This window comes from Pseudorca crassidens, chromosome 15, assembly GCF_039906515.1.
Source record: "Pseudorca crassidens isolate mPseCra1 chromosome 15, mPseCra1.hap1, whole genome shotgun sequence".
NCBI lineage: Eukaryota > Metazoa > Chordata > Mammalia > Artiodactyla > Delphinidae > Pseudorca > Pseudorca crassidens.
This window is the reverse complement of record NC_090310.1, coordinates 54614068-54686156: the sequence shown is the minus strand read 5'-3', so window position 1 is coordinate 54686156 and position 72089 is coordinate 54614068.

Here is a 72089-nt window from a genome sequence, read left to right as displayed (position 1 = left end):
TATTATCAAGGACCTTATTTATGTCAGGCATTGCATAAAATGTTAACCCTTCTCAACATTAGCCCAAGTTTTTATAGTAGCCACTTGAAAAATGAAAAAATCTGCCGGGATTGGTATTTTACTCTTTTCTACCTAAACCTAAAGTTTGTACTCTTTTCACTATATTTTTATACTTTTAAATATCACTTAAAGCTCATGTAAGGAAGATGAACATTTTTCAGCAAGTGTATCCTAGACTTTGGCTTTCAGATCAGGAGTTCTTTTTCTCTTTAAATCATGTGTCATCACTCTTATACATACAACATCAAAGGACAGATATATAAGGTGACCTCTGGGTCCATGAATCTAGTCGGAAATATAAACCTGATGTCTGGCTCAGGGGCCAACTAGTGGGTCTTAATAGGGTGTTGCTCCCTTAGGGTTGATTCCACTGAGAAGCTCAAGGAAGCAATGGCTCACCCTAATGAGATTAAATTCATAATAATTCATGAATTTAACAAAAAACCTCAACAATGTTGATATTGTCACCCCCATCCCCACCTTGGAAGAGAGAGATCAAGGGCAGTCTCTAGTCCCTAATCCTGAAATTATTAGCTGGGAGTTTGTTTCCAGATCTTTAATGGAAAGTTGCATTTCCTTTCAAAGTTTTCAAGATTTTCCACCATGACAGCATTGTTCCTTGGGCACATGGATGAACTTCCCTAATTAAGGAGGGCCTTGAAATTTATTTAGCTAGAATTGTCTCCTGGGAGACTTTAGAATAATGAAATCAGACAGAAAAACTTGTCACTTTTAAAGAAGCTAATTTCTGTGAAGATTAGACATTTACTATTGTTTATTGAACTACCCTGTTCCTTCTTCTCTCATTCTAAACTTGTGCTATAAAATATTCCAAACTTTAAGGCAGGCTAGATGTAAATCAGGAATGAAATTGTAGTTAGGTGTATAGCCAGCTTGTTTCCATTTGGGGATAGTCTCTGATTGAAAAATGGGTTTAGCAGTGTCATTTCAAAGATTTTATTTCATTTTTTTGCCTTGACAAGTAAGTGCAAAGATCAGAAATTGCATATGCAATACAGTATTTCAAATGCACCACCTGGAAAGTACACCAAACTGTTTCACATTGTGGTTGGTAGTGTCTAGGAACAAGCATATTGAAGGAAATAATTTACTGTAACTAAATAAGTGTCTTACCTTATCAAAGTTCCCAGGATAGGAAATCTAGCAAGAAGTCTTGATCATGTCAAAAATATGCTTGCTTCACATAAAAATATCATACAACGTATCAAAAGAATGGAATATTGAGTTGTAATTCTTCCTTTCCTCCCTCCCTTCATCTCCCCGCAACCTCTGCCCTCTCTCTTTTAGTTTGTTTGCTATTTATTTTAGGATTGAATACAATTACTTAATTACTTATTTTATGATAATTTGGTATTATCTTTTTTTATTTATAGAATATCTGTTGAGTTAGGAGTTTCAAAGTCAGAGAAGCAAATCTTTCTTGGTTTTGTTTTTGAAAAGTTCCTTTTGCTGGCTGTGTATATGAGATCAAATACACATTTGATACACAAGGTGATAAATGCATTTCAACCCTTTACAACCCCAAAGAAACTTGACTACCCAACCAATGAAAGCAAATTTGACTGAAGATTTAATATCCCAACATGGCTTGTCAATTCCTATGCATTGAAGTCAAGTCAATGCAAGTTGTCATTATTTTATGTATATTAACAAATGTGAATTTTGCTGATACAATAGGTAGCTGGGCCCCTGAGAAAATCTTGTGATGGTGTGTGTGTGTGTGTGTGTGTGTGTGTGTGTGTGTGTGTGCTGTGATAAAGAGGAAGAGACACTAGAAGTCCTTCTATGTGTGGTGATTGCTGATCTCAGGACAGAGGGCAGGCTCACTTCATCTTCCTGGTCCTCAACCCAAGTCACCAAGGGATGGATTGAGTGCAATCACTGACCAGGCGTAGAGTTTTTCCTGAATCCAGAGGGTACTGAAGGTCTGGGTTTGCACGGGAGGGGTTCCCTTTGGCTCCCTTTTATGTTGAGTGGTGTGGAGGTTAGATTTGTGAGGGGTGCTCACCTGGCTTGAGAATATTTACAGTGCTCTGAATATTGACCACAATTTCCTTAGGCTTTCTTCTTCTTATCAGTGGCTGGTTTGATCTTCCCTATCTAATCTTGAGTTTTCATCAATGTGGGGTGGATGAGGGAACGTCCTTGAGTCTCTGACAAGAGCCTTCATATTCCACAGGTTAAGAAAATTGAATTAGCAGTGGAAGCAGTAGGGCAGAGGTTGAATTCAGAAGCCAAGTGAAAGAGAGACCTCAGCAGAGGCCAGAGAAAGGTAAAGACTAGACACCCCACAGGCAACTTAGATCATACTCAAGCAGAAGCAGAGGAGAAAGAGGGGAGAGAGAAAACCCCAAGCCTGAGTCAATATTTACTCCAAAGGAACCAAATTTTAATCTGGAAGTTACTGAGCTTCTTTACATTGGCAAAATCAAGAATTTTCCACCTTGACTAGTTTCCTAAGGCTGGCATAAGAAAGTACTGCAAATTGAGTCGCTTCAAACAACAGAATTTTATTCTCTCATAGTTTGGGAAACTAGAAGTCCAAAATCAAGGTGTCAGCACGTCATGCTCTCTCTGAAAGCTCTAGGGGAGGATACATCCTTGCATCTTCCCAGCTTCTGATGGTTACCAGCGGTCCTTGGCATTCCTTAGCTGGTAGACACATCACTCCAGTCTCCGCCACCATAGTCATATGGCATTTCCCCTGTGTGTTTGTGTCTCTGTTTTCTCTTCTTATAAGGATCCCAACCATTGGATTGGTCCCACCCTAATCCAGTATAAACTCAAATTAACTTGATTACATCTGCAAAGACCCTATTTCCAAATGTCACATTATGAGGTTTCAGGCAAACATGAATTTTGGACTCAGTACAGTTAGTAATAAGGGCTCATGAGTAAGTAGAATTTAGGTGTAAAGGAATAAAGAATGTTAAACCTTGTGCATCCAAGTGTTAGTTTAGGACCTGGAGACTTGGGTGTCCTTACCTTTGCATAAGGTAAATCTGCCTCCAGAGGAATGACATGGAGTGATGATGTTCTATAGACAACTGCAGAATGAAAGTCAACCTAAAAACAGAATGGACTTGAAAGATAACAAACCTTGGGTCCAAATAGTCTCCTTTGGGCAAGTTAGTGAACTTTGTTGAGGCTTAAGTCTTCTCATGTGTAAAATGAGGATGAAAATGCCTAGCAGGGGACTTCCTTGGTGGCGCAGTGGTTGAGAGTCCGCCTGCTGATGCAGGGTACATGGGTTCGTGCCCCGGTCCGAGAAGATCCCACATGCCGCGGAGCAGCTAGGCCCGTGAGCCATGTCAGAGGAGCCTGCGCGTCCGGAGCCTGTGCTCCGCAACGGGAGAGGCCACAACAGTGAGAGGCCCATGTACGGAAAAAAGAAAAAAAAAAGCCTAGCAGGGCAGGTTTGAATATTAAATGATATCTCTGTTCAGTAGCCACCCCATATTTGGTGTATGGTGGTTTGGGGATGGCTCTAAGTAAATATTCATCTAATTCCCTTCTTCAATTCATGCTCCCTTAGAATATTTCATTATTTATCCTTTCCTCATGAATTACATTGAGGTTTATGAAATACTTTTATGAAATACTTTTAACGTGAGCTCCCTTTTTTCCTCTGAGAAATTAAGTAAATATTTGGGAAATAAGATTGGTAATGGATGTTGCAGGGATTATGTTAAATCTCGTTTTCCATTTTTCCAGGGTATGATCAAAGGGACGTAGCAAATAGGTATCAATACTGGTTCTGCTTTACTTTCTGGCATGCTTCTGGATGACTTTGAAATCCACAGAAAATCTATAGGTTGAAAATAAGAGAGACAGGAGAAGAAATTGTTGAGAGTTCAGAAAAAAAAAGTGAACTAGAATTTCAAAAGAATGTATTTTATCAAACACCAGCAATTTAATCTATTTGCAAAGTGTTCTAAGGCACCTTATCGTGACATTTATCATACTGCTTACAATGACCTCTTTTCTAAGTCTCTCTTTCCTATTGGAGTTTAGTCTTCATTCATTCAACAATTTTTTACTAAGTGCCTACCATGGTTAGGCCTGGTGGAGTACAGTAGGGATTCAAAAATTCTTTAAGACAGGTGCAGGCCTGCTAATGTGCAGCTGATGCCCTTAAAGGTTTCCATGGGAACTCATGCTCAAAGCTCATGAAACCCAATTTGAGGAAGCCCAACACATTCCTATCTTCTACTGCAAATTGTGTCTGTATTGTCACCTCAAAGAAGCAGTGATCTTTACTAACAGACCAATTTGAGAATTTCTACAGGAGCTCATCTGGTATTTCTTTGTATCTCTTGTAGAAACTTATAACTCCATCTTGCAGTGGTTATTAACAGAGAGTTCTATGTCCCCTACTACACAGAAAAAAATACTTTGTCTCTATGGAGCGGAAATGGTATCCCGAACTCAGCAACAATGATAGCAGCTAACATTGACTGTGTACTTTGCAGCTTTCAAATAGTACAACCATGCCATCATTTCCTCCTGAAAACAATCCTGTGTGAATCATATAAATGTTCATAAATATGGAGACTGGTCTGGAGAAGTTATGGGACCCACCCAACGTGGCTTAACTAATAAAGGGGTGAAAACAGGCTATAGTCTTTAGCTTCCAGTTTCACTGATCCTTATTTTCATCATAGTATGTTTCCCACATTTTCATATGGCTAACTCTTTATAGCCTCAATTTAAAAATCATCTTTATTATTATTTTATTTCATTTTTATATATTGTTCAATATGTGCCTATTTGGCAAATTCAAATGACTCAGAAATATATAAATTAAAAAGACCTCTTCCCTCCTAGAATTCTACCCCTCCTGTCCCATTTTTGTTCAAACCTAGATAGTCAATACTAATAATTTGGTAAATATCCCTTAGAATATTTTGTAAATCCCTTTATGTGTTACAGATACATACATGCAGAGGCTTTTTACGAGAATGCATTATATTTTTTCATATTATATTTTTCCATCGATTTTCCTTTATACTTTTTGTCTTTTGGACTTTATTCCAGATCAATATATGCAGATCTACATTTTTTCCTCTTTACAAATTAAAAAACATTTTAAATTTTTATTTATTTTATATATTTCTTGTTTTGAGCATGACTGTGGTATGTGTGTGTGCATGTTTCATGCGCTGTTCATAGTTTTTCCTTTTGAGATGTGAGGCAATGTATTTTTAGTCTTCTGTATTGAAGCCAAAAATTCAAATCTATTTTTAAAAGAAAATTTTCGAGATGGCAAAGCCTTTAAGGATGGTAACATGAATTATTCTATCTTTGTGTAAGTACCTTTTTGATATATATATATATATAAAATATATATTTACAATAAGTAGATCAGACTATACAGCAATACAACCAAAAATTATCTTTAGTTAATCTTTTTAATTCCAAGAGTCCTTACAGAGAAGGACCATGGAAAGAGCATTGGTTTTTGATTATTACAAGAGGTAATTGTTCTTTCATTTTAAATAAATTGAATTTTTAATAATTTACTAATCTATATCTAAGAATTATATATGGACTCTAAGACAATCTAGGCTTTGTTGCCACAATTTTACCTGTGGTAATACAATAATACAAAATCAAAAATTAATGGTAAAACAGATTAAGCCCCATACTAGAAAATGCTGCTAGAAATATCAAACTTTTACAAATGTTGAAAGACAAATTATGTTAGAAGCATAAAATAAACAGTTACAGAGAGAAGTTCATAGCAGTAATGTCCTTGAACTAGAAACTTGGAATAATAATATTGGTACAAATATATATATCAGGATGCCTTCGATGGTTTGGGCTAATTTTATTTTGGCGTATTCATGTGCATATATATTTATAGGAGCATTTTTCTCATCAAATATCCCAAAATTGAATTGAAATTCACTTGTGCTTTACTATCAGATTGAAATAGCTTCAAGCCAAGGATTTCTATTTTCACCATTTTGAAACCTCCTTTCAGGAAGAGAGAAGCAAGTGTATGTCTCCAGAATATCATTAGTTTACAGCCTTATTGCATATTAGAATTACCTGGGGAACTTTTACGACCCCTCCCCCCATGTCCCAGTAAGTAAAGTACCTTATTGTGAGTCAAAGCCAAAGAACATAGTTCACATAGGAATCACCTGGGGGGGATGTTAAAACTATTGATGCCAGGATCCTACTCCCAGAGATGCTGATGTAATGGACCTGGAGTGTGGTCTGGGCCTCAGAGTTCTTAAAAGCTCCCAGCATACCAGATACATGTTTTTAAGGGATTTAGAAATATTTTTTTCAGCATATTATTTGAGAGATAGTTTACTACACTAAAATCCACGTTGAAGATAGACTTAGCTTCAAGTATAGACCCTATAGTTACTAGTTGTAAAATTTGGGTAACAATCTCCAGGTGCTCCAGTTTTTCCCATCTGTAAAATAATTTGGTAAACATTCGCTTAGTATCTGCTATATGATGTGAATTCATGACCTAGATCAAAAGAGCCTCCTCAAACCCCTACACATTTTATATACGTTTATTATACACATTTCACACAGCTGCAGCATTGCCTAGGAACTCTCTAGAGAAGCAAATGCTTGGACTGAACCCCAGAACTACTGAAACAGAAACTCCCCAAAATCAGTTTTCATAAAGCCCTTTAGATGATTCTGTTGTATCCTCGAGTTTAAGAACCTCCTGTACAATGAGGTGTCACCTCACACCAGTCGGAATGGCCATCATCAAAAAATCTACAAACAATAAATCCTGGAGAGGGTGTGGTGAAAAGGGAACCCTCTTGCACTGTTGGTAGGAATGTAAATTGATACCGCCACTATGGAGAACATTATGGAGGTTCCTTAAAAAATGAAAAATAGAACTACCATACGACCCAGCAATCCCACTACTGGGCATATACCCTGAGAAAACCATAATTCAAAAAGAGTCATGTACCAAAATGTTCATTGCAGCTCTATTTACAATAACCAGGATATGGAAGCAACCTAAGTGTCCATCGACAGATGAATGGATAAAGATGTGGCATATATATACAATGGAATATTACTCAGCCATAAAAAGAAACAAAATTAGTTATTTGTAGTGAGGTGGATGGACCTAGAGACTGTCATACAGAGTGAAGTAAGTCAGAAAGAGAAAAACAAATACTGCATGGTAACACACACACATATATATATAGAATCTAAAAAAAAAAAAAAGGTTCTGAAGAACCTAGGGGCAGGACAGGAATAAAGACATAGACGTAGAGAATGGACTTGAGGACATGGGGAGGGGGAAGGGTAAGCTGGGACGAAGTGAGAGAGTAGCATGGACATATATACACTACCAAATGTAAAATAGCTAGTTAGTGGGAAGCAGCCATATAGCCCAGGGATATCAGCTTGGTGCTTTGTGACCATTTAGAGGGGTGGGATAGGGAGGGTTGGAGTGAGACACAAGAGGGAGGAGATATGGGAATATATGTATATATATAGCTGATTCACTTTGTTATAAAGCAGAAACTAATACACCATTGCACAGCAATTATACTCCAATAAAGATGCTAAAAAAAAAAAAGAACCTCCTGCACTACGCTATACTGTGATAGTCTCTACCTTGTAGGAGCACTGTGAGGATTAAAATATAATTCGTTTGAAGTACTTAGTGCTATGTCTAACTCATAATAAGTGGCCAATTGCTAGCTATTAGTTATTATTCTGTTATTTTAGATTATCTGAATCATAAGTATATCTCCTCTTACAAAGATGCAACCAAGATGTCTCTCTTTAGCTTGACACTTAAAATATCAATATGTATGTATGTATGTATGTATGTGTGTGTATATATATATATATATATACACATATATATATATGTATACACATATATATATGTCATGCACTTAACTCTCAATCATTTTCTTTCTCAAACTTTGACTGTAATTCACTTTCTTCCCTGACTGTAGTTGCATTGTTGAAATTAGCACCCTGAACTTTGGTGTTTTTTTATTGCTTTGATGACAGTTTGGGAAATACATTAACCATTTTATAATTCCTGCCAGATTTATAATTTATAATTTCCTCCCCTCAAAATCACATGTCACATTACCTTGGGTAGATGGCCATTTGGGATTCTTCACTTAACCTTGACCAGCACTTTGTTCACAGTCAAATCATCTCCCTTTGCCTCTCTGACCTGCAAAGCAAAAGTCAATCTCATCCTCCCTGCTGAAATAGCTAACATGGCACTAACTGATATGAACACGAATAGTAATTCCTGTCAGGTAACCCCAATTATTTTCCCTTGGAAAAAGCAGATTTTGCTGTGCCATTTGCATTGCAACAAGCATGGCTTTGCGCTGAGAGAAATGCCTTTTCCATGGAAACCATTAAAACCATTGGAGGTAAAAATTCACCTCATTTAGCTTTTAACTCAGCAAAATATGTTTGCACGGTTTTGTTCATCACAAAAAAAGAAAATTACATAAAGGCAGTGACCATGGCTATAGGCTTGCATTCTGAGCTCTTATTTTCCTAATAGAGTTCTTTAAAAAAATCCATGACAAATTTCATTCTAGGTGTGTTCAGACTACTATTCTCAAAGTGATGTTGAAAGTCTCTGGAATTAAACGAGAAAGGGAAATAGAGAAACAAAATCAAAACAGCTCCTGGGTGATCACTGAAATATTGCATTTCTTCTGATAACAGATTTTCTTCTCTCTTTTTGATATACAGTTTCTCCATCCATGAAGTAAGACTATTAATTTTCACTGTTGTTGTTCACATCTACAGTAAACAAGTTAATTATGTTCAATAACCCTTAGTATTCTGCAGAGAAAAGTGTTTGTAGGTATCCTCCATTGTTATTTGTTGAAGAAGCATGGGGCTGTAATGTCTATGTGGCTGAATTAGGTAGAGTGGATGGGAATGGGGCCTCTAGACCTTTCAAAAGGGAGGAACGATGTAGAAGAGGGAGGTTGGAAGAAATGAAGTAGAGAACTTGATCCAAAATGTAATGCTTTAGCCTATCTTGTTAAAACAAATGGGGGCTTCCCTGGTGGCGCAGTGGTTGAGAATCTGCCTGCTAATACAGGGGACACGGGTTTGAGCCCTGGTCTGGGAGGATTCCACATGACACGGAGCAACTAGGACCATGAGCCACAACTACTGAGCCTGCACGTTTGGAGCCTGTGCTCTGCAACAAGAGAGGCCGCGATAGTGAGAGGCCCGCGCACCGCGATGAAGAGTGGCCCCCACTTGCCACAACTAGAGAAAGCCCTCGCACAGAAACGAAGACGCAACACAGCAAAAATAAATTAATTAATTAATAAAATCCTACCCCCAACATCTTCTTAAAAAAAAAAAAAGGAATAGACCATGCTGTTTGGGGAGAGAATTATTGAAAATTGGTGGTAAAAATGTTCCCATGATCACCACTTCAGGTAAACATCTTTCTCATTGAACAACTACTCAGTTGTCAGATGAGGAGCATTCTAAATACAAAGTGTGTGATTTGATGGATATAGCAACTCAGAAGCATGGCTCCTGTGAGAAGCTGGGTCGGAAGAAATGAACTCCATTTTTGTCATGGTCCATTTGGGCTGTTATAACAAAATACCACAGACTGGGTAGATTATAAACAACAGAAATTTTTTTCTCACAGTTCTGGAGGCTGGGAAATCCAAGAGCAGGGCACCAGTGTGGTGGTGTTTTGTAAGAGCTCTCATCCTGGTATGCAGCTGGTGCCTTCTTGCTGTATCTTAACATGGTAGAAGGGGCTAGGGATTTCTTTAGATCCTCTTCTATAAGGACACTAATCCCATTCATGAGGGCTCCACTCTTATGGCTTAAGCACCTCCCAAAGGCCCCACCTCCTGATTCCATCATCTTTGGGGATTGGGATTTCAACATATGAATTTTGGGGGAACACATTCAGATCATAGCAATTTTTAATATAGTTTTCTCCCATGAATACTCATAAAGGAGAATGTTAAGGTTGGATGAGGTGTTCCATCTGGATGCACTCTATAATATCCTCATCTTATGGCTAGATGCCTTTGTCTTGACTGCCTGCAGCAATGACGAACTTCAAATAACTTAGATCATTTGGGGATGATTTAATAGTTACAAAAGTTTTTATTTTGAACCTAGATCAGTCTTATCATGTATTCTATGAATATTTATAGTTCTTTCTTATGAAACCAGTTGAAACAAATCTAATCTTTCATTCCCATGACAACCCTTGAAATATTTGAAGATCATTTTATCCCAAGGTCTCTTTTCATTTGACTAAAATTTCAAAGCTCCCATTCGCCACCCCCCCACTACTCTTCATTACTCTTATGGTGACTGTGCAATAGACATGCTTCTGTTTCTTTTTAAGAACCAAACTCCATACTAAAAATGTGATCAGAGAGGTGGATCAGTGTACCTTGTGTGATGCTAATATTAGAACCAATGTTCTTAGAAGGAGCAGTTGTTACCTGGCCAAAGTAATCTGCCCATTCTTATAAGTGAAGAGGCTGAAGGTTCCTGTATGCCAGCTGTCTTCAGACTTATCTTCATCAGTTTCAGTTACACTAAAGTATCCATCACAAAGATGAGCAAGCCATTGTACTTCTTGCATCCTGTTTGGGAAATATCTGGCTTTCTCTTTATGGTAAGAGAGTCTTAGGATTTCTTTTGGAAGGTGCATTCCTTTCTCATTGAATATGGTTTCTCCAATGTTCCTCCAAACATGACCCACCTGTTATTGGCCTTTCCCTGGGAACACTTTGAAGTTCACATATTTCAATATGCTTTAAATGTACATTTAATTAAGCATATGGTTTATTTTGAGACAGCTGACATTCACTTTTCTTGTTCTGTCTTTTGTGGCTTGTGTGACAAAAACATCTGCCCTAACAATGGAAGAAACCATTGGATCCACCTCTCTGAGCGCATCATCAACACCCTCCTATACACAAGCTTTGTTCCTAGAAGTTCATCTGTGTACCACAGCCTAGTGTGACCCTGCTGTTCCTGCCTCATCAACATGGACTTCATGACCCTCTTTAATGCATGCTCCCCTTCCCTCCATCTCACCCAACTCTAACAATGGAAGAAACCATAAAGTAGTACCTCTTTATTAAGTTACTAGCACAATAACTTAATCCTCTTGGCAGACATCTCCATGGAGGGTGGCTGGCTGCAGTGACACTTCAGCTTCTCTGAGTATTGTTTCCTCACTCCTTTCTAGAAGAGTCTCAGTGAAAAGTGATTTCCCTTGGACTTGTGTTTTACTAATGATATATTTAATAAGGGAAAGAGAGGAAAACAAAGGGCATCGATGATCACAAATATCGACATCTGGCAGAGCATTGAAGGGAAAACTGACCACAGCTGTCTTTGACAGTTAATGTTATTAAAATGTTCAACATGGAATTTCTACTTTAAATAAGAAACACTTGAAAGAAATGGTCAGAATTAACAGAAGCTTAAATTGAAACCACGTTGGTTGGTAGGTAATAGCATGCTAGAGACAAGCATTGCCTTTAATGTAAAAGCATTCTTTATCCCCTAATTATCCATGTGGCCCTGTTTGTGCCACTGGAATTTGATTAGGTTTGGCTTTTTCAGGAAACAAGGAGGTAAGAAGAACCCACTTAATCTCCTGTAAAGTGGTTCATTCCTTGCCCAAGCCTTTGGGTAACTCAGTTTATTAAAACGTTCTGAAGTTCAGGTCAGTTAACTCAGCGCTATGCCATCCATATGCCTGCCTTTTGGACGTTGCTACATCTAACATCTGATTGGCCTGAACCTGGAAGTAATGAAGCCACCATACAATGTGGGACCTTGCTAAGCACCCATTGTTTGGCCCATAATTTTTTTGCTGAAGCTCAGAAGGCTCCCATCTGGCAGTTCCTCTTCTGCATTTGTCATGTCATTATACTTTAACTTACCCACTGAAATAGAGTTGCTGGTTGCAATTCTCTTAATGAACCCAGGAGCCTCTATGCCACTCACAAATAAAAATGCAATGTGTCATTGTGTCACTTTAAAAGGTCTTACATTGGGACTTGCCTGGTGGTCCAGTGGCAAAGAATCCACCTTACAATGCAAGGGATGCAGGTTCGATCCCTGGTCAGGGAACTAAGATCCCACATGTCGCAGGGCAATAAAGCCCATGCGCCACAACTACTGAGTTGACGTGCCTCAACTAGAGAGCCCATGTGCCGCAAAATACAGAGCCCATGCTCCCTGGGGCCTGCGTGCCACAACTGGAGAAGAGAAAACCCGCACGCCACAACTAAACAGAAGCCCACGCGCCGCATTGAAAAGATCCCGCATGCCACAACTAAGACCTGACACAGCCAAAAATAATAAATAAAATAAATAAAAAATAAGTCTTTAAAAAATAAATAAAATAAAATAAAAGACCTTACACTGACTTACAGTTTTTCTGTTCTCTGTTCTTCGTGGGTCTTTGTTAATCAACTCAACAAATATGTATATATTTCCCAGGATATTTCCATGAATTAGGATTTGAGTATTACAAAAATCCATTCTACATCACGGCCATCAGGAATTTGAGAGAGCTATTAGAGGAGATAGATACTCAAGAAGCAAAAATCTACTGAAGTGTTCTTAAGAGACAGCAACTCCTGAAATAAATCAAACCATCTTGGTTAATGTTAACACTGCCAGAAAAAAAATATAGATTCCATAAAGTTGTTACTCCCAAGATGTTTCTTTCATTTGCTGCTCAGTGTCTGGGGCATAGTGTCTTGCCCTTTTCTCCTAAGATTCTATCCACCAGCAGCTCTACCCACCAGGTGCCCCATGTCTATTGTCAATGTCTATTCCTTCAATAAATACTTGATGGGAAAAATGAAATTGTGTTTGACTCCATATTATCTATTATCCCTAAGCTATTTCAAGAGACTTTTAACAGGCATTCCCCCTTCTACAGCATATACAATTCTGGCAGAGTGGACTTCAAATGTTAACCTTTTGGTTGTTGTACTCATTATACAAAAATTTTTAGTTCTGCCAAAATGTAGGATAATTTGAAAGGTCATTAGTCTCATAACATTTATGTTCACCCAAAATACCAGCTCAGTCTATCCTCTTCTCTTATTACCTACAAAGTTCCCAATCAAATAGTCGTTTCCAGCCAAATTGTCCCTTGGTTATTTTGAATATGAATTGTCTGAATGTCATATATTCCCATTCTGCCTCACCCAGAGTTGTCTGCCCAGGGAAATCCTCCTGATCCTTCAAGAGCTATCTGGAGTCCAACTTTCTCCATGGAACCATTTCTTATATGTCCACTTAGAACAGATAAGGAACTTCTCTTGCCAGGTGTGTGGACAGCATGCTAACAGCAGCCCCAGGTGAGAAAAATCCTGTGTCAAGTCAATGCTTTTTTCTCATCTCTTAGTACCTTAGTACTTTGTTGGACTTAAATCATTGGGTTGGAAGGTCACCATCACTCACCTCTGATATTTCTCTGGATCCACTTTAATGCCCTCAGATTATAAACCAAATCTGTCCTGTGATTGATTTCCTGTTGACTCATGTGTCCTGGATTTTTTGTCTCTCTACATCCTTTTGTAAAGCTAGTCATGAAATTATTCTACTAAACCTTCTCCAGTTCCAGAAAACATAACAGAAGGGTGTAAAATATCTCCCTTCCCTGTTCACTGAACACTTATCCCTGTGGCATGAACTGGCTCTAGCAGGTGAAGATAAAAACAAAGCCCTGAGTGGCAAAACATACCACTCTTTCCTACTTTGGTAGTGAATGTTCCTTTTTTTAAAATATTAATTAATTTATTTAATTTATTTATTTTTGACTGCTTTGGGTCTTTGTTGCTGTTTGAGGGATTTCTCTAGTTGCAGAGAGTGGGGGCTACTCTTTGTTGCAGTGCACAGGCTTCTCATTGTGGTGGCTTCTCTTGTTGCGGAGCACAGGCTCTAGGCGCACGGGTTTCAGTAGCTGTGGTATGCGGGCTCAGTAGTTGTGGTGCACAGGCTTAGTTGCTCTGTGGCATGTGGGATCTTCCCAGACCAGGGCTCAAACCCATGTCCCCTGCATTGGCAGGTGGATTCTTAACCACTGTGCCTGAATATTCCTTTTAATTCAACTTGATGGGAATCCTTGTTCAGCTGACAGTTGACAAAAGTTGTTCTCAAACTGTAGTCTCCAGAATAAGAATATCAGTCTTGCCTGAGACTTGTTAGAAATGCAAATTCTCACCCCAGACCTACTGAATCAAAAATTCTGGGTGTGGGATTCAGCAATAATGTTTTAACAGTCCCCTTACTAAGGTGATTCTGATGCCCACTAATATTTGAGAATTCTGGTCTAAATGAAGAATAGCAGTCTCCTGCTAGCAGGATAGCAATTAATTTCTAATTAAGTAGTTATTAATTGGAGTAGGCAGCTCTTATATACTTGAACAGAGCTTCCTTCTTTGGGCAGTGGGAGAACTTCTTGTGTAATTTCCAACAGGTACTTGGCAATTTCATAATGGAGGTAACAGACAACCTAGATGGTTGAAGCTGACAATGAGAAAAAGCCCTGTTTTCAAATACACAACTATGATCTGGTAAGAGTGTAACAAGTTTGCCAGACACAAAATCAGTATGTAAACAACAATTACAATAAAAAGAAAAATAAATTAGACAATATATTTAACATGTAAAGTAACTATGACAAGATCTAACAAAAGATGTGAAAGATTTGGGTGGATAAAGCTATAAAAATTAATTCAGAGTCAATAAAGACTAAATAAAGAGATATACCATATTCATGGATTGGTTGACTGAATAGATAAATGCATAAATTCCTTCCAAATTAATCTAAAAATTCATTGTAGTAGATATAACGCAAAAGGCACAATTCATGAAAGGAATAATTGATAAGATGGACTTCATTAAAATTTTTAAAAACTGTTCTCTGAAAGGCAATGTCAAGAGAATGAGAAGACAAGCCACAGACTGGGAGAAAATATTTATAAAAGACACATTTGATAAAGGACTGTTATTCAAAATATACAAAGAACTTTTAAAACTCACCAATAAGAAAACAACAACCCAATTAAAAAATGGGCCAAAGTCCTTAACAAACACCTCATTGAAGAAGATTTACAGATGGCAAACAAGCATATGAAAATATGCTTCACATCATATGTCATCAGAGAAATACAAATTAAAACAATTATATACCACTACATGCCTATTAGATGGCCAAAATCTGGAATACTGACAGCACCAAATGCTGACAAGGATGTGAAGAAATAGGAACTCTCATTCATTGCTGGTGTGAGTGCAAAATGGTACAGTCACTTTGGAAGACAGTTTGTCAGTTTTTAACAAAACTAAACGAATTTTTATTGTACATTCCAGCAATCCTGCTCCTTCGTATTTACCCCCAAAAGTTGAAAATTGGGCTTCCCTCGTGGTGCAGTGGTTGAGAGTCCGCCTGCCGATGCAGGGGACATGGGTTCGTGCCCCAGTCCGGGAAGATCCCACATGCTGCAGAGCGGCTGGGCCCGTGAGCCATGGACGCTGAGCCTGCGTGTCTGGAGCCTGTGCTCCGCAACGGGAGAAGCCACAACAGTGAGAGGCCCACGTACCGCAAAATTAAAAAAAAAAAAAAAAAAAACTGTTGGGCATCATCTAAAGTAGCCCAAAGTTGACACACCGTATGACCTAGCCATTCTGTTGCTTAGGCATTCATGCAAGAAATTTGGCATGTTTACCTCAGAGGATAATATAAATATTCATGACAGCAATGTTTGAATTGCACTCGCCACCAAAGGAAACTATCCCAAATGTCCATTAATAGTAAAGTGGATAAATCAACTTTATTGATATACTGGAAAACTCTAGAACATGAAAGTGAATAAATTCTAGCTACTTAGAACAAAATGGATAAACCTTTCGAACATAATATTGAATAAAGAAGTAAATCATGAGGAATACAGGATAATTCAGGAGAATAAAGCCTACAAAGTCTTCAAAGAAAAGTTTGACAAAGAATTTTATATGCCTATTTATACTCATTTTGAGTATAAAAATGAAAAATGGTTTGGAATATGCAAGGACTTATGACTCCCTTTATCATTACAAAGAGCTCTGGATATTGAAAAGTTTGGAATATAGTTCTCCATATTAGACTGTGGGTACTGTCAGGTATCCATACGAAAATATCTAGTTCTTTCTACATTAATTTTGGGTTACCTGTATGCAAACATTTTAAAAAGTAGAACTACATGCTCTATTGCTAGTTTCTAGAGCCCAACATCTCATGTCAGGAAATTTAGGTTCTTCCAACTGAGAATAATGCAATGTTGTAACAGCAGGTCCCTCAGAACATGAATGATATCTAGAATGTTTCAGATATTCTAATTGTTGATGCTTGATTTCCCAATTTTTGTGGTGATAGTTTTTCTACAGACCTCCTTCAAAAATATTGGTAATTCTAATAAATCTTGGTGACTAGAGAGGTATTTAACATCTCAGTATTTGGTTCCTGACATGCTAGAATTCCCATTTAAAGTTGAGAATGGCAGAACCACCCAGTCCCTGATCCCCTTTTGTCTCAAGAAAACCCTCACCTAGCCCTTATTCTTTGCACATGCTTTTTTCCTAGGAGATTAGGATGTACCTGGATATTTGTTCTTCTGGGTGGTATCTGGTTTATATACAGAGAACAAGAGCAAAGATGGACTAGTTTACTCTAGAGTACATAGGAATGATGGCCCAGGAGGATTAGTATGAGCTAAATTTTGTATTCAAAAAAGACAAAGATCTACCCAAGGAAACCAGACTCAGTCAACACATCTAAGAGGTGTGAGCAAATCTGGAATTAGGAGGTGAAACTCAGAGCCAAGTGGAAGCCAAAAAGCTAGGAACAAATCTGGGAGTAAAATGAAGAAAGGCCCAAATGAGTTTGTGCTTTCATTGGAGAGCAGCCATGTGGAATCATGACCTTTGATATTGTCATAAAGGTACAGGACAGAGAAGGCTTACAGGAAAGTGATCTTGGTGGGATATAATTATTCCGATGGGAATAGCAGAAAGCTATTGCAAGAATCTAGGGTAGTGATGATGGTGTCCTGAGATGGAGAACCAAGGGCCTCTGTGGGGAAAAGTGGTTTGACTTCAGCAACAGTTTGAGGGAAGAGATGACAGGATTCACTGATGTACGTGAGAGGGGAGTCAAGGAGGTCATCACTAGCTGAGATGGGAAAGACTGAAGGAAGGATTTTTGAACTGTGGGGTTGAAATTAAGAGTTTGGTTTTGGATATAAGTTTAAGATGTCTGCAAAACATCCAAGTGGAGATTGTTACTTTCAGCAGGAGACTCAACAAACAACAGCTGTTGTAGGTGTTTATATCCATCCCCTCAATGTTCATCAGTGTTAATACCAGGAAGCTGGGACCTGATAACATCTGTCTCAGATAGCAGGATTCTGACCCACCAGATGCCACTCACACTTGTGTTTCCCTTTCTACATAAACTCTCTAATATGCAGTCTAGTTGATCTCACTCTCTTCTGTTGACTTTACCTGTCATCCTGTGACATCCAAACTGAAGCAGGGACTGGATTAGGAAGCTCAGAGAACTTCTATCTCCATTGCCAATTCTGTGGGGTCATTCATTCACTAAACAGGTTTACTAAGCACCTACCTGGAGAGTCAAAATCAAGCCTCCATTACCCATTACCTATATATTGGTGTGTCTTCCTTCTGTTTCACCCTCCTTACTTTCTTATTCCTCTTTAAGGGATCCTTATCTCAAGCTCTGCTTTCAGAGGAACATACATTATGCCATTCAAGCAACAGCCAGAAATGAATTAGAATAAACTGTTGAAGCCATAATGGATGTCCTCTTCACATGGACGGGAGAGGACATGGGAGAATGCTGTTTGGAGGCCTCCATATTGAGATCTGCAGGAAGAGAAGAAAGAGAAGGATGGCTGTGGACAGCACCGGGTACTATCAGGTGGGCTCCCATTCAGGTCCTCTGCTGGTCTGACACAGCTTATTTTCTGACTTTGAAATGGAAATGCATTTCAAATGGGGTGGTTGGGCCTTGGACCTTGGTAGATGTCAGAGTGGAGCCCTAAGGTTCTGTCCCTGAAGCTCACATTGTTGCTCCTGGTCCTTAACCCTCCAGCAAGGCTCTAGATTTACAGCTGCATATGCACAGGTCACTCCTCTGTTCTGGCCTCCAACAGTCCTGCCCCTGCAAATATTTTGGTCCAAACCCTTTGCTTGCACCTGGCTGGGCCCCTGGGTTGAGGCATTGCTGCACTGTGACTCTGAGTGGGGTGGAGGTGAAGTGTTTTCACAAATTGGGGTTTGGTTGATAGATGGCATGAGTCAGACTCTTTAAGGAGGAGTATGGGATAAGGCTCCTCTGGCACCTGGGGCAACAGGTGTTTCTCACCCCACAAGTCCCCTGCAGGCCCCTATAGATCTCCTAAGATACTGTGGAACTGGTTTCTTCTGGGAAGAGTGGTCATGACAGCAGCTCTTTGGGCCTGAAACCCCCCACCCCTGATGCTCAGTGCATCCCAACCCACCCTTTCTCTTACCTCCATCAGGACCTGCGCTTACACACCACACATGGCCAAAGCCACAGTTGCACACCCTATGGGCTCCTGTTTGCTTTCTTGGGAAGCTTCACTTCACCTACACACACATCAGGCCTGGACCTGGACCTGTCAGTCCTGTGTTCAAAGAGGAGATTCCCTGATGGAGGGGTTTGGGTGAAGGGGCCAGCTCTCCTATGGCTGGGTGCTGGCAGTTGGGATGCATCAAAGGAGAGAACAATGTGCTGAGGCTCTTCTTCAGGGGAAAGGCTCCAGGAGCAGGAAGTGATGGTCTCAGTGACAAGTTCGAGACACTTCAAAGCTGCTGAGAGAAATACCTGATCAGGTGGATGTGGGTGAGTGCCTGGGTCTTTTTGTGAGTGTGGGTTTGTATGTATGTTTTCATGTGTTTCTTTCTTTTCTAAATCTCACTTCGTGGAGAACATTAACTGACTAGCCCTAGCTTTCTGGATGGCAGTGTTCAGGATGGGTAGTCCAAGTGCCTTAGGACCAGCTGTAGCCTGTGTACTCCTTAGTATACAGTAGACCCCCTGACCCGTGGTTTTGCTTTCTGAGGTTTCAGTTACCCACAGTCAACCAAGGTCTGATAATATTAAATGGAAGATTCCAGAAATAAACAATTCATAAGTTTTAAATTGCCCATCATTCTGAGTAGCATGATGAAATCTTGCACCATTCTGCTCTGTTCTTCCCGGAACGTGAAACATCCCTTCATCCCCATATCCCGCTCATTAGACACTTAGTAGTCATCCTGGTTACCAGATCGACTGTCATAGTATCACAGTGCTGGTGTTCAGAACCCTTATTTTACTTAATAACAGCCCCAGAGCTCAAGAGTAGTGGTGGATATGTCTTTTTGGACATGTCAAAGAGAAAAGTGAAAAGGTGAAAATTCTCGACTTAATAAGGAAATGAAAAAAGTTGTGTGCTGAGGTTGTTAAGATCTACGGTAAGAACAAATCTGTCTGTGAAATTGTGAAGAAGGAAAAAGAAATTCATGCTAGTTTTGCTGTTGCACCCTAAACTGTGAAAGTTATAGCCACAGTGCATGATAAGTGCTTAGTTAAGGTGGAAAAGGCATTAAGTTTGTGCAATGAGATATTTTGAAAGAGAGATCACATCTGCATAACTTTTATTACAGTATGTTGTTATAATTGTTCTATTTTATTCTCAGTTGTTGTTAATCTCTTACTGTGCTTAATTTATAAATTAAAATTTAGCATAGGTCTGTATGCATAGGAAAAAACATAGTATATGTAGGGTTCAGTACTATTTGTGGTTTCAGGCATCCATTGGGTGTCTTGGAAAATATACTCCACAATAAGGGGGGACTACGGAAGACTGGGTTCTGAAAGTAGGGCTGGATTTTCTTTGGGACTCAAGTCTTATTGAGAAGGCCATTTCTTTCAATGGAAAGGAGCCCAGGTCTAGTTGTGAGAAAGTCTACTGGGCCATAGTTGCATAGTCTGGGAAGAGGGGGCTTCAGGCCTTTGTTTTAGAACATTGATGAATTTTGTGCCTGTAAAATGTGGGCGCCCTGCAGACAGTGGAGACTGAGTTTCAGTGGGCCTTTCTCTAGTGTGTCAGAATGGAGGGCCACCCATCCCCTGCCAGTCATGGATCTATGTTTGCAGAGCTGGCTGCCCTGCTCCTTTAGCTATCGGAGGCACTAGGTGGGTGAGGGTGTCATGTAATCTTTATTTTCTTTCTTTATTTTCCTACCTCACTTCTCCACCCCCAGCAGTGTTTCCAGAGATTACTTCTCAATTAATCTAATTTACTTGCACTTGAATCCTTTCCTCAGATCCCCTTGCTTTGGGAAATCCAACTTCAGACAGTCCTCAGTAAATGAATGAATAAATGCCCAAGGACTTACACTCAAAGAGTACTGTCTGGAAGACACACAGGAGGTTACTGCTTTGATTTGTAGTGTCGTAGCCCACCTCCACTCCTCCAACAGACACACATGACATATTCCATCGGTATATTTTTTATTTAATTCTATCCCTCACAGGGAAGAGATATAATAACATATGTTTAAATAATTATCACAGTAAGAAGTCACTACCTGCTTGTTAATTCAAGCATTTGAGTAATTGTTAGAAGATATTTTTGATGCAGCGTGTAGCTCTGCTGGCCAGGAATAATGATGGATATGGTCTCTGGGTGACGTTCCACCAAGAAAAGGAAATAGAATTCATCATTACAAGCAGAATATTTGACCCTTCCATAAACAAAGAACAAGGTCCTAAGCAAAAGGAAAATATGAAGCGATACAGAAGAAGGAATTTGCTTACCATGATTCCAAACACAATGGAATTTATTTTCATCAAAGTGAAACCATGGGTAAGTCAACATGGATGGGCAAAGCCCCATGCATGAGGAATTATATTCCTAACCAGGGTAGTATGAACCAGAGGAATTTGAATACTTTTTGATTCTTGTAGAAGTTGCTCAATGTTTCTCAGAAGAGTCTGGGTTACCCTTTACCCTTCTTTCTGAAATTCAACTTTCTTTTTTGTTTTGTTTTGCTTAAATTTTTATTTTTAAAACTTTTAAATTTCCTATTAACATCATTATTGGAGTATAATTGCTTTCCATTGTTGTGTTAGTTGCTGCTGTACATCAAAGTGAATCAGCTATACATATACATATATCCCATAACCCCTCCCTCTTGCATCTCCCTCCCACCCTCCCTATCCCACCCCTCTGGTGGTCAACCAGTACCGAGCTGATCTCTCTGTGCTATGTGGCTGCTTCCCACTAACTATCTATTTGACATTTGGTAGGGTATATATGTTAAGGCCACTCTCTCACTTCGGCTCAGCTTACCCTTCCCCTGCCCCGTGTCCTCAAGTCCATTCTCTACGTCTATGTCTTTAATCCTGTCCTGCCCCTAGGTTCTTCAGAACCTTTTTTTTTTTTTTTTAGATTCTATATATATATATGTGTTAGCTTACAGTATTTGTTTTTCTCTTTCTGACTTACTTCACTCTGTATGACAGACTCTAGGTCCATCCACCTCACTAAAAATAACTCAATTTTGTTTCTTTTTATGGCTGAGTAATATTCCATTGTATATATGTGCCACATCTTTATCCATTCATCTGTCGATGGACACTTAGCTTGCTTCCATTTCCTGGCTATTGTAAATAGTGCTGCAGTGAACATTGTGGTACATGACTCTTTTGAAATTATGGTTTTCTCAGGGTATATGCCCAGTAGTGGGAATGCTGGGTCATTAGGTAGTTTTATTTTTAGTTTTTTAAGGAACTTCCATACTGTTCTCCATACTGGCTCTATCAATGTACATTCCCACCAACAGTGCAAGAGGGTTCCCTTTCCTCCACACCATCTCCAGTATTTATTGTTTGTAGATTTTTTGATGATGGCCATTCTGACTGGTGTGAGGTGATAACTAATTGTAGTTTTGATTTGCACTTCTCTAATGATTAGTGATGTTGAGCATCCTTTCATGTGTTTGTTGGCAATCTGTATATCTTCTTTGGAGAAATGTCTATTTAGGTCTTCTGCCCATTTTTGGATTGGGTTGTTTGTTTTTTTGATATTGTGCTGCATGAGCTGCTTGTAAATTTTGGAGATTAATCCTTTGTCAGTTGCTTCATTTGCAAATATTTTCTCCCATTCTGAGGGCTGTCTTTTCATCTTGTTTATGTTTTCCTTTGCTATGCAAAAGATTTTAAGTTTCATTAGGTCCCATTTGTTTATTTTTGTTTTTATTTCCATTACTCTAGGACATGGGTCATAAAGGATCTTGCTGCGATGTATGTCATAGAGTGTTCTTCCTATGTTTTTCTCTAACAACTTTATAGCATCTGGCCTTACATTTAGGTCTCTAATCCATTTTGAGTTTATTTTTGTGTATGGTGTTACAGTGTTCTAATTTAATTCTTTTACATATAGCGGTCCAGTTTTCCCAGCACCACTTATTGAAGAGGTTGTCTTTTCTCCATTGCATATTCTTGCCTCCTTTATCAAATATAACATGACCATATATGCATGGGTTTACCTCTGGGCTTTCTATCCTCTTCCATTGATCTATATTTCTGTTTTTGTGACAGTACCATACTGTTTTGATTACTGTAGCTTTGTAGTATAGTCTGAAGTACAGGAGCCCGATTCCTCCAGCTCCGTTTTTCTTTCTCAAGATTGCTTTTGGTATTCGGGGTCTTTTGTGTTTCCATACAAATTATGAATATTTTTGTTCTAGTTCTGTAAAAAATACCATTGTAGTTTGATTGGGATTTCATTGAATCTGTAGATTGCTTTAGGTAGTATAGTCATTTTCACAATGCTGATTCTTCCAATCCAAGCATATGGTATATCTCTCCATCTGTTTGTATCATCTTTAATTTCTTTCATCAGTGTCTTCTAGTTTTCTGCATACAGGTCCTTTGTCTCCTTAGGTAAGTTTATTCCTAGGTATTTTATTCTTTTTGTTGTAATTGTAAATGTGTGTGTTTCCTTGATTTCTCTTTCAGATTTTTCATGATTAGTATATAGGAATGCAAGTGGTTTCTATGCATAAACTTTGTATCCTGCTACTTTACCAAATTCATTGATTAGCTCCAGTAGTTGTCTGGTAGCATGTTTAGGATTCTTTATGTATAGTATCATGTCATCTGCAAACAGTGACAGTTTTATTTCTTTTCCAATTTTGATTCCTTTTATTTCTTTTTCACCTCTGATTTCCTGTGCCTAAAATTTCCAAAACTATGTTGAATAATAGTGGTGAGAGAGGACAACCGTGTCTTGTTCCTGATCTTAGAGGAAACAGTTTCAGTTTTTCACCATTGAGAACAATGTTGGCTGTGGGTTTATCATATATGGCTTTTATTATGTTGAGGTAAGTTCTCTCTATGCTTACTTTCTGGAGAGTTTTTATCAAAAATGGGTGTTGAATTTTGTCAAAGCCTTTTTCTGCATCTTTGGAGATTATCATATGGTTTTGATCCTTCAGTTTGTTTGTATGGTTTATCACATTGATTGATTTGCCTATATTGAAGAATCCTTGCATTCCTGGGATAAGCCCCACTCGATTATGGTGTATGATCCTTTTAATGTGCTGTTGGATTCTGTTCCCTAGTACTTTGTCGAGGATTTTTGCATCTATGTTCATCAGTGATAGTGGCCTGTAGTTTTCTTTTTGTGTAACATCTTTGTCTGGTTTTGGTATCACGGTGATAGTGGCCTCCTAGAATAAGTTTGGGAGTGTTCCTCACTCTGCTATATTTTCAAAGAGTTTGAGAAGGATAGGCGTTATCACTTCTGTAAATGTTTGAGAAAATTCACCTGTGAAGCCATCTGCTCCTGGGCTTTTGTTGGAAGATTTTTAATCACAGTCTCAATTTCAGTGCTTGTGATTGGTCTGTTTATATTTTCTATTTCTTCCTGGTCAGTCTCAGAAAGTTGTGCTTTTCTAAGAATTTGTCCATTTCTTCCAGGTTGTCCATTTTATTGGCATATATTTGCTTTTAGTAATCTCTTATGATCTTTTGTATTTCTTCAGTGTCAGTTGTTACTTCTCCTTTTTCATTTCTAATTCTATTGATTTGAGTCTTCCCCCTTTTTTTCTTGGTGAATCTGGCTAATGGTTTATCAATTTTGTTTATCTTCTCAAAGAACCAGCTTTTAATTTTATTGATCTTTGTTATTGCTTCCTTCATTTCTTTTTCATTTATTTCTGACCTGATCTTTATGATTTCTTTCTTTCTGCTAACTTTAGGGTATTTTTAGTTCTTATTTCTCTAATTGCTTTAGGTGTAAGTTTAGGTTGTTTATTTGAGATGTTTCTTGTTTCTTGAGGTACGATTGTGTTGCTATAAACTTTCTTCTTAGAACTCCTTTTGCTGCATCCCATACATTTTAGGCTGTACTGTTTTCATTGCCATTTGTTTCTAGGTATTTTTTGATTTCCTCTTTGATTTCTTCAGTGAGCTCTTGATTATTTAGTAGCATATTGTTTAGCCTCTATGTGTTTATATTTTTTACAGTTTTATTCCTGTAATTGATATCGAGTCTCATAGTGTTTTGGCTTGAAAAGTTACTTGATAAGATTTCAATTTTCTTAAATTTACCAAGGCTGATTTGTGACCCAAGCTATGATCTATCCTGGAGAATGTTCCATGAGCACATGAGAAGAAAGTGTATTCTGTTGATTTTGGATGGAATGTCCTATAAATATCAATTAAGTCCATCTTGTTTAATGTGTCATATAAAGCTCTTGTTTCTTTATTTATTTTAATTTTCGTTGATCTGTCCATTGGTGAAAGTGGGGTGTTAAAGTCCCCTATTATGATTGTGTTACTGTCAATTTCCCCTTTTATTGATGTTAGCATTTGCCTTATGTATTGAGGTGTTCCTATGTTGGGTGCATAAATATTTACAATTGTATGTCTTCTTCTTGAATTGATCCCTTGGTCATTATGTAGTGTCCTTCTTTGTCTCTTGTAATAGTCATTATTTTAAAGTCCATTTTGTCTGATATGAGAATTGCTAATCTAGCTTTCTTTTGATTTGCATTTGCATAGGATATCTTTTTCCATTTGCTCACTTTCAGTCTGTATGCGTCCCTAAGTCTGAAGTTGGTCTCTTGTAGACAGCACATATACGGGTCTTGTTTTTGTATCTCTTCAGCCAGTCTATGACTTTTGGTTGGAGCATTTAATCCATTTACATTTAAGGTAAATATTGATATGTATATTCCTATTACCATTTTCTTAATTGTTTTGGGTTTGTTTTTGTAGGTGTATTCCTTCTCTTGTGTTTCCTGCCTAGAGAAGTTCCTTTAGCATTTGTTGTAAAGCTGGTTTGGTGGTGCTGAATTCTCTTAGCTTTTGCTTGTCTGTAAAGGTTTTAATTTCTCCATCAAATCTGAATGAGATCCTTGCTGGGTAGAGTAATCTTGGTTGTAGATTTTTCCCTTTCATAACTTTAAATATGTCCTGTCACTCCCTTCTTGCTTGCAAAATTTCTGCTGAAAGATCAGCTAATAACCTTTTGGGGATTACTTTGTATGTGATTTGTTGTTTTTCCCTTGCTGCTTTTAATATTTTTTCTTTGTATTTAATTTTTGATAGTTTGCTTAATATGTGTCTTGTTGTGTTTCTCCTTGGATTTACCCTGTATGCTATGCTCTGCCTTTCCTGGACTTGATTGACTATTTCCTTTCCCATATTAGGGAAGTTTTCAACTATCATCTCTTCAAATATTTTCTCAGTCCCTTTCTTTTTCTCTTCTTCTTCTGGGACCCCTATAATTCAAATGTTGTGTGTTTAATGTTGTCCCAGATGTCTCTGAGACTGTCCTCAATTCTTTTCATGATTTTTTTCTTTATTCAGCTCTGTAGTAATATTTCCACTATCTTATATTCCAGGTCACTTATACATTCTTCTGCCTCAGTTATTCTGCTATTATTTCATTCTAGATAATTTTTAATTTCATTTATTGTGTTGTTCATCATTGTTTCTTTGCTCTTTAGTTCTTTTAGGTCCTTGTTAAACTTTTCTTGTATTCTCTCCATTCTATTTCCAAGATTTTGGATCATCTTTATTATCATTATTCTGAATTCTTTTTCAGGTAGTCTGCCTATTTCCTCTTCATTTGTTTGTTCTGGTGGGTTTTTACCTTGATGATTCATCTGCTGCATATTTCTCTGTCTTCTCATTTTGTTTAACTTACTGTGTTTGGGGTCTCTTTTTCACAGTCTGCAGATTCATAGTTCCTATTTTATTTGGTATGTGTCCCCAGTGGGTAAGGTTGCTACAGGCGGTTGTGTCAGCTTCCTTATAGAATGTACTGGTGCCTGTTTTCTGGTAGATGAGGCTGGATCTTGTCTTTCTGGTGGGCAGGGCCACATCCAGTGTTGTGTTTTGGGGTGTCTGTGAACTTAGTATGATTTTAGGCAGCCTCTCTGCTAATGGGTGTGGTTGTGTTCCTGTCTTACTAGTTGTTTCGCAAGGGATATCCAGCACTGGAGCTTGCTGTTCTTTGAATTGAGCTGGGTCTTAGTGTTGAGACAGAGCTCTCTGAGAGAGCTCTTATCCATTGATATTATGTGGGGCCAAGAGTTCTCTGGTGGTCCAATGTCCTGAACTCGGCTCTCTCACCTCAGAGGCTCAGGCCTGACATCCAGCTGGAACACCAAGACTGTGTCAGCCGCATGGCAGTGAATACGGTGTTTTCCATTATGAAGTCAGATTATGAGGGTCCACAATAACTGTTCAGCTAGAACAGGCTGACTTGGGAGCACTTTGTCTACAAGGCTGTCTCCAGCAGCCGGTGGCTGAAAGAATAGGTCTCTGCATGTGCTGCCAGAATCTTAAACTTTTATATAGAGGTCTTCACTGTGTTCAGTCATGGATTTGGTACAGATGGTCTCACGAACACCTTACTCTCTCAAAGTTGTGTCCTTGAAACAGTTCCCAAGCCTGAGGGTGTACAACTTGCATGAAGACGAGACCACCCAAGGAGGACTGCAAGCCATGATTCTTGCCACGAACCCTGCTGCTGCCATTGTGTAATCTGGTTTCCCCTGCCTCTCTGTCTGAAGCAAGGTCCTGGAGCAACACCTCACTTTGTGCGGTGGACTGCAGGCAGGACATGGCAGCCAAAATACTTTCTTTTGAGATTGTATAATATCAAATCGAATTTCCAAGAACTCAGATTTAAACTTCAGAGCCAACTTTCTATAAAGTCACCTGCTGTACTATTATTAGCATGACCAATGCCTGGGCTATAAATGATCCCCAGCATTTTGTCTCCTAGACAGAGAAGGCTGTGGGGTCTTTTGAGTCAGTCTCTTATTTCCTTCATGTTTAGGGGGGTGGCTAAAAAGCCAATATCTGCAGTGGACAGTGGGCCAGAGGTGGACTGGACAAGGGTGTGTATGTTCCTAGTGCCTTGTAGGTGTGTAGGAGCAAGGAAGAAGTGTTTCTGACTTTTTAGGAGAAACCAAGAATCTAGATTTTCGTGTGAAATTCCCCCATATTTAATGCAGCTAATTGCAGTATTTTAAAATCTTTGTGTGAGAAATAAAAACCTCCATCCTGGAGCTCAGTTTCACACTTTGGTCACTAGTTTCCAACCTGTATTTTAGAGACTCATATCTACTTTGACATCATAAGAAAGGACTACTTTATAATGGAAGCACCATCAGAAATCTTCTGCTGACCCCATGTGTCATAGCCTTGGTATATAAAGGGTAGTCTCTGGCCAGCTGCATCAGCATCACCTTGGAGCTCCTTCCCAGGCCCCAACTAGACCCACTAAGTCAGGATCTGCTTTATAAAAAGTTCCCTAGGTGATTCATATGCACATTAATATTTGAGATGCATTGCTTGAGTTTGCCTTTTGTGGAAGAAAAAAATTCAGACTAAATACAGCTCTGATTTAAGTCTACTTATATAGAGAGGAAAACAAATATTGCAGAAGTCAAATAGACACCTACAACGGTAATAGCTAGCAAAAAAATGTTAAAGTGGCCTGTTGAAGAAGTATATATTCTCTGTTTTGGTGTATACAGTTAATTAGTTGAGGAATACAGTTAAGTAAGGCATATCTTTTCATTATTTTTAACAAAAGTCTGTGCATTTCCTGTAATGATAAATTTTTTATTGGATTATTCAGTCAATTATGTATATTAAAAATCTGTTATACACATGCTGCTATCCTGAACACTGTACCCAGGAATGGATAAGACACAGTTTCATCCTCAATGCACTTGATATCTAAATGTCAAAATAAAACAAGGGTGGCCAGAGGCATATTGTTGAGTGGAAATTCAGTATGAAGAGGCAGAATTTGCCAAATGCCCAATAATTCATCTGCATCACAATCATTCATCACAGTATTGTATTCACATTTTTATTTGAGTGTTTATTTGTAGATGTCTGTCTACCCTTCTGCATTGAAAGCCCCTTGTTTGTAGGGACTAATATTTGTTGAATGATATGCCCACTGCTTACTTCCACATTTACATAAGCTCTCTGCCTAGGGGAGGAGAATGTAAAAGAAATATTATAGGAAACAACATGCTTGATTCATCGCCTATAATATGTAAATGTCTTTCTCTAGAGAGAATATATATGAAGTCAAATTAACTGAACTTTTAAAACACCTTTATTGAGATACAATACACATACCAAACAATTAACTCATTTAAAGTATGATTTTTGGTATATTCAGAGTTGTGCATCTATCACTACAATTAATTTTAAAATCTTTTCATTACCCCACAAAGAAAGCCCATACCTCTTAGCTTTCACACCCTGCCCTTCCCCAGTTCGCTAACCCTTTACTCCAGCCTTGGCAATCACTACTCTACTTCTTAACTCTATAGATTTGCTTATCCTGGATGTTTAATATAAATGGGGTCATACAACATGTGGTCCTTTGTGACTGGATTTTTTTCATTTAGCACAGTGTTTTAAAACTGCACTAAATTTTATTTTCATTCTACATGTCCTTGAAATAGAAAAACTAAACTTCGGCTAAGGAAGATGTTAGATTATAGAAGTGTGCATGACCCCAAATCTGAGCTGCGTCAAGCTTTTGTTTATCAACTTAGAAACACACACATTCTTTCTGTTTCTTTTTCATTTTTCTTGGACCAAGTTTTTACTGGATGCTTGGTGGGACTTACCTGAGAACTGTCTCATTCTAGGAAAAATTATGAAATGAATGAAGCTTACTTTTCATATCTCTTCTTTATACTTTTATCTTTCTCTTCCTCTTAGATGTCTGACATTTTCATGGTACATCTTTATTCATCATAAAGTGATTTTGACATAATTAATGGCAAAATTTTAAATTTTTGTCAATAATATTTTAATTTCCATAGAAGCCTTAAATTTTCCTATCTAAGGGGAGAAACTAACTGTGATTTTTTTTGGAAGACAGGGAAAGGCACAACTATTTTTGGTTAAGGTCAATTTCTTAGATATTTGTTGAGAGCCTACTATATGCTCAGTGTTGGGCAAGTTCATATTAGAGAGATGAAGTAATTTGCCCAAAGACAGATATTAAGTGGTAAAATCAGAATTTTTTTTAAAAAAAGTATAGTTGATTTACAATATTGTGTTAGTTTCAGGTGTACAGCAAAGTGATTCAGATATATATAGATATAGATATATAATTTTTTCAGATTCTTTTCCATTATAAGTTATTACAAGATATTGAATATAGTTCTCAGTGCTCTACAGTAAATCTGTGTTGTCTATTGGTAAAAGCAGAATTTGAGTGCAGTTTTTCCTGGTTGAAGAGACTCAGTGCTTAATTATTTTGGTATACGTCCTCTCCTTAATGCTCTTTAGTCACCCTATAGTCTGCAGCCTACAACAGTTCCACCTCTTCCTTCTTAAAACATACACAGGAAATATAATTTGGTATTTATTCTGTCTCTTGTCTCTCTCAAGAGAATGTTATCCATGCTATCAGTTGTAGTTCCTACTGGTCATTTAAAAAGTATGAATGTTGATTTTATGTTCTGCAATTTTATGGAATTCATTTATTGGTTCTAATAGATTTTTGGTGTTGTTTTTAGGGTTTTCCATATATAAGATTATGTCATTTGCAAACAAAGACAAGTTATTTCTTCCTTTCTGACTTGGACGCCTTGTAATTCTTTTTCTTGCCTGATTACTTTTGCTAGGAATTGAATAGAATAGAAGTGGTGACAGCAGACACTCTTATCTTTTTCCTGATTTTAGAAACAGTTTTCAAAATCTTTCAGCTTTTCACCATTGAGTATGATGTTAGCTGTGGGCTTGTCACATATGGCCTTTATTATGTTGGAACCATTTCTTTTGTACCAAATCTGTTGAGATTCTTTACCATAAAATGATGTTAAGTTTTGTCAAATGCTTTCTCTGCATCTATTGATATGACCATAAAATTTTTATCCTTTATTCTGTTAAAGTAATGTATCACATTTATTGATTTGTGTATGTTGAACCATCCTTGCATCCCAGAAATAAATCCCACTTGATCATGGCATGTGATCCTTTTAATGTGCTGTTAAATTCAGTTTGCTATTACTCTGTTAAGGATCTTTGCATCGATGTTCATCAATGATATTGGCCTGTAATTTTCGTTTCTTGTAGTATCTTTGGCTTGATATGAGGGTAATTCTGGCCTCATTAAGTGAGTTTTGAAGTGTTCTATCCTTTTCAATTTTGGGGAAGAGTTTGAGAAGGATCAGTGTTAATTCTTTAAATGTTTGATAGAATTCACCAGTGAAACCATTTAATAAATTTGTACTATACAAAATCAACATACAAAAAAAAATCAGTTGTGCTTATATACACTAATAATTAACTGCCCAAAAAAGAAATTAAGAAAATCCTATTTACAGTATCATAAAAAACACTTAGAAATAGCTTTAATCAAGTAAGTAAAATATTTGTACACTGAAAACTATGAACATTGATAAAGGAAATTGAAGAAGGCACAAATGAATGGAAGGATATCCTGTATCATAGATCAGAATAACTAATATTGTTAAAATGTCCATACCACACAAAGCTGTGCACAGATTCAATGTAATTCCTATCAAAATTCTAATGGTATTCTTCACAGAAATAGAAAAATAATCCTAAAATTCATATGGAATCAAAATAGCCAAAGCAATCTTTAGCAAGAAGAACAAAGCCAGAGGCATAACACTACTTGATTTTAAAATATGATTAGTATACAAATTAGTATACAAATCTATACTAATCAAAACAGTATGGTATTGGCATAAAAACAGACTTATAGACCAATGGAATAGTATAAAGAGTCCAAAAATAAGTTTACGCATTTATATTCAATTTATCTTCCACATAGGTGCTCAGAACAAAGAGTGGGGTAAAGATATTCTCTTCAGTAAATGGTTTTGGGAAACATGTATACTCACATGTAGAAAAAATGAAAGGGACTCTATCTCACACCAGACACAAAAATCAACTCAAAATGGATTAAAGATTTAAAACCAGAAACTATAAAACTACTAGAAGAGAACATAAAGAAATAGCTTCTTGACATTGGTCTGGGCAAGGATTTCTTAGCTATGACCCTCAAAAGCACAGGTAACAGAAACAAAAATAGAACAGACCTCAGGTCTAAGCTCTCAGCCTTGGTTCCATGTGCTATGCCATATACCAAGGAATAAGAAGCTCTGTTTCCAAAGGGAAAAATTCTTAAAGACAACCCAAATCCTCAAGTTTGCTTCACATATGTATCAGCATTGATTTTGCTTTGTCAAGTGTCTACCTGTCTCTATGACTGCTCTGGACAATGTACTTAATACTTATTCTCAAGCCAAAGTTGATAGAATATTTTATTGTTTTTTGATGTTGTGGTTTAACATTTTCCTCCTCTATCATCTGAATATCTAATGTGTTTATCTTAGATGGTAGCACCTGGATGGTTGAAAAAGTGTCCAGCAGCTTCAGTTTGTCCCACATATATTTGGAAGTGAGAGTGTTTTTGAGCATGATGATAATGGTCCTGACCTGACATGCCATCCCCTGGGTCTGATTCACAAAGAAAAACTTGGCTGTGACATCCCACCAGGTTTATGATGTGGGGTAAAGGAAGAAAGAGATTGGAGACCAGCTATTGGACTATGACTTTTACTCCTCTCTCAGCTCATCTTATCAATGTCACTTCTTGGAAAATTCTGTCTTGATTGTCTTTCATGTGTGTCCTGATGAAAAATATTTGAGGTCCCTTGCACTGGAGGCTTTTTTCTATGGCCCATTGGTGTTTAGCTGGGAAGTATCCAAAGAAACTTATGGATTTGGGAAATTCCTTTCATAGGAGACATAAAAGCAATAAGAGCATATCTGGACAGTAAATCCTAATGTTTTATTTAACCAATCTCCAGACACATATAATTTCCTATTATTTTAGCCTTTATGCCCTCATAGTCTCCCTCCATATCCATTGTTAGTATCCTGGTTCTTACTCAATGCAGTAAGTCTCCATTCTCATCATGTTTAATATTTTGACTCTAATCCATCTTGAAAATTGCTTGAATTATTTTATAAATCCAAATTGAATTCCCTGCATGAATGAATGAATGAATATAATACAAAGAATGATTTATTCTTAGAAATTCTAAATTGTTGTAATGTAACCACCAAAAATATACCATAGATCTTAAAATAATTTTAATAGAATTTATATTTTCTATATTTTGTTACTTTCTGTGCATATGTAATAAGTTTTTAATTGATAATGATAACCCAAGTGGCTGTGAAGAATAGGTGATGATGAAGGAAAGGATTCAATGATGATTTGCTTTTTTACATTATCAATAATTTGTGGCTTTTTACAAAGTCTTGCTAGAAAGTGAGGGTATGTCCCATGGACTCCACTGTAAATATGCTCCATTCTCCTCCCAGTTGGGCCTTTGGCCTGGGTGATAACTCCCCATGTCATAGGGAAGAAGCCTTGTTTTATTTCTGTCATGCAGTAATGGAAGATGTGAGCCTTGAGGTTACAAATGAGACTGCTCTCTGTATGTGGTGTGTGTCTTGTGTGTGTTGCTACTCAGTGACTCTTTCATTTCTTAAGTTACAGACCTCAATCTGCATCCTACTCCCCTCCCCTTCAGCTCAGAAGTGGTGTTGTTCCGCACTTACTCCAAAGCTTTCTCTAGAACATTGGGGTACCTGCTAAACCCTTTCTTCCCAAATGAAACCTGTGTGTCCAAAGCTAGGAACGCTCACACATCGTCTTATGAACTGGGCAAGAAGGGAACAGGTGAACTGACTCTGCAGTAAAATGACTCTATTATAATTTGAGATGGTGAAAGAAGAAAGTAGCATGAAGTTGGGTTCAGGTTCAACTGTAGGGGCAAATGCCTGTCCACCAGGCAGTAAGTTTCGTAGTCATTTGTTCTCTCTGACATGAGATTTGATTCTACCAACCACACTGACATTCATTTACTTTCTATTCTCAGAATATGAGGGAATTTGAATGGATGTGAAAAGGTAATTATTAATTTGAAGAAACCTTCAGTTTAGTCCAAACACAGCAAAAGAGATGTGATGTTCCAATTATAAAATCAGATCTTTATTGCTTAGCCTGAATTTTCCTGTTGAGTGTGTGAGAACGTGTACATAACAAAACTCCTTTCAGACAGGAGGGAAGGAGTTGAGAAGTCCAAGTAGAACTCTGAAAGCTGCTGTTTCTACTCTCCAGCAGCCATTTTTTTCATTCAACAATAAATATTTATATCTCACATTTGAAGGTTTGTTGTGGAGAATATCTGATCTTTTTTCTTACTTTTATTTAAATATAATTGAATTACAATATTTTATTAGTTTCAGGTACACAACATAGTGATTTGATATTTCTGTACATTACAAAATAATCACCATAATAAGTGTAGTTACCATCTCTCACCATACAAAGTTATTACAAGATTATTGACTATATTCCCTATGCTGTATGTTATATCCCAATTTTTATTTATTTTAGAACTGGGAGTTTGTACCTCTTAATTTCCCTCACCTATTTCATTCATGCCCCACCACCCCTTTAGCAACGACTAGTTTGTTCTCTGTATTTATGCATCTGTTTCTTTTTTGTTATCTTTGCTTGTTTGTTTTGTTTTTTAGTTTCCATATATAAGTGAAAGTAAATGGTCTTTGTCTTTCTCTGTCTGACTTATTTCACTTAGCATAATGCCCTCTAGGTCCATCCATGTTGTTGCAAATGGCAAGATTTAATTCTTTTTTATGGCTGAGTAATATTCCATTGTAAATATGTACCACATCTTTCTTTTCCAACCATCTATCGATGGACTCTTAGGTTGCTTCAATATCTTGGCTATTGTAAATAATGTTACAAATAATGTTGTAAATAATGAGCATAGGGGTGCATATATCTTTTTGAATTAGTGTTTTTATTTTTTTTTTCCTTTGGGAAAATACCCAGAAGTAGAATTGCTGGATTGTATGGTCAACTCTATTTTAATTTTTTGATGAACCTCCATATTGTTTTTCATAGTGGCTGTACTAATTTACATGCCCACCAACAGTACACAGATATTCCCTTTTCTCCACATTCTCACCCACACTTGTTGTCTTTTTGATGACAGCCATTCTGACAGGTGTGAGGTGATATCTCATCGGGGTTTTGATTTACATTTCTCTGATGATTAGTAATGTTGACCATCTTTTCATGTGTCTGTTGGTCATCTGTATGTCTTCACTGAAAAAAATGACTATTCATGTCTTCTGCCTATTTTTTTAAATTGGGTTGCTTGGTGTTTTTTATGTTGAGTTGTATGAGTTCTTTATATATTTTGGATATTAACCCCTTACTGGATATATCAATTGCAAATATCTCCTCCCATTCAGTAGGATGACTTTTCGTTTTGTTGATAGTTTCCTTCACTGTGCAAAGTTTGATGTAATTTTAGTTTGATGTAATTCCATTTGTTTACTTTTGCTTTTGCTTTCCTTGACTGAGGAGACATATCCAAAAAAATATTTCTAAGACTGATGTCAAAGACCATATTGCCTAAGTTTTCTTCTAGGAGCTTTATGGTTTCACATCTTATATTTAAGTCTTTAATCCATTTTGAGTTTATTTTTGTATATGGTCTAAGAAAGTAGCCCAGTTTGATTCTTTTGTATGTAACTGTCCAGATATCCCAGCACCACTTATTGAAGAGTCTGTCTTTTCCCCATTGTATATTCTTGCTTCCTTTGTCATAGGTTAATTGCCCATATAAGCATGTGTTCTTTTCTGAGCTCTCCATGTGGCTCCATTGATCTATGTGTCTGTTTTTGTGTCAGTACCATATTTTTGTATAGTTTTGTTGACTATAGCTTTGTAGTATAGTTCAAAATCAGGAAGTGTGATACCTCCAGCTTTGGTCTTCTTTCTCAAGATTGTTTTGGCTATTCTGGATCTTCTGTGGTTACATACAAATTTTATAATTATTTGTTCTAGTTCTGTGAAAAATACCATTGGTATTTTCATACGGATTGCATTAAATCTGTAGATTACTTTGGGGAGTATGGTCATTTTAACAATATTAATTGTTCTAATTCATGAACATGGTATATCTTTCCATTGCTTTGTGTTGTTTTCAATTCCTTTTATCAATTTCTTATAGTTTTCCTAGTATAGATCTTTTACCTCCTTGGTTAGATTTATTTCTAGGTATTTTATTCATTTTGATATAATTATAAATGGGATTGTTTTTTAATTTCTCTTTCTGGTGGTTCATTGTTAGTCCATACATATGTAACAGATTTATTTATACTAATTTTGTATCTTGCAACTTTACTGAATTCATTTATTAGTTATAATGGTGTTTTGGTGGTGTCTTTAGGATTTTATATATATAGTATCATGTTATCTGAAAACAGTGACAGTTTTACTTCTTCCTTTTCAATGCAGATTACTTTCATTTCTTTTCCTTGTCTGATTGCTGTGGTAAGGACTTCCAATACTATGTTAAATAGAAGTGGTGAGAGTGGGTATCCTTGTCTTGTCTGATTTTAGAGGAATATTGGTTTTAGGTTTGTCATATATGGCCTTTATTACGTTGAGACATTTTCCCTCTATACCCACTTTGTTGAGAGTTTTTTTTTTATCATAAATAGATACTGAGTTTTGCCAAAAGATTTTTTCTGCAGCCATTGAGATGATCATATCATTTTTGTTCTTCAGTTTGTTAATGGGGTGTATTATATTGATTGATTTGTGGCTATTGAACCATCCTTGCATCCTTGGGATAATCCCCTTGATCATGGTGTATGATCATTTTAATGTATTGTTGACTTCAGTTTGCTAATAAGTTGTTGAGTATTTTGACATCTATGTTCATCAGAAATATTGGCCTATAATTTTTTGTGCTTGTGTGTGGTGTCTTTGGTTTTTATATCAAGCTGATGCTGGCCTCATAGAATGAGTTTGGAAGCATTCCTTCCTCTTAATTTTTTTGGAATAGTTTGAGAAAAATAGGTGCTAATTCTTTTATATTTGCTTGGTAGAATTTACCTATGAACCCACCTTGTCCTGGATTTTGTTTTTTGGTGGCTTGTTTTTCTTTATTGATTCAATTTCATTACTCATAGTTGGTCTGTTAATATTTTCTATTTCTTCCTGACTCAGCTTTGGGAGATTGTACATTTCTAAGAATTTATCCATTTCTTCTGGGTTGTCCATTTTATTGGTGTATAATTGTTCATAGTAATCTCTTATGATCCTTTGTATTTCTGTGATATCAGTTGTAACTTATCTTTCATTTCCAATTTTAATTATTTGGGCCCTCTCTCTTTTTTTCTTGATGAGTATGGCTAAACGTTTATTGATTTTGTTTATTTTTTCAAAGAACATGCTCTTAGTTTCATTGATTTTTTTCTGTTTTTTAAGTCTATTTTTCTATTATTTCTGCTCTGATCTTTATGATTCCTTTTCTTTTACTAACTTTGGGTTTTGTATTAGAAAAAATGTATTTTTCTAATACATTTAAGTGTAAGGTTAGATTGGGGTTATTTGAGATTTTTTTTCTTGTTTCCTGAGGTAGACTTGTATTGTTTTAACTTCCCTCCTAGAACTGTTTTGCTGAGTCTCATAGATTTTGTGTTATTGTGTTTCCATTTTCCTTTGTCTCTAGGTATTTTTTGATTTCTTCTTTGATACCTTCAGTGACCCATTGATTGTTTAGTAGTATGCTGTTTAGGCTTTATGTTTTTGTGTTTTTTGCAGCTTTTTTTCCCTCATAGTTGATTCCATAACACCATAACACTATGGTGTTATGATTGGAAAAGATGCTTGATATGATTTCTTTCTTCTTAAATTTATTTAGACTTGTTTTGTGGTCTAACATGTGATCTATCCTGGAGAATGATCCATATACACTTAAAAAGAACGTGTATTCATCTGTTTTTGGATGGACTGTCCCATATATATCTATTAAGTTAATCTGATCTAATGTGGTCTTTAAGCCCAGTGTTTTCTTATTGATTTTCTGTGTGGATGATCTGTCCACTGATGCATGTGGGGTGTTAAAGTCCTCTATTATTGTGTTACTGTCAACTTGCCACCTTATATTTTTAATATTTGCTTTATGTATTTGTGTTCCTATGTTGGTTGCATGCATATTTTCAATTGTTATATCTTCTTGTTGAATTGATCCTTTTATCATTATGCAATATCCTTCTTTATTTCTTGTCACAGTCTTTGTTTTAAAGTCTTTTTTGTCTGATATAAGTATTGCTATCTCAGTTTTCTTTTTGTTTCCATTTGCATGGAATACCTTTTTCCATCCCCTCATTCAACTGTGTATGTCCTTAGATTTGAAGTGAGCCTCTTGTAGGCAGCATACATATGGGTCTTATTTTTACATCCATTCAGCAGCTCTATGTATCTTTACTGGATCATTATTCCAGTTACATTTAAAATGATTACTGATAGGTATGTACTTATTGCCATTTTGTTCACTGTTTTCAGGTTGTTTTTTAGTTCTTTTTTGTCCCTTTCTTGTTCTTTTGCTTTCTTCCCTTGTGATTTTATGACTATCTTTAGATTTGTTTAGATTCCTTTCTCTTTTTGTGTCTGTGTGTGTACCTATTTTAAGTCTTTGTGTGTGTATCTATTATAGGTTTTTGGATTGTGTTTACCATATATAATTATTTGTAGGTCAATAATCTCTTAAGTTTGAACTCATCTAATAACATATTTTTATTCCCCCCCAACATTTAATGTTTTTGACATAATATTTTACATCTTTTAGTTCTGTATATCCCTTAGTTACTTATTGAGGCTATAGATGATTTTACTACTTTTGTTGTTTAACCTTCCTATTAGCTTTGTAAGTGGTTAATCTACCATCTTTAGTGTATGTTTGCCTTTACCATTGGGAATTTTTTTGTGTAATTTTCATATTTCTAGTTGTGGTCTTTTCTGCTTAGAGAGGTCCTTTTAACACTTCTCGAAAAGCCTGTTTAGTGGAACTGAACTCTTTTAGCTTTTACTTGTCTATAAAACTCTTTAACTCTCTTTCAAATCTGAATGATAGCCTTGCCAGATAGAGTATTCTTGGTTGTAGTTTTTTTCCCTTTCATCACTTTGAATATATCATGTTACTCCTGTCTGGCCTGTAAAGTTCCTGCTGAAAAGACAGCTCAGAGTCTTATGGAAGTTCCTTTGTAGGTAATTAGTTGTTTCCTTTTGTTGTTTTTAAGATTCTCTTTTCATCTTTAACTTTTGATGTTTTAATTACAGTGTGTCTTGGCGTGGACCTCTTTTGGTTCATCTTGTTTTGGACGCCCTGCACTTCCTGGACCTGGATATCTGTTTCTTTTAGGGAACTTTTCAGCTTTTATTTCTTCAAATAAGTTCTCTAATACTTTCTCTCTCTTTTCTCCTTTTGGGACCCTATATTGAGAATGTTAGTATGCTTGATGTTGCCCCAGATGTCTCTTAAACTATCTTTATTATTATTTTTTTAATTCTTTTTTCCTCTGTTCAGCTTGGGTGATTTCTACTATTCTGTCTTCCAGTTTACTCATATGTTCTTCCATATCATCTAATCTACAGTTAATTCCTTCTGGAGTATTTCATATTTCATTTATTGTGTTTTTCAGCTCTGTTTGATTCTTCTTTATATTTTCTAACTCTTTGTTAATCTTCTTACTGTGTTCATTCATCTCTTAAGTTTGTTGAGCATCTTTATAATCATTACCTTGATTCTTTATTGGGTAGATTACTTTTTTCCATTTTGCTTAGTTTTTGGGAACATATTCATAAGTTTGCTCATTTTGCTTAATCCTCTGTGTTTAATTCTAGGTATTAGGAAGATTCATTTTGTTTTCTGATCTTGGAGAAGTGGCCTTATGTAGGAGACTTTCTATGGGGCTCTGCATAACTCCTCTCAGGTCACCAGAGCTATTTGTTCTAGATTGCTCCCTATGTGAGCTGTGTAAGTCCTTCTATTGTGGTGGGACTAACTACTGTGGACAGATTGGTAGGTGGGGCTGGCCCTCAGTGCAGTTGGCTGCCAGTACCTGCCTTGTGTGATGGCTTCCAGGGGTCCTAGGCTGGCTGGTTGTAACGCTGGGGTAGGTGGAGGCCCAGGCCTAGTGTCAGCCCATTGGTAGGCAGGTAATCCCCCAGAACAAATAAGCTAGGAGGAGGGCTCTGAAGTGGTACTTGCCAGCACCAGTGTCACTGTGATAAAATGAGCTTTGAAAAATGTGTACTGCCAGCATTTGTGTCCCCAGAGGGAGTCCCAGTTGCTCCTGCCTCTCCAGGAGGCTATCGAAGACCAGCAAGTGCATCTGCCCTAGGCTCCTCTCCAATTATTGCTTTTGAATTGGGTCTGAGTGTGTGAGATTTTGTGCATGCCCTTTAAGAGCAAAGTCTCTGTTTCCTACAGCTCTTCAGCTCTCTCATACATATTGTTTATATCTTTAGCTGTGGAAAATCTTTTCTGCTAGTCTTTGAGTTGTTCTCATAGATGCTCTGTAAATGGTTGTAATTTTGGTGTGTCCATGGTAGGAGGTGAGCTCAGAGTTTTTCTACTTTGTCATATTAACACCTCTGAGACTATCTCTACAGCTGCCATCATTAGATAATAAAATATGAGGCATCACTTTTTATCCAGATATAGGTCTTATCTATAAGTTCAACTATCTTATATTTCTTTTGAATCCCCTACCTCAGCTAGGGTGAAATATGTATAGTGGTAGAAATAGAAAAATACTAATTGTACTTTGTTTCAGGAGGACAGTTGGAGAGGGAAGGAGAGGGAGAGAGAGAGACAGAGACAGACAGAGAGACAGAGAGAGAGAGAGAAGTTAATGTAATATATGTTATTTGAACTAAAGCTGTTTATCATAAGAAATATAGTAATTAAGGTGAAACTTGGATGTTACTGAAAAAGTTACTGAACCTCAGGAAAACAATTTTAATAACAGATAGTTATTCCTAAAATGATAGAAGAAATAAATATGAAAATAATTCAGGAGATGAAGTTTTTAAAAATTTTAATCTAGTGGCTTCCCTGGTGGCACAGTGGTTGGGAATCTGCTTGCCAATGTGGGAGGTGCAGGTTCGCGCCCTGGTCCAGGAGGATCCCATGTGCCATGGAGTGGCTGGGCCCGTGAGCCACAACTACTGAGCCTGCGTGCCGCGGCTGCTGAGGCCCATGTGCCTGGAGCCCATGCTCCACGATGGAGGGTGGTCGCCATGCTGAGGGGCCCATACGCCATGGCAGGGGGTGGCCCCCTCTCGCCGCAACTGGAGAAAAGCCCACATGCAGTAATGAAGACCAAACTCAGCCAAAAGTAGACAAATTAATTAATTAATTAAAAAATTTAATCTAATTTTTCAGTTTGAGATTCTATGCTTACCTACCATTAAATATTTTTTTTAAAATTATCATAATTGTACTTCTTCTAATTCTACTCCCCTTTCTCCTCCAGATTCTGATGAATTATGTAATTTTTAAGGTCAAGTTTTATAACATTAATCTTCTACTCTTTAACTAATTTTCCACCCCACTTTTTTGTTGCTATTGTTATGCCTCAAATTCATAGGCTGTAAATTGGCTTTAGAATAATACAAACCTCATACAGAAATTCATGAGGGTAAAATGAGTTATCCCAAGTAAATCACTTAACAACAGTGCCTGACACTGTTAACCATTTTACTTTCTCTGTTATAGATAACCAATATTGTATATGAGGTGTGGCCAAGTGTTACAATGGAATCATTATCAGAGCAATCTATCAAATTTTACACTTCCTGGGCTTAAATCACTTTCTCTCCAAGTAAGCACTCAATCTTTCTTTACAAAGTATGTTTGAACCCACTAGGATCCTTTAGAAAGTTGATTAAGAGTCTAGGCCATTGTGGATGACCAGCATTTCTTTGTTTACTTGAGCCAGTGTTGATGACCCCCTACCCTGTTGGACGTGTATCTATATACTACATCTATTCCATATTTTATAATTTTCTTGAGCATATCAAAAACCATGGCTGGGTATCTCTTTTTTATAAAGATGAGAGGTTCTGATTCATGTTTTCATTCATTCAACAAACTCTTATTAAGCATATACTAGGTTAGAAAACAAACAAAAAGACAAACAAACAAAAACTTTAAAACAATATAGGAACTATAATGAAGAGTAAGATTTTGCCCCCTCCTTCAAGGATCTTAAAAAAGAATGGAAAAGATAGCCTTGGAGATAACTCACTGGAATGCAAGGTAGAATGGAGTACTGTAGCTCTCTCAGGAAGATAAAAGCTATAAAAGATGGAAATAGAAGGAGCAATCTGGGAGAAGATTGAACCAAGAACTGGGGAGACCTTTGGGAGCAAAATCATATGTAGGTGACAGGGGATCATCAGCCAGGTCTGAAAGAATGTCCAGATAATGTGCAATAACTGATTTTCTATGGTTAAATTTAATGAAGTCTCTAGAGATACAGGATGTATCAAGTAAGCAGAGCACAGAGGTTGGTTGGCAAGGAGAAGGTCATTATATGGGGGTCTAAGCAGGCAAAGTATCTGCTTACATCAAGGAGATGTAGTGGTACTTCTTTAAAAGAGCTATCCACAGATTGGTTTCAGGTCTCTGTGTCATGAGAAAAACAGGAAAATCAAGTATGGGTCCCAAGACAGGGACCCAAGAAGATGGCTTGATTGTAGGCACAAAACAGAAGATCAATTGTTAAACCTGAAGCAGTAAATTTTACCAGGAATTTAATTCCAGGAATTTATAGAGTATCTTAAATTCTCATGAAGGCCCCCAAATATGCAGCTTACTAAGCCTGCAGCTTTGGATCCAGTTAGTCTCAGCCAGAAGAAGGAGTGCTGGAAAACAGGGCCTGGCAGTGTCATTATAATAAGTCTCTTGTTTCCAGTTCTTTATTAGCTCCTATATTCACTATCTGGCAGGTAGGTTGTACTTTTGGATTAAGTTTTTCTTTTGAATTTTATCTGAATTTTCTTTGCTCAGGTTTCCAAATTGCTCTGGGTGACATCTGCCTGTCACCAGTAAAACCAAAAGGATAGCAGGGTAGATTGCCTTGCACAGGGCAGACAGGTAATTGCAGCTTTAATTTTGTTTTGTTTCTGGAAGGATCCAGGTGTCCAACCTCTTTATCTTACAAAAGAACTTTAATAAATGTGGGAGTGTTGGCAGACAAGATGGACCAGTGGGCAGCCCGCCCATCAGATGTGTTAGCATTCTGCTATTGAAATAGTACTACCCATGGAAGCATCACACATCAGGAATTCTCTGCTGGTCCACGCACCCCAGCAGCTTCCAAACTAGGAGCACAATTAGAGACATGGAGACATCTAAGAGCCAAGAGATACATTTCACCCTGGAAATTCGGATCTCAACAGAGAGTGTTTGTGCCATGTAAACATAAATCATTCCCCACAAAAGCCTTTCTTGTTGTGAAACCAAATTCTCTGGAGCTGGAATCTGTTGGCTAGTTGGTAGGTATGTCTCTAATTTGAAGAACTGACCACTTTAGAAATTGTGCTCATATAGAATACAAGTGGGATTTTCTAGAATCTTCCCTTTCAAAACCTACCTGCTTTGCTGCACATATGCACAGAATGGAGTTAAATGTGGGAAAAGCAGGACTTAATCAAAAGTTCAGTAGACTGGACTTAATCAAAAGTTCAGTAGACCGAGGCTTGGGTCCAGGCTGAACAGTAACCTCAAGAGACTGTCTGGGGACAGTATACCAGCACCTGGAAGTACTAGTGGGTTCAAGAAAATTGATGATGTGAGAACAAGGGCACCTGGAAGGAGGTGAAGTCTGAAGTCTCAGATGGTAGACAGAGCCTGGAATAAAGAGATGTGGTAGGTTACTTTCCACAGGACTGGATGGAGTATGTGGTTGAAACTATGTTTCTGAGAAACCCTGGGAGTTGGTAAAATATGAGAGACACCAATCAGCTCAGGGACCCAGGTAGAGGTGCTTGAGAAAATTCTATTTACTACAATTGTGAAATAAGATGAGAGGGGTTAGATCAGAAAGGAATAAAGCCCAGTGACCAGAATTGATTGCAGTTAGGAACACAAGGATCTCAATATAAGAGTTCTTACATCCTTAGGTCTGAGAGCAATGTTATTTCAGGTGGTCTTCTGAGTAATCAGGTATGTGGCAGATACTATTTTTTTAACAGGCAAGACAGAACTGCTAAAAAAGACCTCTTGAACTTGGAGTATGCAGCTAGATCCAATCATGGATTCTTGCCGAACAATCTTGATTCTTGGATTGTAGTAAGTGTGTCTATTTCCAGGGCATTGGAAACAAATTGACTTAGACCTACTATCTTGAGAAGTTGCAAGGTCACGGGGTAAGTAGCCTCTGGGAGACTTACCTTAGTGAAGAACTATCTTGGATTAGGAAGACTTGTCTCTTCTCCTGGCCTCCTGTCTTCTAGGAAAAACAAGCGAAAGTTCATTTAACAGACTGGAATGGTTGACTGTAGGCCTTGTCTAGAAGGGATAGCTGCATCTAACCCTGAACAAGTCAGAGGATTGGCTGAAATTAGACACAACTGGAGAAGGAGAAATTTCTAGAACTTGGGCTTCAATAAGGGCATCTTAGTGTAGTCCCAGTGAGAACAAAAGAAGAAGAATCTAAGGGTGAAGAGGACCGACTGGAGCAGAGCAAGTATTGACTGGTTTGGAGGAGATGGTCAAGCTTCAGAGGGGAGTGGCACTGGATTTCAACCCTCAGGGGAAACTGAAGGAAACCTGGAGAAAATGAAAACAAAGCAAAGCTAAGTCTCCGTTTTCTAAGGAAACACATCTCGGAAGGCTTCCTGATTCTAGCAATATCGACCTGCTGGGTGTCTAGCACACAGTATTGCATTTGTTGGGTATCTGTTATATTAGCGTATTTGTTTGCCAAATGTTTATCTGTTCAGCCAGGGAGGATATAGCTTTCTTTGATAGCAAGGACAGGGAACAGATAGGATTTTGTACAATTTTTTTGGAACTAGATTACAGCTGGGATTATTCGTTTTTTTTTAAACATCTTTATTGGAGTATAATTACTTTACAATGGTGTGTTAGTTTCTGCTTTATAACAAAGTGAATCATCTACACACACACACACTCACACACACACACACACACATATATATATATATATATATATATATATATATATATATATATCCCCATATCTCCATCCTCTTGCATCTGCCTCCCACACTTGCTATCCAACCAATCTAGGTGGTCACAAAGCAATGAGCTGATCTCCCTGTGCTATGTGACTGCTTTCCAGTAGCTATCTATTTTACATTAGGGAGTGTACATATGTCCATGCCATTCTCTCACTTAGTCCCAGCTTACCCGTACACCGCCCTGTGTACTCAAGTTCATTCTCTACACCTGTGTCTTAATTCCTGTCCTGCCCCTAGGTTCTTCAGAACCTTTTTTTTTTTTTAAGATTCCATATATATGTGTTAGCATCTGGCATTTGCTTTTCTCTTTCTGACTTACTTCACTCTGTATGAAGGACCCTAAGCCCATCCACCTCACTACAAACAACTCAATTTCATTTCTTTTCATGACTGAGTAATATTCCATTGTATATATGTGACACATCTTCTTTATCCATTCATCTGTCAATGGACACATAGGTTGCTTCCATGTCCTGGCTATTTTATTTTATTTATTTATTTATTTTTTACATCTTTATTGGAGTATAATTGCTTTACAATGGTGTGTTAGTTTCTGCTTTATAACAAAGTGAATCAGTTATACATATACATATGTTCCCATAGCTCCTCCCTCTTGTGTCTCCCTCCCTCCCACCCTCCCTAACCCACCCAACCAGGTGATCACAAAGCACAGAGCTGATCTCTGTGGGCTATGTGGCTTCTTCCCACTAGCTATCTATTTTACATTTGATAGTGTATATATGTCCATGCCACTGTCTCACTTTGCCATAGCTTACCCATCCCCCTCCCCATATCCTCAAGTCCATTCTCTAGTAGGTCTGTGTCTTTATTCCCGTCTTACCCCTAGGTTCTTCATGACATCTTTTTTTCTTAGATTCCATATCTATGTGTTAGCATACGGTATTTGTCTTTCTCTTTCTGACTTACTTCACTCTGTATGACAGACTCTAGGTCCATCCACCTCACTACAAATAACTCAATTTTGTTACTTTTTATGGCTGAGTAATATTCCATTGTATATATGTGCCACATCTTCTTTATCCATTCATCCGATGATGGACACTTAGGTTGTTTCCATCTCCTGGCTATTTTAAATAGAGCTGCAATAAACATTGTGGTACATGATTCTTTTTGAATTATGGTTTTCTCAGGATATGTGCCCAGTAGTGGTATTTTTGGGTCATATGGTAGTTCTATTTTTAGTTTTTTAAGGAACCTCCATACTGTTGTCCATAGTGGCTGTATCAATTTACATTCCCACCAACAGTGTAAGAGGGTTCCCTTTTCTCCACACCCTCTCCAGCATTTATTCTTTGTAGATTTTTTGAGGATGGTCATTTTGACTGGTGTGAGGTAACAACTCATTGTAGTTTTGATTTGCATTTCTCTAATGAGTAGTGATGTTGAGCACCCTTTCATGTGTCTGTTGGCAATCTGTATATATTCTTTGGAGAAATGTCTATTTAGGTCTTCTGCCCATTTTTGGATTGGGTTGTTTGTTTTTTTGATATTGTGCTGCATGAGCTGCTTGTGAATTTTGGAGATTAATCCTTTGTCAGTTGCTTCATTTGCAAATATTTTCTCCCATTCTGAGGGTTGTCTTTTTGTGTTGTTTATGGTTTCCTTTGCTGTGCAAAAGCTTTTAAGTTTCATTAGGTCTCTTTTCTTTATTTTTGCTTTTATTTCCATAACTCTAGGATGTGGGTCAAAAAGGATCTTTCTGTGATGTATGTCATAGAGTGTACTGCCTGTGTTTTCCTCTAAGAGTTTTATAGTGTCTGGCCTTACATTTTGGTCTTTAATCCATTTTGAGTTTACTTTTGTGTATGATGTTAGACTGTTCGAATTTCATTCTTTTATATGTAGTGGTCCAGTTTTCCCAGCACCACTTATTGAAGAGGTTGTCTTTTCTCCATTGCATATTCTTGCCTCCTTTATCAAATATAATGTGATGATAAGTGCATGAGTTTACCTCTGGCCTTTCTATCCTGCTCTATTGAGATATATTTCTGTTTTTGTGCCAGTACCATACTGTCTTGATTACTATAGCTTTGTAGTATAGTCTGAGGTACGGGAGCCTGATTCCTCCAGCTCCGTTTTTCTTTCTCAAGTTTGCTTTGGCTATTTGGAGTCTTTTGTGTTTCCATACAAATTGTGAACATTTTTGTTCTAGCTCTGTGAAAAATGCCATTGGTAGTTTGATTGAGATTGCATTGAATCTGCAGATTGCTTTGGGTATTACAGTCATTTTCACAATATTGATTCTTCCAATCCAAGCATTCTTCCAATCCAATGGTATATCTCTCCATCTGTTTGTATCATCTTTAATTTTTTTCCTCAGTGTCTTATAGTTTTCTTCATACAGGTCCTTTGTCTCCTTAGGTAAGTTTATTCCTAGGTATTTTATTCTTTTAGTTGCAGTGGTATATGGGAGTGTTTCCTTAATTTCTCTTTCATATTTTTCATGTCTAGTATATAGGAATGCAAGAGATTTCTGTGCATTAATTTTGTATCCTGCTACTCTACCAAATTTATTGATTAGCTCTAGTAGTTTTCTGGTAGCATCTTTAGGATTCTCTGTGTATAGTATCATGTCATCTGCAAACAGTGACAGCTTTACTTTTTCTTTCCCAGTTTGGGTTCCTTTAATTTCCTTTTCTTCTCTTATTACTGTGGCTAAAACTTGCAAAACTATGTTGAGTAATAGTGGTGAGAGTGGACAACTTTATCTTGTTGTCCACTGATCTTAGAGGAAATGGTTTCAGTTTTTCACCATTGAGCATGAAGTTGGCTGTGGGTTTGTCATATATTGCCTTTATTATGTTGAGGTAAGTTCCCTCTATGCCTACTTTCTGGAGGGTTTTTATCATAAATCAGTGTTGAATTTTGTCAAAAGTTTTTTCTGCATCTGAGATGATCACATGGTTTTTCTCCTTCAATTTTTAATATGGTTTATCGCATTGAATGATTTGCCTATATTGAAGAATCCTTGCATTCCTGGGATAAATAGCACTTGATCATGGTGTATGATCCTTTTACTGTGCTGCTGGATTCTGTTTCCTAGTATTTTGTTGAGAATTTTTACATCTATGTTCATCAGTGATATTGGCCTGTAGTTTCTTTTCTTTGTGACATCTTTGTCTGGTTTTGGTATCAGGATGGCGGTGGCCTCACAGAATGATTTTGGGAGTGTTCCTCCCTCTGCTATATTTTAGAAGAGTTTAAGAAGGAGAGGTGTTAGCTCTTCTCTAAATGTTTGATAGAATTCACCTCTGAAGCCACCTGGTCCTGGGCTTTTGTTTGTTTGAAGATTTTTAATCACAGTCTCAATTTCAATGCTTGTGATTGGTCTGTTTATATATTCTCTTGCTTCCTGGTTCAGTCTTGGAGGGTTGTGGTTTTCTAAGAATTTGTCTATTTTTTCCAGGTTGCCCATTTTATTGACATATATTTGCTTGTAGTACTCTTTCTCTAATGATCCTTTGTATTTCTGCAGTGGCAGTTGTTACTTCTATTTTCTGTTGATTTGAGTCTTCTCCCCTTTTTTCTTGATGAGTCTGGCTAATGGTTTATCAATTTTGTTTATCTTCTCAAAGAACCAGCTTTTAGTTTTATTGATCTTTGCTATCATTTCCTTCATTTCTTTTTTCATTTATTTCTGATCTGATCTTTATGATTTTTTTCCTTCTGCTAACTTTAGGGTGTTTTGCTTCTTGTTTCTCTAATTGCTTTAGGTGTAATTTTAGGTTGTTTATTTGAGTGTTTTCTTGTTTCTTATGGTAAGATTGTGTTGCTATAAACTTCCCTATTGGAACTGCTTTTGCTGCATCCCATAGGTTTTGGGTCATTGTGTTTTCATTGTCAGTTTTTTCTAGGTAATTTTTTTCATTTCTGCTTTGATTTCTTCAGTAATCTCTTGGATATTTCATAGTATATTGTTTAGGTTCCATGTGTTTGTATCTTTTATAGATTTTTTTCCTTTAATTGATATCTAGTGTCATAGCATTGTGGTCAGAAAAGATACTTGACAGGAATTCAGTTTTTTAAAATTTACCAGGACTTGATTTGTGACCCAAGATATGCTCTGTCTTGGAGAATGTTCCATAAGCACTTGAGAAGAAAGTGTAATGTGCTGCTTTTGCATGGAATGCCTTATAAATATCAATTAAGTCTATCTTTTTTAGTGTATCATTTAAAGCTTGTGTTTCCTTATTTATTTTCATTTTGGATGATGTGTCCATTGGTGAAAATGGGGTGTTAAAGTCCCCTACTGTGATTGTGTTACTGTCAATTTCCCCTTTTATTGTTGCTAGCATTTGCCTTATATATTGAGGTGCTCCTATGTTGGGTGCATAAATATTTACAATTGTTATAACTTCTTGTATGGATCCCTTGATCATTATGTAGTGTCCTTCTTTGTCTCTTGTAATCATCTTTAGTTTAAAGTCTATTTTGTCTGATATGGGAATTGCTAATCCAGCTTTCTTTTGATTTCCATTTCTATGGAATATCTTTTTCCATCAGCTCACTTTCAGTCTGTATGTGTCCCTAGGTCTGAAGTGGTCTCTTGTAGACAGCATATACACAATCTTGTTTTTTTAATCTATTAAGGCAGTCTATGTCTTTGGTTGGAGCATTTCATTCCTTTACATTTAAGGTAGTTATCGATGTATATGTTCCTTCTACCATATTCTTAATTGTTTTGGGTTTGTTATTGTAGGTCTTTTCCTTCTCTTGTGTTTCCTGCCTAGGGAATTTCCTTTAGCATTTGTTGTAAAGCTGGTTTGGTGGTGCTGAATTCTCTTAGCTTTTGCTTGTCTGTAAAAGTTTTAATTTCTCCATCAAATCTGAATGAGATGCTTGCTGGATAGAGTAATCTTTGTTGTAGGTTTTCCCTTTCATCACTTTAAATATGTCCTGCCACTCCCTTCTGGCTGGCAGAGTTTCTGCTGAAAGATCAGCTAATAACCTTATGAGGATTCTGTTGTATGTTATTTGTTGCTTTTCCCTTGCTGCTTTTAATATTTTTTCTTTGTATTTAATTTTTGTAGTTTGATTAATATGTGTCTTGGCAGGTTTCTCCTTGGATTTATCCTGTATGGGACTCTCTGCACTTCCTGGACTTGATTGAGTATTTCCTTACCCATATTAGGAAAGTCTTCAACTGTAATGTCTTCAAAAGTTTTCTCAGTCCCTTTTTCTCTCTTCTTCTTCTGTGACCCCTATAGTTCAAACGTTGGTGCATTTAATGTTGTCCCAGAGGTCTCTGAGAGTGTCCTCAATTCTTTCATTCTTTTTTGTTTATTCAGCTTTGCAGTAGTTATTTCCACTATTTTATCTTCCAGGTCACTTACTCATTTTTCTGCCTCAGTTATTTTGCTATTGATTCCTTCTGGAGAATTTTTAATATCATTTATTGTGTTGTTCATCATTGTTTGTTTGCTCTTTAGTTCTTCTAGGTCCTTGTTAACCATTTTGTATTTTCTCCGTTCTATTTCCAAGATTTTAGATCATCTTTACTCTCATTACTCTGAATTCTTTCTCATGTAGACTGCCTATTTCCTCTTCATTTGTTTGGTCTGGTGGGTTTTTACCTTGCTCCTTCATCTGCTCTGTGTTTCTCTGTCTTCTCATTTTGCTTTACTTACTGTGTTTTGGTCTCCTTTTCACAGCCTGCACATTTGTACTTCCCATTATTTTGGTGTCTGCCCTCTATGGGTAATGTTGGTTCAGTGGGTTGTGTAAGCTTCCTGGTGGAGGGCACTGGTGCCTGTGTTCTGGTGGATGAAGCTGGATGTTTTCTTTCTGGTGGACAGTGCCACATCCAGTGTTGTGTTTTGGGGTGTCCTTGACCTTATTATGACTTTAGGCAGCCTCTCTGCTAATGGGTGGGGTTGTGTTCCTGTCTTACTAGTTGTTTGGCATAGGATGTCTAGCAATGTAACTTGCTGATTGTTGTGTGGTGCTGGGTCTTAGTGTTGAGAAGGAGATCTCTGGGAGATTTTTCTCCCTTTGATATTACGTGTAGCTGGGAGGTCTCTGGTGGACCAATGTCCTGAACTTGGCTCTCCAACCTCAGAGGCACAGCCCTGACAGTGAGCTGGAGCACCAAGACACTGTCAGCCACATGGCTCAGAATAAAAGGGGGAATAACAGAGAGAAGAAAGAAAGAAAGAAAGAAGAAAGAAAACTAAAATTGTTATTAAAATAAAAAATTAAAAAATTATTAAAAACAAAATATTTAAAAGTAATTAAAAAAGAAAAAAAAGGAAGAAAGAAAGAGGAGAGCAACTAAACTAGAAAACAAGTCCACAAATGATAACAAAGCTATACTATTAAAAAAAAAAAAAAGACAGAAAGAACCCTAGGACAAATGGTAAAAGCAAAGCTATACAGACAAAATCACACAAAGAAGCATACACATACACACTCCCAAAAAGAGAAAAAGGAAAAAAAAATATCTTTTGGGAAGTCTGAGGTCTTCTGTCAGCGTTTTGTATGTCTTCCATAGGAGTTGTTCCACATGTAGATGTATTTCTGACGTATTTGTGAGGAGGAACCTGATCTCCACATCTTACTCCTCCACCATCTTGAAGGTCTCCAAAATTCCAGTCTTGAATGTTGTGATTTAGGAGTTTTAGACTCCTGCCCTAGAGAAGTGATTTACATTAACTTAAGGGTCCATAATATGGAACATTTAAATTATAGAAAAAGCAGTTTAAAACTACCCTTAAAAGATAACATCAGAAAATGTCACAGCTGGGTTTCTGTTGTATTCTTCTGGGAAGTACCAGAATTCTGAGGCGTTTCACTCCACTTCATTCAATTTGATTCCACTCCATGTCATTTTATTTTAATTTATTTAGTTTCTATTCAGGGCTACAACTGTGTTAGTGGAGGGGTCCAAAGATGAATAGACAAACTGTTGACTCAGAAGAAGTTTCACAAAATATGTTTCATGGGGGGATTAATCTTGTGAACAGCCCCTCCAAAAATAAAGAGTTCCATTTTATTCTCTTCATGGAAAGTCATGTTATCATCTGAAAATGTATTGAAAGTTTGCAAGAAATAAATTGGTTTAACATTGTTTAACCAGAGATCCCCCAAGATATTTGGCCACAAAAGAGTTTTTTGTTCTTTACCTACTTATTAATAGCCCATTGAATTATTTTAGGGGAACCATAAGATTGCCACACATGGTAATATAGGGCTGACCCCAAATTTAAGTGTCCAAGTAGACCAGAAAGGGAAATCTGGTGCCTTTGGAGCTTTATGAATATTAAAATGCTTGAAGTAGATCTTGATCATATAAGTGAGTTTTGGCTTCAGGACTTACTGAAGCAATGTCATTTAAGGTCTGGGTAGGAAAGCCTTGGAGGGAGAAGATGATTTTTTTTTGCTGTTGCTCAGCTTTAAATTTCAAGGGCTACCAGTTAGCTAGTATAATTTTTCTCAACTTTTTTTTTTAAATAAGAGAATATATGTCAGAAGACATTCACATGGGAACTCATGTCTCTGGTTATTCTCCAAGGTTTACATGAATCCCACCAAGGAACCTGGCTCCTGTGCTCTGGAAAAATCCTCTGTCACTGAATGTTTAAAGACCCTGGAATACAGGTTTGGCTTTTATCTTGCTGTGTCTGGATTGGGAACATAGAGGTTAGTGGTTTTACAAAGGCTTTGCTGATGCCCCCCCCCCATGGAAATCTGGTTATTTTGGGGCCCACTGTGTTTTCGAAGTCAACACTAAGGCTTCTGAAAATGACTGGGCTTAATATTCTAGATAATTGTGCAGAAAGGTGACAGAGGAAATCAAGGCAGTGGTTGGCATGCAGGTGGCTTGATGGGAGGTCAGCAGGTAGAGCCAGTGGCAGAGGGAGGCATGGGTTAGAATGAGAGCAGAGCAGCGAAGCTTATGCCAGCAGCAGGGGCTGGTGGAAAGTCTGCCTTCACCAGAAAGACCTGGGTCAGGTGATGAGGGGCACACTGTGAGGACTGAATTTCAAGCTTGTAATTCCAGTTCTGTGAAGGGATTGGACAGAAAGCTAAGGCTGGGCTCCTGATCCCAGCACTACTGAAGTAAAACAGTGTCAGGTGCTTGTAAAATAAGTAAAAGCCAAGTAGCAGACTAAAGATACTTATTGTAAGACTAAGCCTTCTCATTCTCAAATATCCCACAACCACAATTTGGTCTGGGCACTAGCAGAGGGGCTCAACTTGAGTTGTGTGACACAGCTGAGAAATTGCAGTCCTTAATTTACGCTAAATTAAATCCTAGTGCTCACCTATTTAATTGATTAATGTTAGAAATCAATATAAAAACACAATTAGAATAAAATAAATGTGTTCAACTGGTATTTTGGATTTTATTGATATAGTCCCATAAATATTCCAGTATTCCGAAGAATAACTTAACAGAAACACCAGCAAATGTCAAATGGTATCAGTTTGGTAATGTGATGTGATATTGTTGCAGTATTTTTCATGTTTCTAAGTGTACTACAGCATTATGGTTATTATTCTCTTTCTATTTCACTGAGTTTTTCAAAATTTCAATTATTTTCTAATTACAGAAAAATATTTAAAACTTCCTATGCAATCTTTTCTTTTTCCCATAAACAAAATACACTCAGATTATCCTTCTTATTCTTCTGTTTCTGCCTTTCTTCCTTCTTTATCTTTTTTTTCTTAAATGTTTGTTCTTCTGGAAAGGGCCTCTAAAATGTTTTAATTAAGCTATTTGGCATTTCTGCACCTCAGGATCCTTGTACCCCCAGTAATGATTTCTTTCTTTTTAATTTATTTTTCCTATTTTTTAAACAAGGTTGTGTAAGATTTCCCCTCCTTTGCCATGCAGTAGGGTGGTATTAAATCCATTCTACAGATAAAGAATCTACGAAATAGAGACAAAGATTTATCTAAAGACATATGAGTGGTTTCTATGAGAATCGAAATTGCAGTACAGTTAACTGGTCTTTTTTTTCATAGTTCTCTGCAGTGCATGGAGGTTGTGATGTGTGAAGAATTTTCCATGAAAAGTTTTCAAAATCTTAAAATTACAGGGTCAGCCTGACACCCAGAGATTCTCTGATGTTGAGCCCTGAGAAAAATTTGGGCAACTGGGATTTTCTCATGTGCACTCAGGTTTGAGAACCCCCTCCCCAAAGCATATCCCATTGACTGGGCTTCATTTATCACAACTGGGCAGCACATTGTCAAATTCACCTTCTTAAGAGCACAGCACCAGCTTGGCCACACAGATAAGAATGATCCCGGAAGATCGAGTTTACAATCGGTCTTGTGAGAAGCAGATGTTAACTGTCACCTGCCAAGGAAACAGGAGGACCCTGACACTCTTTGATATATTTGGAGGTGACAAAAAAATGACACTTTAAGTTGGTAGCTCTTCTAGGAAATATGCCTGAATACCAGCATGAGATAGAGGTCCTTGGCTTGTTTCAGACTGAGATTATAGTACCCACTGTCTGTCACTCCTTATGTTTAATAAACTTGTTACAAAGTGTAGAAAACATATCAACACTCTCTGGACTCCAGATATATTATTTTATTCCACAATTTGGAAATAAGTAGGTAGCTCAAAGTCTGGTTAACACTTTCAGTTTCTTGAGTGGTGTGTATACACCACGTATAATATTTTGTGGGTATTTTGTTCATTTTTTAAGAAAGATGGTATCATGTTTCCATCTGTCATATGGGTATTTTCCTTGTGCTGGGGATGTGGTTCTTATATTTAATTCTCAGTACAGTAGGGAAGCAAATGTTCGTTCATGGGTTACCAACACCTATTTCTTTCTTTTTTGTCATAGCTATGTACTTTAAAAAATAATTTTTAAAAATTTCCCAGTTTTATTGAGATACAATTTACATATAACATTATATAAGTTTAAAGTGTACAACATAATGATTTGATATATGTATACATTGCAAAATGTCTACCACAGTAAGATTAGTTAACAACCATCACCTCATATTTACATAGTTACAGTTTTCTTTTCCTTGTGATGAGAACTTTTAAGATCTACTCTCTTAGCAACTTTCATATATACAATATAGTATTGTTAACTATCGTCACCACATTGTACTTATACCCCCAGAATTTAGAGGCAAGGAGCACACTAGGAACCTAATCTCTTTCACACAAAAGATGAGGTTGTTGTGAGGGAATCAAGAAACCATCCTCTCAGGAAAGAGGAGGAGACCTTCAGGATTTTGCTGTCCTGGCCTGAGGAGGACCGCAGTTAATGTGTGATGCTGCTGTGTTTGGGCCAAAGACAGCGCACAGAGGTTAAGTGGCTATCTCAGTTCACAGTTCCCAAAAGCAGTCTGAGACAAGAATTTGGGTCGTAATATTTACTTGAGAGGTGATGCCAGGAAGAACGATGTGGGAGTGCGGTGTAAGAGGAAAACCAATAAAGGACATATCCACGAGTGGGTTATTAGGCTGAGCAGCAGGGTTCACTCCCACTGCAGACCCTCTGAATTGCTCAACCAAGGGGCAAAGAAGTTGAGTTCCTTATCTCCCAAATCTCATCCCTTATTCACCCTCAGACAGAGAAATACCTATATAAGAACTATGGGAGTAGGGACTTCCCTAGCAGACCAGTGGTTAAGACTCCACTCTTCCACTGTAGGGGATGTGATCCCTGGTGAGGGAACTAAGATCCCACATGCCATGTGGTGTGGCCAAAAGAAAAAAAAATGTCTCAGGATTAAAGCAATACATTAAAAAAAAAAAGAACTGTGGGAGCTTCAGATGCCTTCCAGGGTGGGCTGAAGGCATCTGCTAAGGATGTCATTGCAGAGTCCTCAGGGCATAGACTCTAATCCCAGATGTGCCTGTGATATGCCAGGCAGACTGCTTAGCTACTTTGCTCATTGCAGAGTTGAGGATGGTGAGTTACCCAACCTGCCCAAATATTTGTACATTGCTGATGTCTGTCATTATCAACAGATGATTGTGACATTGGAAAATTTTTTGTATATTAATTAAAAAAAAACCCTTAAGCTTATTTAATACTTTAAAGTTAGTGTGCATGTTGGGAGGCTCTAGTGTGTGTGTTGTGTGTGGGTATGTGTGTGCTCGCATACTTGAGAGGATGCATAAGTCTTAGTTACTGAAGGAGGATCAATTGTACGTGTCAGTGCATATGTGATATAAAACACCATGCTTATTGTAAGCATGTGAACTTAAGAGGAAATGACAAAACATCTTGATTAGAAAATTTCCCTTCTACCCAACGTGATATGTGTAATATGAAATGTTTTTTTGAAATGGATCTGAGGTCAGTAACTGCTGGATGGAAACCATGCGCTTTTCTTGGGCCTTTTTAAAAACTCTATTTCTTCCTGAGTGGTCTATGTGTTAAAATTAGGAACAGAGAGGTTGACCACACCAAAGGCCTCCCTGCATGGTGGGAATCTGAGGCCCTTGTAACAGTCAGAACTGATATGGACCATGGTGCTAAAGTCTACTCCTCTTCTCCACGTGACCTTGAAAGAAGTGCAGACACCCCAGAGAACATAATGTTGAATGTAACAGGCCCATTAATCAGGGTGGGCATCTTAGAAAGCCATTTGTGTCAAAATGGGCAGATTTAAAAAAATATATGGGTGAAATATCAGAATGGATCAGCCATCAAACCCATTTTTTCAAATGACCAATAGACAAAAGATGGACTCATCATTTTCCACTATGTTACCGAAGTCTTTCTGGTTTGGCAGGTTGACAGCATAATGATTTTTAAACTGTGTTGGTACATAGGCTGCACATGGTTTTCTTGACACTCGTTGCATTTTCTGTGAGCTTGGGGGGACATTAGCCTTGAGGAAATATATAATTCTAATAGCCCAGTATTGTCTGAGTATATTAAAATGTGTGTGGCACCATTGTTATTTCAAGATTTTCCATTTCTCTTTCCCTATGTTTCTTTCCATATATACAAAATAAGCATATATACATAAAATATACATTTTAAATATGTATACATACCGAGCCAGTCAAGATCCAATCAGGAAAGCACAAACCATGTCAGTTATTTTAACAGAGAAACTTTAATATATGGAATTTGTTCGATAAATTTAGAAGACTAAAGTTTGCCAAAGAAATAGATATTGTAAGCAGCTACTACCTCTTAGGCCGCAGGAGCAAAGAGAAGGAGCTGGGGTTATAGGAAGCTTGGAGAAGGGACCCTGGAAAGCAGCATCTGAGGGGAAGCACTATGACTAGTTCTTAGAGAGTGGGGCAAAAATAAATACATAAAACCATAGGATTGGAGGTTGGACTCAAAAGCCAGTAGCTGGTGAAGAAACAAGGCTAGAGAAATGTTCATTGGAACAGCAAGCCAACAGGAAAAGGGCACTCCCTCTAGTGCCTTTCACTCGCCCAGTTTAGCATTTAGCAAGTGGCAGCACAGAAATATGGACTGCAGCATCCCAGTCCCATCATCCAATCAGTGTTTAGAAAGTGAGCTTGGAGAGGAAATGACAGAGGCTTAATGACAGCCATGTATCCGTATTGGATTGAACAATGTGAAATTGCTGATGTTCAATTAACATTTATTTATTTATTTATTTTTAAGAAGATGTTGGGGGTAGGAGTTTATTAATTAATTAATTTATTTTTGCTGTGTTGGGTCTTCATTTCTGTGCGAGGGCTTTCTCTAGTTGCGGCAAGTGGGGGCTACTCTTCATCGCGGTGCGTGGGCCTCTCACTATCGCGGCCTCTCTTGTTGCAGAGCACAGGCTCCAGACGCACAGGCTCAGTAGTTGTGGCTCACGGGCCTAGTTGCTCTGCGGCATGTGGGATCCTCCCAGACCAGGGCTCGAACCCGTGTCCCCTGCATTGGCAGGCAGATTCCCAACCACTGCGCCACCAGGGTAGCCCTAACATATTTTTTAATCTAAAAAAATGCAATTTCATATGCTTCAAACTAATACGAGCATATACATGTTATACTGCATATAATTAAAATATATTTCACTTTTTTATGAATTTTCACACCTTATTAACATATATATGTATACATACACATATAATCAAGCAGATATTTAAAGGGGAGGGAGCTATTTATACACTCAATTATGCCAGATGAAGCTGGTGCCATTCTCTGAATGAGGTAGAATGTATATATATAGATATAGATATAGGTATTCCCAACCTGTCAATAAGGGGAAGTTATCCTGGACCTCTATGGTATTATGCTGGCATGTTTTTGCACAATGCCTTTTACTGGTGCCCATCATTGGTACATCATTGATTCATCATCCTGCTGCCTTGATCATGACCTGATGAGTCTTCAAGGGTCCACAGTGAGCATGTTCTGGAAATGAAGGCCTGATTTAAAGACTCCTCCGTATCTAGATTAGGAAAGGAAACCCAGACCTTTGGAGTAGTTCCTTTAAGGATTTGAGGCCCCTTAAAATTGCTGCTGCTACGGGGCTGTCATGATGTTTTAGTGTAGAGTTTCTGTCTCTCAGAAAGGCAGCTGTTGGTCTGTGTTTGGTTACCTGTGTGCATTTTGTGCTGGGCTGTCTTAGTCTAAAAGGGGAAAGGGAAGCTTGAGTTTTCTTTATGGGGAGTGATTCAGAGGCTGTTGTAAGTCATCAGTAAAGGCACATGGTGTGCTCATAACAGGCCACGTGAAGGCTCTGTGGACACCTGTCCATGGCCATTGTGCTTCTCCTGAGGGCCGTGGTGCAGATTACTGTCTGGCAGTGAGGACTGGCAAAATCAGACAGAGTGTGGGGTGATGAAGCTAAAAGATCTCGGAAGTGTTTGCATCGCTCCCATGTGCAGCTCATCTCAGGGAATTCCACAGACAGCTTCCCAAAGTGGACATTTCTTCTCACACAACTCACTATCGTTTCTGGGTCCCTAAGCCTCAAGTCTCCCCTTTCCTGTGGCAAACCAGTGTCACAATTCCAAAGTGATTCAACTGGTGTCCCAGCAGTACCTTCTAATTCTGCTTCTTTCACAATAGCAGGGAGTAGAGGAAACTGACAAATGGACTATTTTTGAACCAGAAGTGCCCCAACTGTCAGGCATAATAGCAGCTGAGTAATGTTTGTGGGATAGCCCGCTCATGACAGATGACTTTATAATTGCCTTCCAGATCCCAAGGATAAGAGTGTATGTTGAAATCAGCATAACCCTCCTAGGCTTTCAAAATCCGACCTCCAGAGGCCCAGATGAGCTGGCAGTGCATGCACTTGGCTGTCAACGACCACCATCTCCCCTATTTACCCAAATGTGTTCTGGGCATTGTTGTTTACCCCTCACATTGTCCATTGTGCCCTCTAGCAGATCGAATGGCCCCTATTAATATGCGATGCCTCCTTCCAGAGGGCTCGTTATTGCCTTTACTGCTTATAAAATCCTTTTGTGTTTAATCCTCTCGGCACTTTCCTTTTTTTCCTTCCCATCTGTCAGTGGATTTTTGTGCCCTGTAGGTCAGCATATCAACACCTCACTCTTCCTCTCCTGAAGACAGCTTCTATTTCTGAAGTCCTTTCACTGGGAAAGGCTGTTGAACAATTTGCACAGGACAAGTAGGAGAGCAGGAGGAAAAACCGAACCATTGCGTTCAGTTCAGTACATTTTAATTGATACTTTGATCGGACTCATACTGATATGAGGTTCTTCCCTGGCCCATAATTTCACATTCCTATTTTGAGAGCACTCACTGTAGAAGTGAACTTTCTTTGGTACAAAGCAAAGGTGAATTGTAGAAACCTGTTGTTTGCAGGGAAGATGAAATGTTCTAAATAAGATGATGGTGCCCTCTTAAACTTCTGTTAAACATGTGGGTATTTGTGGGCTGTTCCTAACCCTGGAGCAATAGGCACTGAAAAAAAATAGATTTTCACCTTGTCTTGATAATTCTTAAATTCTTTCTCTATCCCTATGCACTTAAGTTACTTGCTTGTTCTTGATCAGATGCTTACTGTAGAGGAGATGTTTAAGGTTTGCATTGACTCCAGACAGCAAGGCAGGACGGTGGGTGATTTATGTGAGTTGGTTTCCAATGACAAGATGAGCATGCTCCTGTTTGTGTGCTAGAACATTCCTTAGCTTAGTTTTAGAAAAATAGGACAAGGCTTATGTGTCTTGCAGTTCTCAAACTAAGACTTAGCAGTTCGACACCAGCAGAATGTGGGAAAGCATTATGGAGACCCAAAGTGAAATCTGTGAGCCTCAGAATTACCTGGGATGTTTCACAGAAATGAAATTTCCAAGGCCCATCCAAGGCTGACTGATTCACAATATCACAACAAAGCCCTCCAGATCTGCAAGTTTAATAAGCTCTTCCAGCTATTCTAACTCACACCGAAGTTTGCAAATAGCCCTTCTAGAGGCCAAATGGTAATTCTGAGTGGGATCAGCAGAGATCAAATATTTCCTTCTGTCTTGATCAGAAAAATGTATTGTTTTAACTATGCAAGGAAGGATAACCATGCTTATCTATGAGAATAGTTTACCTGGAGGAATATAATGAAAAGATTTTGTTTGGGGAGGCTTTTCTCTCCCAAACAAGTTTGAAAAGACCAGTTGACCATGTTCTCATTTCATGTGTTGTTTACTTTTATCTCCATGCAATTCTGTTCATTTAGTATTTTAAATATAGCAACAACAACAAAAAATGGTGAAAATAATAATTTCCTTTTTTTTTTATCCGGAGGGCTGTGTCAGTGAAGTTATTAAAATTAACTAAACGTTAATCAGCAAACTCTTCTTGTTTTAACCCTTGCTCTTAAGCATTTCTCCAAAGCATTAATCTAGAAAACTTTAGGAAGGAACTTATAATGCCTCTAGGTCACCTTTTGGAGAATAAATTCTCATAAAATGCTAGGGCTCAAGTTGTAGCTGAAGGAAAGGTCTGTGTAACCTCTTGAGAAAGCATTTTTTCCTTCCCATTTAGATGAAAGTACACCATGAAAAACAATTTGATAAAGACTTAATAACTAATAAGTCTGGTAAATTGAAGCTTCCCCATATGTAGTTCTGAACCAAAGGTAAACTTTCAGTGTCTAGAGAAAAGCAGGCAGCTGCTTTTATCACAGGTGTATCATTCTGCTACTCTGGCTGTCCTTGTATCTCTTGTTGGCGAAACAACACAGAAAGTAAAACATGCTCGCAGAACATAGTTATTTCCATACTCTCCCACATAGTATTCCCTTTGTAGCAAGCAATTTGTCTGCACTCAGTTTTTCCCAGTTGGTTTCCTGAATCGGACAGGCTTTCCCCAAACCCCTGGAGCTATTAGTCCTGTTAATCTTTGCCCTTCACGAATGAATCTTTTGTGTTGCTTATTACTGGACTTGGATTGCTGTCTTTCCTCCCTTTCATTCTTTTTTTTTTTAATGAACAATAAGAGCAAACAGCTTGGGATGAAGTGGGGTGGTGAGGAGCGGTGACCTCTGGTTGGTCAATCACGATGACACAGTTTATACATTTGGAGGATTCCGTTGTCAAGGGACACAGGGCAGGATCACCTCCTAAGGAAATAATGTGGTCACATGACAAAGAGTTAAGGATGAGAGAAACCCTGAGGTTTCTCCTGCTGAACAATGACCAAGTTCACTGGTGTTCTCAGGTGCATGGGGGAGAATAGGCCCTCATTGTTAAGGCAGCATCAGCCCTGCCTTTGTTTCTGTTTCCTTTGCTGCAGCATCAACACTATCTTGTCAATCTGGAGACGGGTTGGCATAGGGCATAACTACTGATGGGTATTTAGCCAGTCAGTGTACCAAACGGCTTGTCCTTGTTGGTATATGTATGAACCTTTGTCCAGTCTTGAACTAAGCATATAAGTAACTGAAACTTTCACCAGGTCCATGTTTCATGATGTCCAGTTTAACTCTTCATCAACTAGTTATACCTCTTTTCCTTACTATCAGGCTATGCTGAAACCTAGAGGCTTGACAGATTAAACTTGGTAAGTTAGAAACACTGGCATTTAAAATATTAATTTTTCTCTAATTCCAGGTGAGATTTTCTTTTTTATCTTTTTAAAAAATTGAGGTATGATATACATGGTGCATATATTTATAGTCTATAGCTTGATGAATTTTTGTAGTATATACAGCCAATTAACTATCACTGGCAAAGCCATGAACAATTCCTAGGAAATAAGAATAAAATCTAGAGGTGTGGGTGGGGAGAGATAAATTAGGAGTTTGGGATTAACATATACACACTACTATATTTAAAACTGGTAAACAACAAGAACCTACTGTATAGCACAGGGAACTATACTCAATATCTTATAATAACCTATAATGGAAAAGAATCTGAAAAAGAAACAAATATGATACAAATGAACTTATATACAAAACAGAAATAGACCCACAGACATAGAAAACAAATTTATGGTTACCAAAGGGGAAATGATGGGGGAGGGGTAAATTAGGAGTTTAGGATTAACATATACACACTACTAGATATAAAATAAATAATCAACAAGAACTAGATATAAAACAGAAAACCAACAAGAACCTACTATACTCAATATTTTGTAATAACCTATAAGGAAAAAAAATCTGAAAAATAATATATATATATGTGTGTGTGTGTATATGTATATATGTATGTATGTATAACTGAACCACTTTGCTGTACATCTGAAACTAACACATTGTAAATCAACTATACATCAATAAAAAATAAAATTTAGAAAAATAAAATAGATATGTAAAAAAAAAGTTTTTTCAGACTCCAAAAAAACAAAACAAAACTGAATATGGGTAATAAAATAAAGTCTAACCTTGTCTTTTATTCTTTCCTTTTGTGCTTAGTCTAGTTTCACTTTTCATAGTGTGCTGCGTGCAAAGACCTTGCACTTGGCACTTTAGACTAGAGTTCCTGGTGCAAAATTACTGTGCAGACAATTCAGTTTGGTGGATCATGTGCAGAGATGCTGTGCCAGGCACTGAGATCTGGAGCATGAGCAGCTGTGCCTGCCCCCTCCCTGCTGACTGGACCCCTATAAAGCAGCCACACACACAGCCTGTTGGGACAGCATGTGCTCTAGATCCCCAGCTCCTACCTCTCCACTCTCTGATCAAAGAATAAGCCTTTCCTTTGCTTCTGAACCCAACTCGGTCTATTTCTATTGGTGCAAGAGGACACTTGTCGGAGTTCAACTCCAAAAGACATAACACAACCACTAAGCAGATTAAGATGTAGAACATTTCTAGCAGTCCAAAAGGCTTCTCATCCTTCCCAGGCAATACCTACCCCTGCCTCAAGAAACACTATTCTAACTTCAATTCCCATAGATAAATTTTGCCTCTCTCAAACTTTGCACAAATGGAATAATACAGAATTTATTACTCTGGGTCTACTTTTTTTTAATTCATAATCACATCTATGACATTCATCCTTGCTATTGCATTCTTTTTTATGGTTCTGTAATATTTTGTTGAATGAATATACTACCTTACTACAATTTATGGATCCATTCTACTGTTGAAAGACTTTGGATCATTTCCAGTTTACAGCTTGAGTTGGCAATTCTTATACAAGTCTTTTGGTAGATATGCACTATCCTTTCTGTTGGATGTACCCAGGAGTTTCAGAAGTGCTGAATTGTAAGGTAGGCACATTTGTTCAGCTTTAGGAGATATTGTCTATCAGTTCAGTATTCTTTTAAGAAGTTATTATGTAAATTTAATCTAGACATAAGAAATAATCAATTTAAAACATTTAGATTATCCACAGTATCAGATGAGAGGAAAACTCCACTTGATTGATGTTTATTCCCAAGCAATCTCAAAAATCATGGTTAGCAAATTAGATGATTACTGAATGCCATGTTTCATAAATAGTTGCCCATCTGATTCAAAGAAAGGTAACTATAAAGAAGATAAAAGCTGTGTATGAATCAGAATAAGCTATATATCTTTCTGCTTATCTCCATGCACTTTAAACTGTGGGCAAAGGCGTTATTGCAGTTATTCATAAGTTCTATTATTATTCACAACCCGAGAAATGCAGACTCCCAGGCCACACCCCAGGACTGTGTTGTGTCAGTCACCTATTGCTGCATGACGACAAACCAGCTCAGAACTCAGTGGTATACAACAATGGCATTTATTCCCACACTCAAAGTTATGCAGGTTTGGCTCAATTGTACCCCATGTGTGTTTATTCTGAGACCCAGACCAAAGAGGCAGAAGCCACTGGGTGCATACTCTTCTCATGACAGAGGCTGCAAGTTCCCGTAGGCTATTCCTCTGAAGACATATGCTGGAAACTTCTACCCACATTCCACTGGTCAAGTAAACCACATGGCCAGCATCAATAGTACAGGGAAATAAATTTGCCTTTAGTGGGAAGAATTGCCAAGTCACATGGGAAAAGGTCTGGATACAGATAGGGGTGAAGAAATAGGAATAATTTTTCACATATGCAAAGCCTTTAACATATTATCACACATAATCCCCAGAAAAACTGTAGGGAATTGGCCCTATTATTACTAAAATGTACAGATAATGAAACGGAGGCTTAAAAAGGATGGGTGACTTAGTCAAAGTAATCTTGTTAGTAAGTGACCAAGATAGAGTTCCAAATGTGTTTAAAGTTTAATATAATGCCTACAACACAAAATATTTACATGACTCCCTAGAAGAGGCTCTGAACAGTATTACAATGCATGTTATTTGAGCTGTGCTCTCAAGATCCCCTTTATCCATCCACTTGTACCTGAAACCTCCATTCCCCAAGGTGACTACTACCAATCTTTTTTATCTGGATGCCCATATACATACATGTAAATCAAAACTCCTCTGGCACCTACTTTTCCATCTTGGAAAGAAGTTTGGCCAGACCTGGCTTTCTATTCCCTTTACCCCTTTCTCCATTATAGAAATCAATAAGGTCCAGAAAATCACTGGTATTACAGCACATTTAAAATAACTGAAAATACCTTAAATGAACTATGGCCTTATTATGAGGTGCTAAGCCAGTCATTAAGAAGATACATGTTTCATTGTTCCTACTTCTTACCAAGAATAGCTACTCTTCATTTTTCTATACTCTACAGGATAGTGAAGAAAAGTTCGATTCACTCAATTTGCTAAGTGCTGATATCTTGACCCTCACCCTGCTCACTTGAGACCCCCATTTCATCCCATTTCTTCTCCTCTGCTTTTGCTGCCTGTTCTGTCTCTCACTTCTACTACTAGTGATAATCATTTATACAAACTGAAACTATGAATCCTAAATTTCCCCAAATGTTAAACATCTTTTGGGTAGCCATCAAGGCGAAAACCAAGAGAATTCCCTACTATGCCTCGCTTACATATTCGCAATTCCAGAGGACACTAACTCACCCAGTATGTTGTGTTTGTTTGTTCGGTATCTTATGGCGATGCTTAACATTGTTCAATGATGTAGATTACTTGGGTCTCAGAGTTAAAGGGAATAGTGATTATGGACTAGTTTAGAAACTGCCTGATGATATTTCCTGACACACAGCTCCTTGAGGAGGGCATCTCAGCAGATAATGCTCAGCAGTACCTTGCCCTTTGGATGGATGGGTCAACCTAGAAAGTGGCACTTTAAAGAGTGTTTGAAGGATCACTTGGCCTTTCTCTGCCCTCTGGGAGTTGTTCCTGGATATGGGCAGAGACACCTGACCTTCTCAAGGGCTCATTGTCCTCTTCTGCCCTCTGCTTTACTCTCCCACCATTATTACTTATTTCAGTTTTAGTTGACCTCGATATTTGTCTATTACCTTAATTTGTGGCTCATTAAATAATGAGACACCTTATCCACCAACAATTATTAGAAAATGCAAAACTAATAAAATACTTTAGAACTTAATCAGAGGCCAGAATGGATGGGGGATATAAAAATTCCTTTTTTATAACATTCAAACATTTATTTATGAATTTTAATTAAAAGCCTTTTAACTAAAATAAAGTGTAATTTAGTAGTAGCTCTTTTACATTAAATTTGTATTAGACACTTTTCTAATTTCATAAATGTAATGCACCTTCAATTAAAACATAGATTTCTCAATTTTATTTTTCTTATGTTTTAATGTATCTATAGCCACAACCAGAGTTATGCCTGTGTCTATATTTGCATTAGATTACTTTTATTTTAAAATATAAATGCTTGTTCAGTTATTAGTTTTGTAATACAATGTCCTCTTCCTTGAATATTTGATTTTTGTAGGTGAATTAGTTAGATTTATGTTGGAGAATTCTTTAGTTGTCAACTGAAAGTAGGGCTAGTCTTGGTTTTTGGAAATGCTTAAATGTTGTTCCAACTTATTGTCCCTAAAGCCTGTATTCACAGGGATGACAAATTTGCATTAGTTTCAAAATGAAGAGAGATAACTTTTCCTACATTAAGCTTACAGAGATGTAACTTCTTTTTTTATGTTAACCTTGTTACTAAAATTACAAAAGAAGAACTTTGGGAATCTTTGAAATTTGCATAACAAGGAAATTCTTTCTTTAATTTGCCCAAATTCTATAAATTTTGGAGTCATTAAGAATGGAAATAACCTTAAAAAAACTAAAAATAGAACTACCATATAATCCAGCAATCCCACTACTTGGCATATACCCTGAGAAAACCATAATTCAAAAAGGTATATGTATCACAATGTTCATTGCAGCACTATTTACAATAGCCAGGACATGAAAGCAACCTAAATGTCCATCGACAGATGAATAGATAAAGAAGATGTGGCTCATATATACAACGGAATATTACTCAGCCATAAAAAGAAACGAAATTGAGTTATTTGTAATGATGTGGATGGACCTAGAGTCTGTCATACAGAGTGAAGTAAGTCAGAAAGAGAAAAACAAATACCGTCTGCTAATGCCCATATATGGAATCTAAAAAAATAGTGTTGATGAACCTAGCGGCGGGGCAGGAATAAAGACACAGACATAGAGAACGGACTTGAGGACACAACGGGGGAAGGGGAAGCTGGGATGAAGTGAGAGAGTAGCATTGACATATAAACACTACCAAATGTAAAATGGATGGCTAGTGGGAAGCTGCTGCATAACACAGGGAGATCAGCTTGATGCTTTGCAACAATCTGGAGGGGTGGGATAGGGAGGGTGAAAGGGAGATGCAAGAGGGAGGGGATATGAGGATATATGTATACATATAGCTGATTCACTTTGTTGTACAGAAGAAACTAGCACAACTTTGTAAAGTAATTATACTCCAATAAAGATATAAAAAAAGAATGGAAATAAGCAGGCATTCATTAGAACATCTAGAAAATGGTACCCACAATTTTCTTTATATCACTCTTGATTTGCTATGCCCCAAATATTCATGATAATAAATTATCCACATACATTTCAGTCTCTATTTTAAAATTTCATATGTATTAGTCCTAAAAAATTGAGTATCAATTTTGTTTGTTAAATCTCCCCAACGCTATCATTTCTGGGAGGAATCACTACTCTAAAAACAGAAGATTCTCTGCTATTGCTTTATAAGAACTCCTTTGACTTCAAAATTCTGAAAATCATGATATTCTCATAGCTCAGGCTTGCTAAGTAAATTCTGGTCCTCCAAATGAACTAGCCTGTCGGGCTTCAGCTGTGACCAGGTGGGGAGGCAGACCAGGGGTGAGAGAGGGCCAAAAGGAAGATGCTGGCACCATCAGCTCTGTTTCAGCTGCTGACATAACCTTTACTTCTTATCAAGCTTTCTACATTTTCATGATGGTTGCAGGAAACAGGACATTCCCAGGAGTCTACGTATGGCACTTGGGACAATCACATACTCTCCACCGCTCTCTACCTCTTTCTGGATTAGGAAAAGCTTCAGCACAAAAAAGAGCTGCCATACTCTGAAGTGAAAACTGAAGGCAGCTCTGAGAGTCCCAAATTCAAACATCATCCCCCACCTTTGAGAAGACTTTTCTGGCCCTATCACTCTCTAGGAATCTTTTGCTCTAGTCTTTAGTTCATTCAGCAAAAGATTACTGAAATTTTTTAACCACCAAAGAAATGCAAGAAACAATGAAGATAACTAAAATGTAAAAGACTGACAGCACTGTGGTGCTAATGGTATGAAGCAACTGGAATGCCTATAAACTGCTTCTTTTTCAAATTGTTTTTCATTTATAGGTGTATATGTATCTACTTTTTAATTCACAATAAAATAATTCCAATATTTTGGTCTTAATTATTTATTTATGTTACATTCCTTCTCACCTACTTCCAATTATATTTATGGTTCATTAAGTAAAAACCAAAATGTACTTGCTGATAAATAATAAAAGTAGAACCCATTACTGTCTGGTGTATTTCTACTAGGTGAAATCCTCAATCTTTAAGCATAGTGTTCTAGGAACTTGATTTTCAAAGGTAGTAGAAAGTTTTATTTGAGATTTGTGATTGTCTCTCTTTGTCTGGCTAAGCAAATTTGTCAGCTTCATTTTCCTCAAGCTGTTTCCAGTTATACCTTTTTAGAAACTTGAGGGTGATCCCTTAGCTTTTCCTTATCATTTGTCAGGAGGCATGGTCTCTAGGTCTACTGAGGGCTATGGAAGAATACGCAAGGATATGGAAGATCTCTTGGATCTTTTCAGCAGGGTGACATGGACATATGTGGTCACTGCCTACACCAGTTTGTCACCACAAACCTTGTCAAGATCAAGGTTCTTGAGCATGAAGAAAAAGAAAAAAAAAAGAAACCTTGAGGTCATCATTAATGCTATTTGTAAATTTTTCTCATTTTCCTTCCAGGTCTTGATGTCAGGCACAGTACTGTAATTTTCTTTTGCCGATGATATGAGCAGAAGTGATTGCATTATTACCTCTTGGGGAAAGCTGTAAGAGTCAGTGTGTAATTCACATGCTCTCTCTTTCTATTTGCCATGGTGATCAGTAATATTCCAAATAGAGGCTCTTTTGTCAGCCTGGTTCCCAGCATGAGGACAGGGCTGAACATAGCCCCCAGTTGACCCATGATGGACATGCAGCATGAACAATAAATTTAAAACTTTGATGTTTTAGGCCACTGAGTGTTCTTTGTTTTTGTTACTGCAGCATAACCTAGCTCATCCTGAACTTTTCAGATGGGTTAAATAATTAGTCTTTGAAAGACCAATCTTATTAACATGCCCCAAACAATAGGGCTTCATACAACAGAGAGCACAGTCATTCCCAGGAGACAAATGGACCTGGAAAGACACCTGATGATTCAGAATCCTGGGGCACAGAGGGAAAAACATCCTTCCTTGCCCTGACATTCTTTGCCAAAGTCCTGAGCCCAAGTGAAGCATGGTTCAGTGATTCACAGTGTGAGTAAAGTCACAGAGAATCAATAAACCATTTCATTTCATATCAGAAGTCCAACAGTCTTTCCAGTTGTCCATGGATGAGAGCTTTGAGGGTTTAGTGGAGTTTTCTGGTGAATCATAGTTGCTTATTCTAATTTGGACTTGAGACTATTTAGGTGCTTCCCACTGCTTGTGATAAAGAATGGCTCTGATTCACTGTACAGGGAGTTATATAAGTAATGGATGCAGGTGCTGTCAATACTTGTGGCCCTGGTCAGTTCTTTATAAGTCTTCTACTCTTATTTGTTATTTTTAACATTAGGAATCTAAATCTAGAAAAGTTAAGTGACCATGTCACAGCTATACAGCAAATAAGTGGCAGAGTCTGGCCTGGAATCCAAGCCCCATGTCACAATTACAGTATTCTTAACACACACTAGATGGTGTGTTTGCTTGGAGCCAGAACAGAAAGAGAGGTTGGGTCGTTCTTTTTATTTTTTCAAATTGAAGTATAGTTGATTTACAATATTATATTAATTTCAGGGGTACAACATAGTGATTCAATATTTTATAGATTATACTCCCTTTAAATTATTACAAAATAATGGTTATATTTTCCTATTCTGTACAATATAACCTTTAATTTATTTTATACATAGTAATTTGTATCTCTTAATTCCCTACCCTCTCCCCACTGGTAACCATTAGTTTGCTCTCTATATCTGTGAGTCTGTTTCTGTTTTGTTATATGAATTCCTTCATTTTATCTTTTAGATTCCACATACAAGTGATAACGTAGAGGATTTGTCTTTCTCTGTCTGACTTATTTCACTAAGCATAATACTCTCTGGGTTCATCCATGTTGTTTCAAATGGCAGAATTTCATTTTTTTTAATGGCTGAGTTATATTCCATTGTATATATGTATTGTGTATATATATATATGTGTATATATATTATACATACCACATCTTCTTTATCCATTCATATGTTGATGGACATGTAGATTGCTTCCATATCTTGGCAGTTGTAAATAATGCTGCTATGAACATTGAGGTGCACATAAATTTTCAAATTATTGTTTTGTTTTTTTCAGATATATGCCCAAGAGTGGGATTGCTGAATCATACGGTAGTTCTATCTTTACTTTTTTGAGGAAGCTCCATTCTGTTTCCCATAGTGGCTGAACTGATTTACATTTCCACTGCTATTAGTAGACTTTTTAACAATAGCCATTGTGACAGGTGTGAAGTGATATCTCATTGTAGTTTGATTTGCATTTCTCTGATGATTAGCGATGTTGAGCATCTTTTCATGTGCCTGTCAGTCATCTGTATATCTTCATTGGAAAAATGTCTATTCAGGTTCTCTGCCCATTTTTTAATCAGGTTTTTTGTTTTTTTATATAGAGTTATATGAGCTGTTTATATATTTTGGATATTAATCCTTATTGTTCATACAATTGGCAAATATTTTCTCCCATTCAGTAGGTTATTGTTTTTTGTCCATGGTTTTCTTTGCTGTACAAAAGCTTTTAAGTTTTAATTAGGTCCCATTTGTTTATTTTTGCTTTTGTTTCTTTTGCCATAGGAGATAAACCCCCCCAAAAAATATTGCTTTGATTTATGCAGAGAGAGTTCTGCCTCTGTTCTATTCTTGGCGTTTTATGGTTTTAGGTATTACTTTTATTTCTTTAATCCATTTTGAGTTTATTTTTATTTATCATGTAAGAAAATGTTCTAATTTTCTTCTTTTACATGTAGCTGCCCAATTTTCCTAGCTCTACTTATTGAAGAGACTGTCTTTTCTTTATTGTGTATTCTTGCCTACTTTGTTATAGATTAATTGACAATAAGTGTGTGAGTTTATTTCACAGCTCTTTATTCTGTTCCAACGATTTATGTGTCTGTTTTAGTGTCAATACCATGCTGTTTTGATTATTGTCACTTTGTAGTACAGTCTAAAGCCAGGGAGCATGATACCTCCACCTTTGTTCTTTTTCCTCAAGATTGCTTTGGCAATTTGAGGTGTTTTGTGGTTCCATATAAATTTTAGGATTTTTTTCTTCTAGTTCTATGAAAAATGTCATGAGTATTTGGATAGAGATTACAATAAATCTGTAGATTACTTTGAGTACTATGGACATCTTAAGAATATTAATTCTTCCAGTTCAAGAGTATGAGATATCTTTCCATTTCTTTGTACCATCTTCAACTTCCTTCATCAATGTTTTATGGTTTTCAGAGTATAGGTCTTTCACCTCCTTGGTTAAGTTTATTCCAAGGTACTTTCTTCTTTTTGATGTGATTTTTAAACAGGATTGTTTTCTTGCTTTCCCTTTCTTATAGTTCATTATTAGTGTATAGAAAAGCAACAGATTTCTGTATGTTAATCTTGCATCCTGCAACTTTAAAGAATTCATTTATTAGTTGTAATAATTTTTTGGTGGTGACTTTAGGATTTTCTATATATAGTATCATGTCATCTGCAAGTAGTGACAGTTTTACTTCTTCCCTTTCAATTTTCATGTGTTTTTTCTTGTCTGATTGCTGTAGCTAAGACCTCTGATTCCATGCTAAAGAGAAGTGGTGAGACTGAGCATTCTTGTCTTCTCTGATTTTAGAGGAAAGGCTTTCAGCCTTTCACCATTGAGTATGGTGTTAGCTGTGGTTTTGTCATAAATGGCTTTTATTATGTTGAGATATGTTCCCTCTACACCAACTTTGATGAGAGTTTTTATCATGAATTGATATGGAATTTCATCAAATGCTTTTCTGCATCTATTGAGATGATCATGTGACTGTTATCCTTCTTCTTATTAATGTGGTATATCACATTGATTGATTTGCAGATATTGAACGTCTGCATCTTGCATCCCTGGAATAAATCCAATTTGACCATGGTGCATGATCCTTTGTATA